Source organism: Neoarius graeffei, chromosome 1 (assembly GCF_027579695.1).
Source record: "Neoarius graeffei isolate fNeoGra1 chromosome 1, fNeoGra1.pri, whole genome shotgun sequence".
Lineage (NCBI taxonomy): Eukaryota > Metazoa > Chordata > Actinopteri > Siluriformes > Ariidae > Neoarius > Neoarius graeffei.
This window is the reverse complement of record NC_083569.1, coordinates 128,355,254-128,427,342: the sequence shown is the minus strand read 5'-3', so window position 1 is coordinate 128,427,342 and position 72,089 is coordinate 128,355,254. Positions and strand designations below refer to the sequence as shown.

The following is a 72,089-nucleotide window of genomic DNA, read 5'->3' as shown; positions in this document are numbered from 1 at the left end:
CCGGCTGGATCTGGGCTTTTGGTTCTCAGTAGCGGTGGCAGTCTAAGAAAAAGGAGCCAAATTTCGTGCGTTGTCGACCATGGCAAGCGCCCCAATAAGGGTCTTGAAAAGAGTTTGCTTGCCAAGTTTGACAAATCAGAAGCTGCAATATCATTTCCGCCATAACCAGCACCCCCAGGGGCGAAAGTGCACAAAATTTGGCGGACATGTCAGGTGAGCTATGAAGAGTTTGCGTATGAAGTTTGATGACAATTGAGTAAATAGAAGATGAGATATAGATTTTTGAAGAATAAATTTTTTGGTTTTTCCCATGTCAGAAGGTGGCGCTATGCTGTACATGAGCGATTATGAGTTGGAAAAATAAGTGTCCACAACAGGAACGCACTATCACAAGGTAGTGGTGTGAAGGAAAAGCATTATGGAATTATTTACCAAAAACCCGTTATGGAGCAATTGCGTCGGCCAAAAACAGCGCCCCCCATGGACGAAAATTCCCAAAATGCGGTATACATGACATGGGAGGTAGTAAGAGGGTGGCCGTGAAGTTTGACCAAATTTGAGGAAAGATTGGATTTTTTGCCCCAAAATAGCGCCCCCAGTGGCGAAATATCACGGAAATTGGGTAACATGTCAGAAGCCCAATGAGTGATTTGCGTGTGAAGTATGAGCAGTTTTGAGCAATTAGAAGATTTGTTATGAATTTTTTAGCATGTAAAATTTTGAAGTGAAAATTGATTGACGTATAACTTCTGAACGTTTTATCCTACGTGAAACGTATTTAGTAACTTTTGTCAGCCATGTCTGTAGATGATGTGTATCAATTTTGGTGACATTCCCATGAACGGTCTAGGAGGAGTTGCGCCGTCTTCGTGGCCATGCATTTCGCACAAAAGTAAAATTACCTCACTTCCTGTTGGGCGTGGCTATGCATTCATAGAACGTTTTTTGTTCGTCTCAGTAAGATACATATGTGAACCAAATTTCGTTCCTCTACGACAAACTATATGGCAACCAGGAGCCTTCGAAAAAAGGCAAAATTTTCAAGGCGTTGGGGGGCGCTATAGAGGCCCAGAGCCCCGCCCAGATCTGGGGTTTTGGATCTGAGTAGCGTAGGGGATGCCGATAAAATGATCCAAAATATGCGCGTTTTCGTCCACAGGAAGTGCCCCAAAAAAGGCCGAACAGCGACCGCGACTAAGGAATAATAATAATAATAATAATAAAAAACCGAACAAGATCAATAGGGCCTTCGCCCTATAGGGCTCGGGCCCTAATAATAATAATAATAATAAAAAACCGAACAAGATCAATAGGGCCTTCGCCCTATAGGGCTCGGGCCCTAATAATAATTAAAGCCGCAAGCGGCCTTGACGGGCCCTCGCGCCAGCGGCCAGGGGGGGCGGGGGCATGCGTCCCCGCGAAATACCGTAAAGAGTCTGCTTGCCAAGTTGGACCAATCAGAAGCTGCAATATCATTTGTGCCATAACCAGCACCCCCAGGGGTGAAAGTGCACAAAATTTGGCGGATATGTCAGGAGAGCTATGAAGAGTTTGCGTATGAAGTTTGATGACAATTGAGTAAATAGAAGATGAGAGATAGATTTTTGAAGAATAAATTTTTTGGTTTTTCCCATGTCAGAAGGTGGCGCTATGCTGTACATGAGCGATTATGAGTTGGAGAAATAAGTGTCTACAACAGCAACGCACTATCACAAGGTAGTGGTGTGAAGGAAAAGCATTATGGAGTTATTTACCAAAAACCCGTTTTGGAGAAATTGCGTCGGCCAAAAACAGCGCCCCCCATGGACGAAAATTCCCAAAATGTGGTATACATGACATGGGCGGTAGTAAGAGGGTGGCCGTGAAGTTTGACCAAATTTGAGGAAAGATTGGATTGTTTGCCCAAAAATAGCGCCCCCAGTGGCGAAATATCACAGAAAATGGGGAACATGTCAGAAGCCCAATGAGGGATTTGCATGTGAAGTATGAGCAGTTTTGAGCAATTAGAAGATTTGTTATGAATTTTTAAGCATGTAAAATTTTGCATTAAAAATTGATTGACGTATAACCTCTGAGCGGTTTAAGCTACGTGAAACTTATTTAGTAACTTTTGTCAGCCATGTCTGTAGATGATGTGTATCAATTTTGGTGACATTCCAATGAACAGTCTAGGAGGAGTTGCGCCGTCTTCGTGGCCATGCATTTCGCACAAAAGTGAAATTACCTCACTTCCTGTTGGGCGTGGCTAATGCATTGGCATTACATTTTTGTCCGGCTTAGTGAGATACATATGCGTACCAAATGGCATGCCACTCCTACAAACTACATGGCAACCAGGCACCTTAAAGCGGGAGGCCAAAATCACAACGAGTTAGGGGGCGCTATAGAGGCCCTGAGGCCCGGCTGGATCTGGGCTTTTGGTTCTCAGTAGCGGTGGCAGTCTAAGAAAAAGGAGCCAAATTTCGTGCGTTGTCGACCATGGCAAGCGCCCCAATAAGGGTCTTGAAAAGAGTTTGCTTGCCAAGTTTGACAAATCAGAAGCTTCAATATCATTTCCGCCGTAACCAGCACCCCCAGGGGCGAAAGTGCACAAAATTTGGCGGACATGTCAGGTGAGCTATGAAGAGTTTGCGTATGAAGTTTGATGACAATTGAGTAAATAGAAGATGAGATATAGATTTTTGAAGAATAAATTTTTTGGTTTTTCCCATGTCAGAAGGTGGCGCTATGCTGTACATGAGCGATTATGAGTTGGAAAAATAAGTGTCTACAACAGGAACGCACTATCACAAGGTAGTGGTGTGAAGGAAAAGCATTATGGAATTATTTACCAAAAACCCGTTTTGGAGCAATTGCGTCGGCCAAAAACAGCGCCCCCCATGGACGAAAATTCCCAAAATGCGGTATACATGACATGGGAGGTAGTAAGAGGGTGGCCGTGAAGTTTGACCAAATTTGAGGAAAGATTGGATTTTTTGCCCAAAAATAGCGCCCCCAGTGGCGAAATATCACAGAAATTGGGTAACATGTCAGAAGCCCAATGAGTGATTTGCGTGTGAAGTATGAGCTGTTTTGAGCAATTAGAAGATTTGTTATGAATTTTTTAGCATGTAAAATTTTGAAGTGAAAATTGATTGACGTATAACTTCTGAACGTTTTATCCTACGTGAAACGTATTTAGTAACTTTTGTCAGCCATGTCTGTAGATGATGTGTATCAATTTTGGTGACATTCCCATGAACGGTCTAGGAGGAGTTGCGCCGTCTTCGTGGCCATGCATTTCGCACAAAAGTAAAATTACCTCACTTCCTGTTGGGCGTGGCTATGCATTCATAGAACTTTTTTTGTTCGTCTCAGTAAGATACATATGTGAACCAAATTTCGTTCCTCTACGACAAACTATATGGCAACCAGGAGCCTTCGAAAAAAGGCAAAATTTTCAAGGCGTTAGGGGGCGCTATAGAGGCCCAGAGCCCCGCCCAGATCTGGGGTTTTGGATCTGAGTAGCGTAGGGGATGCCGATAAAATGATCCAAAATATGCGCGTTTTCGTCCACAGGAAGTGCCCCAAAAAAGGCCGAACAGCGACCGCGACTAAGGTATAATAATAATAATAAAAAACCGAACAAGATCAATAGGGCCTTCGCCCTTTCGGGCTCGGGCCCTAATTAAAGCCGCAAGCGGCCTTGACGGGCCCTCGCGCCAGCGGCCAGGGGGGGCGGGGGCATGCGTCTCCGCGAAATACCGTAAAGAGTCTGCTTGCCAAGTTTGACCAATCAGAAGCTGCAATATCATTTGTGCCATAACCAGCACCCCCAGGGGTGAAAGTGCACAAAATTTGGCGGATATGTCAGGAGAGCTATGAAGAGTTTGCGTATGAAGTTTGATGACAATTGAGTAAATAGAAGATGAGAGATAGATTTTTGAAGAATAAATTTTTTGGTTTTTCCCATGTCAGAAGGTGGCGCTATGCTGTACATGAGCGATTATGAGTTGGAGAAATAAGTGTCTACAACAGCAACGCACTATCACAAGGTAGTGGTGTGAAGGAAAAGCATTATGGAGTTATTTACCAAAATCCCGTTTTGGAGAAATTGCGTCGGCCAAAAACAGCGCCCCCCATGGACGAAAATTCCCAAAATGTGGTATACATGACATGGGCGGTAGTAAGAGGGTGGCCGTGAAGTTTGACCAAATTTGAGGAAAGATTGGATTGTTTGCCCAAAAATAGCGCCCCCAGTGGCGAAATATCACAGAAAATGGGGAACATGTCAGAAGCCCAATGAGGGATTTGCGTGTGAAGTATGAGCAGTTTGGAGCAATTAGAAGATTTGTTATGAATTTTTAAGCATGTAAAATTTTGCATTAAAAATTGATTGACGTATAACTTCTGAGCGGTTTAAGCTACGTGAAACTTATTTAGTAACTTTTGTCAGCCATGTCTGTAGATGATGTGTATCAATTTTGGTGACATTCCTATGAACAGTCTAGGAGGAGTTGCGCCGTCTTCGTGGCCATGCATTTCGCACAAAAGTGAAATTACCTCACTTCCTGTTGGGCGTGGCTAATGCATTGGCATTACATTTTTGTCCGGCTTAGTGAGATACATATGCGTACCAAATGGCATGCCACTCCTACAAACTACATGGCAACCAGGCACCTTAAAGCGGGAGGCCAAAATCACAACGAGGTAGGGGGCGCTATAGAGGCCCTGAGGCCCGGCTGGACCTGGGCTTTTGGTTCTCAGTAGCGGTGGCAGTCTAAGAAAAAGGAGCCAAATTTCGTGCGTTGTCGACCATGGCAAGCGCCCCAATAAGGGTCTTGAAAAGAGTTTGCTTGCCAAGTTTGACAAATCAGAAGCTGCAATATCATTTCCGCCATAACCAGCACCCCCAGGGGCGAAAGTGCACAAAATTTGGCGGACATGTCAGGTGAGCTATGAAGAGCTTGCGTATGAAGTTTGATGACAGTTTGCTTGCCAAGTTTGACAAATCAGAAGCTGCAATATCATTTCCGCCATAACCAGCACCCCCAGGGGCGAAAGTGCACAAAATTTGGCGGACATGTCAGGTGAGCTATGAAGAGCTTGCGTATGAAGTTTGATGACAATTGGGTAAATAGAAGATGAGATATAGATTTTTGAAGAATAAATTTTTTGGTTTTTCCCATGTCAGAAGGTGGCGCTATGCTGTACATGAGCGATTATGAGTTGGAAAAATAAGTGTCTACAACAGGAACGCACTATCACAAGGTAGTGGTGTGAAGGAAAAGCATTATGGAATTATTTACCAAAAACCCGTTTTGGAGCAATTGCGTCGGCCAAAAACAGCGCCCCCCATGGACGAAAATTCCCAAAATGCGGTATACATGACATGGGAGGTAGTAAGAGGGTGGCCGTGAAGTTTGACCAAATTTGAGGAAAGATTGGATTTTTTGCCCAAAAATAGCGCCCCCAGTGGCGAAATATCACAGAAATTGGGTAACATGTCAGAAGCCCAATGAGTGATTTGCGTGTGAAGTATGAGCAGTTTTGAGCAATTAGAAGATTTGTTATGAATTTTTTAGCATGTAAAATTTTGAAGTGAAAATTGATTGATGTATAACTTCTGAACGTTTTATCCTACGTGAAACGTATTTAGTAACTTTTGTCAGCCATGTCTGTAGATGATGTGTATCAATTTTGGTGACATTCCCATGAACGGTCTAGGAGGAGTTGCGCCGTCTTCGTGGCCATGCATTTCGCACAAAAGTAAAATTACCTCACTTCCTGTTGGGCGTGGCTATGCATTCATAGAACGTTTTTTGTTCGTCTCAGTAAGATACATATGTGAACCAAATTTCGTTCCTCTACGACAAACTATATGGCAACCAGGAGCCTTCGAAAAAAGGCAAAATTTTCAAGGCGTTAGGGGGCGCTATAGAGGACCAGAGCCCCGCCCAGATCTGGGGTTTTGGATCTGAGTAGCGTAGGGGATGCCGATAAAATGATCCAAAATATGCGCGTTTTCGTCCACAGGAAGTGCCCCAAAAAAGGCCGAACAGCGACCGCGACTAAGGAATAATAATAATAAGAATAATAATAATTAAAGCCGCAAGCGGCCTTGACGGGCCCTCGCGCCAGCGGCCAGTGGGGGCGGGGGCATGCGTCCCCGCGAAATACCGTAAAGAGTCTGCTTGCCAAGTTTGACCAATCAGAAGCTGCAATATCATTTGTGCCATAACCAGCACCCCCAGGGGTGAAAGTGCACAAAATTTGGCGGATATGTCAGGAGAGCTATGAAGAGTTTGCGTATGAAGTTTGATGACAATTGAGTAAATAGAAGATGAGAGATAGATTTTTGAAGAATAAATTTTTTGGTTTTTCCCATGTCAGAAGGTGGCGCTATGCTGTACATGAGCGATTATGAGTTGGAGAAATAAGTGTCTACAACAGCAACGCACTATCACAAGGTAGTGGTGTGAAGGAAAAGCATTATGGAATTATTTACCAAAAACCCGTTTTGGAGAAATTGCGTCGGCCAAAAACAGCGCCCCCCATGGACGAAAATTCCCAAAATGTGGTATACATGACATGGGCGGTAGTAAGAGGGTGGCCGTGAAGTTTGACCAAATTTGAGGAAAGATTGGATTGTTTGCCCAAAAATAGCGCCCCCAGTGGCGAAATATCACAGAAAATGGGGAACATGTCAGAAGCCCAATGAGGGATTTGCGTGTGAAGTATGAGCAGTTTTGAGCAATTAGAAGATTTGTTATGAATTTTTAAGCATGTAAAATTTTGCATTAAAAATTGATTGACGTATAACTTCTGAGCGGTTCAAGCTACGTGAAACTTATTTAGTAACTTTTGTCAGCCATGTCTGTAGATGATGTGTATCAATTTTGGTGACATTCCTATGAACAGTCTAGGAGGAGTTGCGCCGTCTTCGTGGCCATGCATTTCGCACAAAAGTGAAATTACCTCACTTCCTGTTGGGCGTGGCTAATGCATTGGCATTACATTTTTGTCCGGCTTAGTGAGATACATATGCGTACCAAATGGCACGCCACTCCTACAAACTACATGGCAACCAGGCACCTTAAAGCGGGAGGCCAAAATCACAACGAGTTAGGGGGCGCTATAGAGGCCCTGAGGCCCGGCTGGATCTGGGCTTTTGGTTCTCAGTAGCGGTGGCAGTCTAAGAAAAAGGAGCCAAATTTCGTGCGTTGTCGACCATGGCAAGCGCCCCAATAAGGGTCTTGAAAAGAGTTTGCTTGCCAAGTTTGACAAATCAGAAGCTGCAATATCATTTCCGCCATAACCAGCACCCCCAGGGGCGAAAGTGCACAAAATTTGGCGGACATGTCAGGTGAGCTATGAAGAGTTTGCGTATGAAGTTTGATGACAATTGAGTAAATAGAAGATGAGATATAGATTTTTGAAGAATAAATTTTTTGGTTTTTCCCATGTCAGAAGGTGGCGCTATGCTGTACATGAGCGATTATGAGTTGGAAAAATAAGTGTCCACAACAGGAACGCACTATCACAAGGTAGTGGTGTGAAGGAAAAGCATTATGGAATTATTTACCAAAAACCCGTTTTGGAGCAATTGCGTCGGCCAAAAACAGCGCCCCCCATGGACGAAAATTCCCAAAATGCGGTATACATGACATGGGAGGTAGTAAGAGGGTGGCCGTGAAGTTTGACCAAATTTGAGGAAAGATTGGATTTTTTGCCCAAAAATAGCGCCCCCAGTGGCGAAATATCACAGAAATTGGGTAACATGTCAGAAGCCCAATGAGTGATTTGCGTGTGAAGTATGAGCAGTTTTGAGCAATTAGAAGATTTGTTATGAATTTTTTAGCATGTAAAATTTTGAAGTGAAAATTGATTGACGTATAACTTCTGAACGTTTTATCCTACGTGAAACGTATTTAGTAACTTTTGTCAGCCATGTCTGTAGATGATGTGTATCAATTTTGGTGACATTCCCATGAACGGTCTAGGAGGAGTTGCGCCGTCTTCGTGGCCATGCATTTCGCACAAAAGTAAAATTACCTCACTTCCTGTTGGGCGTGGCTATGCATTCATAGAACGTTTTTTGTTCGTCTCAGTAAGATACATATGTGAACCAAATTTCGTTCCTCTACGACAAACTATATGGCAACCAGGAGCCTTCGAAAAAAGGCAAAATTTTCAAGGCGTTAGGGGGCGCTATAGAGGCCCAGAGCCCCGCCCAGATCTGGGGTTTTGGATCTGAGTAGCGTAGGGGATGCCGATAAAATGATCCAAAATATGCGCGTTTTCGTCCACAGGAAGTGCCCCAAAAAAGGCCGAACAGCGACCGCGACTAAGGAATAATAATAATAATAATAATAAGAATAATAATAATAATAAAAAACCGAACAAGATCAATAGGGCCTTCGCCCTATAGGGCTCGGGCCCTAATTAAAGCCGCAAGCGGCCTTGACGGGCCCTCGCCGGGCAGCGGCCAAGGGGGCGGGGGCACTCGTACCTCCTGCAAAATACGTTTTGCGGCCTATTAGGCAACCTGGAAGATTTTTGAAGAATAAATTTTTTGGTTTTTCCCATGTCAGAAGGTGGCGCTATGCTGTACATGAGCGATTATGAGTTGGAGAAATAAGTGTCTACAACAGCAACGCACTATCACAAGGTAGTGGTGTGAAGGAAAAGCATTATGGAATTATTTACCAAAAACCCGTTTTGGAGAAATTGCGTCGGCCAAAAACAGCGCCCCCCATGGACGAAAATTCCCAAAATGTGGTATACATGACATGGGCGGTAGTAAGAGGGTGGCCGTGAAGTTTGACCAAATTTGAGGAAAGATTGGATTGTTTGCCCAAAAATAGCGCCCCCAGTGGCGAAATATCACAGAAAATGGGGAACATGTCAGAAGCCCAATGAGGGATTTGCGTGTGAAGTATGAGCAGTTTTGAGCAATTAGAAGATTTGTTATGAATTTTTAAGCATGTAAAATTTTGCATTAAAAATTGATTGACGTATAACTTCTGAGCGGTTCAAGCTACGCGAAACTTATTTAGTAACTTTTGTCAGCCATGTCTGTAGATGATGTGTATCAATTTTGGTGACATTCCTATGAACAGTCTAGGAGGAGTTGCGCCGTCTTCGTGGCCATGCATTTCGCACAAAAGTGAAATTACCTCACTTCCTGTTGGGCGTGGCTAATGCATTGGCATTACATTTTTGTCCGGCTTAGTGAGATACATATGCGTACCAAATGGCACGCCACTCCTACAAACTACATGGCAACCAGGCACCTTAAAGCGGGAGGCCAAAATCACAACGAGTTAGGGGGCGCTATAGAGGCCCTGAGGCCCGGCTGGATCTGGGCTTTTGGTTCTCAGTAGCGGTGGCAGTCTAAGAAAAAGGAGCCAAATTTCGTGCGTTGTCGACCATGGCAAGCGCCCCAATAAGGGTCTTGAAAAGAGTTTGCTTGCCAAGTTTGACAAATCAGAAGCTGCAATATCATTTCCGCCATAACCAGCACCCCCAGGGGCGAAAGTGCACAAAATTTGGCGGACATGTCAGGTGAGCTATGAAGAGTTTGCGTATGAAGTTTGATGACAATTGAGTAAATAGAAGATGAGATATAGATTTTTGAAGAATAAATTTTTTGGTTTTTCCCATGTCAGAAGGTGGCGCTATGCTGTACATGAGCGATTATGAGTTGGAAAAATAAGTGTCCACAACAGGAACGCACTATCACAAGGTAGTGGTGTGAAGGAAAAGCATTATGGAATTATTTACCAAAAACCCGTTTTGGAGCAATTGCGTCGGCCAAAAACAGCGCCCCCCATGGACGAAAATTCCCAAAATGCGGTATACATGACATGGGAGGTAGTAAGAGGGTGGCCGTGAAGTTTGACCAAATTTGAGGAAAGATTGGATTTTTTGCCCAAAAATAGCGCCCCCAGTGGCGAAATATCACAGAAATTGGGTAACATGTCAGAAGCCCAATGAGTGATTTGCGTGTGAAGTATGAGCAGTTTTGAGCAATTAGAAGATTTGTTATGAATTTTTTAGCATGTAAAATTTTGAAGTGAAAATTGATTGACGTATAACTTCTGAACGTTTTATCCTACGTGAAACGTATTTAGTAACTTTTGTCAGCCATGTCTGTAGATGATGTGTATCAATTTTGGTGACATTCCCATGAACGGTCTAGGAGGAGTTGCGCCGTCTTCGTGGCCATGCATTTCGCACAAAAGTAAAATTACCTCACTTCCTGTTGGGCGTGGCTATGCATTCATAGAACGTTTTTTGTTCGTCTCAGTAAGATACATACGTGAACCAAATTTCGTTCCTCTACGACAAACTATATGGCAACCAGGAGCCTTCGAAAAAAGGCAAAATTTTCAAGGCGTTAGGGGGCGCTATAGAGGCCCAGAGCCCCGCCCAGATCTGGGGTTTTGGATCTGAGTAGCGTAGGGGATGCCGATAAAATGATCCAAAATATGCGCGTTTTCGTCCACAGGAAGTGCCCCAAAAAAGGCCGAACAGCGACCGCGACTAAGGAATAATAATAACTAGACAATTCCCCTGCGGGAAATCGCGAGAGTGATGCAGTGCGTGTAGCCAGGCCACTATGTGAAAGCACCACCCAAGAGGCAGCTAGTTTGCCAAGAAGTCCATAGAAATGAATGGGAAATTTACCTGACGCATTGAGACGTTGGTGGCGCTAGAGAGTTTAAGGTGGTGAGCTGAAACTTGCTGAGATGAACCTTGAGAGTGAGAAGAAAGGGGGTGCAAAATGTCACGACATTAAGGGGTTGCTATGGAGGCGAAGAGGGCGGAGTGTGGAGTAATCTAAAAACTCCATAGAAATGAATGGGAAATTTACCTGAGACTTTGAGCCGTTGGTGGCGCTAGAGAGTTGCACAGAATAATGAACAAAGCAATAGGACACCGAGTCCGATCGAGCCGCACGTTTTGATATATTGCTTGCCCGTGTGTGATGAATGGCTAATGAGTTATTCGCAATCAAAAATGTGTACGGAACCCATAGAAATGAATGGGGTATTTCAGGTCATTTTGTCGCGCCATACATATAGCGCCCCCTAGTGGCCAGTTTGTCCCGATTTTTTTGCTGGCCTTTGTGAACGGGCGAGGCATAATGCCACGAAGTTTCGTTAAGGTACGCCAAAGGGCGGCTGAGATATGAGCAAACTTCCTGATTCGCGTCTGCGCGGCCAATTTTCATAGGCTACCACGGCCAAACGGTCCTGAAATCGCAAACACCGGGCAAGTGTATTATGCAGATTATCCCCAAGAAGCCAAAGACCAAGTTTGGGAGAAAGTGGTTAAAAATTGAGGGAGGAGAAGCAGTATGACTGATTTTAGCATAACTCAAAATGGTGGCAAATGTTTCATGGTTGAAAATGACAGCAAAGGGTGCTATGGACTCGACATCGGCCAAGGATTCCAGAGATACCAAGGTTTTGAAAATCGGACCAACGGTTCAAAAGTTACAAGCAGAAATGTACCAGCGACCTCGAGCTGAGGGCGCAAATTTGATTGGCCGCCACGGCCCCACGTTAATGAAATTCTGAACACCGAATAAGTGTATTGTGCAGCTGCGTGCAGTGGTGCAATTTACCAAGTTTGGGAGAGATGGGTCAAAAAATGAGCGATGAGAAGCATTTTAAGTGATTTTCACAAAATGCAAAATTGCGGGAAAACTTTCCGGTGTTCAAAATTTTGTCAAAGGGTGCCCTGGATTCGGCCTGGCGCACTGAGTCCAGCGAAACCAAGTTTTCGAAAATCGGACCAACGGTTCAAAAGTTACAAGCGGAAACGTACCGGCGACCTGCACCCTAGAGTTTGAGCAGTTGGTGGCGCTAGAGAGTTTAAGGCAGTGACGTGAAACTTGCTGAGACGAACCTTGAGTGTGTGAAGAAACAGTGTGCAAAATTTCACGAAGTTAAGGGGCTGCTAAGGAGACGAAGAGGGGGATGTTTGAAGTTTTCCAAAAACTCCATAGAAAATGAATGGGAAATTTACACGAGACTTTGACCCGTTGGTGGCGCTAGAGGGCTTCACACAGGAACGTTCAAAGCAACAGCATACCGAGTCCGATCGAGCCGCACGTTTTGATATATAGTTTGCCCGTGTGCGATGAACGGTCACCGAGTTACACGCAATTAAAATTTGCATGGAAAGATGAACAAGAATAAAATCAAAATAGCGGGAAAAGTAGTCGGGCGGAAAATGACGTCATAGGGTCCACTGGACTCGGCTGGGTCCAAGGATTCCAGCGAGACCAAGTTTTCGAAAATCGGACCAACGGTTCAAAAGTTACAAGCAGAAATGTGCCTGAGACTTGAGCCGTTGGTGGCGCTAGAGGGTTTGAGTGAATATCGGACAAAGTAATAGCATACCGAGTCAGACCGAGCCGCACGTTCTGATATATCGGCTGCCAGCGTGCGATGCTCGGTTATTGAGTTATTCGCAATCAAAACGGGTACGGAAGATGAATAAGAATAAAAACTAGACAATTCCCCTGCGGGAAATCGCGAGAGTGATGCAGTGCGTGTAGCCAGGCCACTATGTGAAAGCACCACCCAAGAGGCAGCTAGTTTGCCAACAAGTCCATAGAAATGAATGGGAAATTTACCTGACAAATTGAGACGTTGGTGGCGCTAGAGAGTTTAAGGTGGTGAGCTGAAACTTGCTGAGATGAACCTTGAGAGTGAGAAGAAAGGGTGTGCAAAATGTCACGACGTTAAGGGGTTGCTATGGAGGCGCAGAGGGCGGAGTGTGGAGTAATCTAAAAACTCCATAGAAATGAATGGGAAATTTACCTGAGACTTTGAGCCGTTGGTGGCGCTAGAGAGTTGCACAGAATAATGAACAAAGCAATAGGACACCGAGTCCGATCGATCCGCACGTTTTGATATATTGCTTGCCCGTGTGTGATGAATGGCTTATGAGTTATTCGCAATCAAAAATGTGTACGGAACCCATAGAAATGAATGGGGTATTTCAGGTCATTTTTTCGCGCCATACATATAGCGCCCCCTAGTGGCCTGTTTGTCCCAATTTTTTTGCTGGCCTTTGTGAACGTGCGAGGCATAATGTTACGAAGTTTCGTTAAGGTACGCCAAAGGGCGGCCGAGATATGAGCAAACTTCCTGATTCCCGTCTGCGCGGCCAAATTTGATAGGCTACCATGGCCAAACGGTCCTGAAATCGCAAACAATGGGCAAGTGTCTTATGCAGATTATCCCCAAGAAGCCAAAGACCAAGTTTGGGAGAAAGTGGTTAAAAATTGAGGGAGCAGAAGCAGTATGTCTGATTTTCGCATAACTCAAAATGGTGGCAAATGTTTCATGGTTGAAAATGACATCAAAGGGTGCTATGGACTCGGCACGGGTCAAAGATTCCAGAGATACCAAGTTTTTGAAAATCGGCCCAACGGTTCAAAAGTTACAAGCAGAAATGTACCAGCGACCTCGAGCTGAGGGTGCAAATTTGATTGGCCGCCACGGCCCCACGTTAATGAAATTCTGAACACCGAATAAGTTTATTGTGCAGCTATGTGCAGTGGTGCAATTTACCAAGTTTGGGAGAGATGGGTCAAAAAATGAGCGATGAGAAGCATTTTAAGTGATTTTCACAAAATGCAAAATTGCGGGAAAACTTTCCGGTGTTCAAAATTTTGTCAAAGGGGGCCCTGGATTCGGCCTGGCCCACTGAGTCCAGCGAAACCAAGTTTTCGAGAATCGGACCAACGGTTCAAAAGTTACAAGCGGAAACGTACCGGCGACCTGCACCCTAGAGTTTGAGCAGTTGGTGGCGCTAGAGAGTTTAAGGCAGTGACGTGAAACTTGCTGAGACGAACCTTGAGTGTGTGAAGAAACAGTGTGCAAAATTTCACGAAGTTAAGGGGCTGCTAAGGAGACGAAGACGGGGATGTTTGAAGTTTTCCAAAAACTCCATAGAAAATGAATGGGAAATTTACACGAGACTTTGACCCGTTGGTAGCGCTAGAGGGCTTCACATAGGAACGTTCAAAGCAACAGCATACCGAGTCCGATCGAGCCGCACGTTTTGATATATAGTTTGCCCGTGTGCGATGAACGGTCACCGAGTTACACGCAATTAAAATTTGCATGGAAAGATGAACAAGAATAAAATCAAAATAGCGGGAAAAGTAGTCGGGCGGAAAATGACGTCATAGGGTCCACTGGACTCGGCTGGGTCCAAGGATTCCAGCGAGACCAAGTTTTCGAAAATCGGACCAACGGTTCAAAAGTTACAAGCAGAAATGTGCCAGAGACTTGAGCCGTTGGTGGCGCTAGAGGGTTTGAGTGAATATCGGACAAAGTAATAGCATACCGAGTCAGACCGAGCCGCACGTTCTGATATATCGGCTGCCAGCGTGCGATGCACGGTTATTGAGTTATTCGCAATCAAAACGGGTACGGAAGAGATGCAGTGCGTGTAGCCAGGCCACTATGTGAAAGCACCACCCAAGAGGCAGCTGGTTTGCCAAGAAGTCCATAGAAATGAATGGGAAATTTACCTGACGCATTGAGACGTTGGTGGCGCTAGAGAGTTTAAGGTGGTGAGCTGAAACTTGCTGAGATGAACCTTGAGAGTGAGAAGAAAGGTTGTGCAAAATTTCACGACGTTAAGGGGTTGCTATGGAGGCGCAGAGGGCGGAGTGTGGAGTAATGTAAAAACTCCATAGAAATGAATGGGAAATTTACCTGAGACTTTGAGCCGTTGGTGGCGCTAGAGAGTTTCACAGAATAATGAACAAAGCAATAGGACACCAAGTCCGATCGAGCCGCACGTTTTGATATATTGCGTGCCCGTGTGTGATGAACGGTTAATGAGTTATTCGCAATCAAAAATGTGTACGGAACCCATAGAAATGAATGGGATATTTAGGGTGATTTTTTCGCGCCCTAGCTATAGCGCCCCCTAGTGGCCAGTTTGTCCCAATTTTTTTGCTGGCCTTTGTGAACAGGCGAGGCATAATGCCACGAAGTTTCGTTAAGGTACGCCAATGGGCGGCCGAGATATGAGCAAACTTCCTGACTCGCGTCTGCGCGGCCAAATTTGATTGGCTACAACGGTCAAACGGTCCTGAAACCGCAAACAGCGGGCAAGATGATTTTGCAGATTAGCCCCAAGAATCCAGTGAACAAGTTTGGGAGGACGTGGTTAAAAATTGAGGGAGGAGAAGCAGTATGATTGATTATCGCATAACTCAAAATGGCGGAAAATGTTTCATGGTTGAAAATGACATCAAAGGGTGCTATGGACTCGGCATGAGCCAAGGATTGCAGAGCAACCAAGCTTTTGAAAATCGGACCAACGGTTCAAAAGTTACAAGCAGAAATGTACCAGCGACCTTGAGCTGCGGGCACAATTTTGATTGGCCGCCACGGCCCCACGTTAATGAAATTCTGAACACCGGGTAAGAGTCTTGTACAGCTGCGTACAATGGTGCAATTTACCAAGTTTGGGAGAAATGGGTCAAAAATTGAGGGATGAGAAGCATTTTAAGTGATTTTCACAAAATGCAAAATTGCGCGAAAACTTTCCGGTGTTCAAAATTTTCTCAGTGGGTGCACCGGATTCGTACTGGCCCAACGAGTCCAGGGATACCAAGTTTTCGAAAATCGGACCAACGGTTCAAAAGTTACAAGCGGAAACGTACAGGCGACCTGCACCCTCGAGTTTGAGCAGTTGGTGGCGCTAGAGAGTTTAATGCAGTGACTTGAAACTCGGTGAGAAGAACCTTGAGTGTGTGAAGAAACAGTGTGCAAAATTTCACGAAGTTAAGGGGCTGCTAAGGAGACGAAGAGGGGGATGTTTGAAGTTTTCCAAAAACTCCATAGAAAATGAATGGGAAATTTACACGAGACTTTGACCCGTTGGTGGCGCTAGAGGGCTTCACACAGGAACGTTCAAAGCAACAGCATACCGAGTCCGATCGAGCCGCACGTTTTGATATATAGTTTGCCCGTGTGCGATGAACGGTCACCGAGTTACACGCAATTAAAATTTGCATGGAAAGATGAACAAGAATAAAATCAAAATAGCGGGAAAAGTAGTCGGGCGGAAAATGACGTCATAGGGTCCACTGGACTCGGCTGGGTCCAAGGATTCCAGCGAGACCAAGTTTTCGAAAATCGGACCAACGGTTCAAAAGTTACAAGCAGAAATGTGCCAGAGACTTGAGCCGTTGGTGGCGCTAGAGGGTTTGAGTGAATATCGGACAAAGTAATAGCATACCGAGTCAGACCGAGCCGCACGTTCTGATATATCGGCTGCCAGCGTGCGATGCACGGTTATTGAGTTATTCGCAATCAAAACGGGTACGGAAGATGAATAAGAATAAAAACTAGACAATTCCCCTGCGGGAAATCGCGAGAGTGATGCAGTGCGTGAAGCCATGCCTCAAGGTGAAAGCACTAGCCAAAAGGCAGCGAGTTTTCCAAAAACTCCATAGAAATGAATGGGAAATGTAGCTGAGACTTTGAGCCGTTGGTGGCGCTAAAGAGTTTCAAAGAATAATGAACAAAGCAATAGGACACCGAGTCCGATCGAGCCGCACGTTTTGATATATGGCTTGCCCGTGTGCGATGAATGGTTAATGAGTTATTCGCAATCAAAAATGTGTACCGAACCCATAGAAATGAATGGGATATTTCGGGTGATTTTTTCACGCCCTAGGTATAGCGCCCCCTAGTGGCCAGTTTGTCCCAATTTTTTTGCTGGCCTTTGTGGCGGGTCGAGGCATAAGGCCACGAAGTTTCGTTAAGGTACGCCAAAGGACGGCCGAGATATGAGCAAACTTCCTGATTCGCGTATGAGCGGCCAATTTTGATTGGCAACCACGGCCAAACGGTCCTGAAATCGCAAACACCGGGCAAGTCTATTATGCAGATTAGCCCCAAGAAGCAAAAGACCAAGTTTGGGAGAAAATCTTTAAAAATTGAGGGAGGAGAAGCAGTATGATTGATTTTCGCATAACTCAAAATGGCGGAAAATGTTTCAGGGCTGAAAATGAGATCAAAGCGTGCTATGGACTCGGCATGGGCCAAGGATTCCAGGCATACCAAGTTTTTGAAAATCGGCCCATCGGTTCAAAAGTTACAAGCAGAAATGTTCCAGCAACCTAGAGCTGCGGGCACAAATTTGATTGGCCGCCACGGCCCCACGTTAATGAAATTCTGAACACCAAATAAGGTTATTGTGCAGCTGCGTTCAATGGTGCACTGTACCAAGTTTGGGAGAGATGAGTCAAAAAATGAGCGATGAGAAGCATTTTAAGTGATTTTCACAAAATGCAAAATAGCGCGAAAACTTTCCAGTGTTCAAAATTTTGTCAAAGGGTCCCCTGGATTCGTCCTGGCCCAATGAGTCCAGCGAAACCAAGTTTTCGAAAATCGGACCAACGGTTCAAAAGTTACAAGCGGAAACGTACCGGCGACCTGGACCCTCGAGTTAGAGCAGTTGGTGGCGCTAGAGAGTTTAATGCAGTGACTTGAAACTTGCTGAGACGAACCTTGAGTGTGTGAAGAAACAGTGTGCAAAATTTCCCGACATTAAGTGGTTGCTAAGGAGACGCAGAGGGGGACGTTTGAAGTTTTCCAAAAACTCCATAGAAATGAATGGGAAATTTACACGAGACTTTGAGCCGTTGGTGGCGCTAGAGAGTTTCACCCAAGGGATGTTCAAAGCAACAGCACACCAAGTCCGATCGAGCCGCACGTTTTGATATATAGGTTGCCCGTGTGCGATGAACGGTCCCCGAGTTACACGCAATCAAATTTAGCATGTAAAGATGAACAAGAATAAAATCAAAATGGCGGGAAAATTAGTCGGGCGGAAAGTGACGTCGTAGGGTCCACTGGACTCGGCTGGGTCCAAGGATTCCAGGGAGACCAAGTTTTCGAAAATCGGACCAACGGTTCAAAAGTTATAAGCAGAAATGTGCCTGAGACTTGAGCCGTTGGTGGCGCTAGAGGGTTTGACTGAATATCGGACAAAGTAATAGCACACCGAGTCCGACCGAGCCGCACGTTATGATATATCGCCTGCCTGCATGCGATGCACGGTTTTTGAGTTATTCGAAATCAAAACTGGTACGGAAGATGAATAATAATAATAATAATAATAATAATAATAATAAAAATAAGAAACGCATAGAATAACAATAGTGATGCCGTGCTTTGCACTGCATCACTAATAAGAAACGCATAGAAGAACAATAGTGATGCCGTGCTATGCACTGCATCACTAACTAGACAATTCCCCTGCGGGAAATCGCGAGAGTGATGCAGTGCGTGTAGCCAGGCCACTATGTGAAAGCACCACCCAAGAGGCAGCTAGTTTGCCAACAAGTCCATAGAAATGAATGGGAAATTTACCTGACAAATTGAGACGTTGGTGGCGCTAGAGAGTTTAAGGTGGTGAGCTGAAACTTGCTGAGATGAACCTTGAGAGTGAGAAGAAAGGGTGTGCAAAATGTCACGACGTTAAGGGGTTGCTATGGAGGCGCAGAGGGCGGAGTGTGGAGTAATCTAAAAACTCCATAGAAATGAATGGGAAATTTACCTGAGACTTTGAGCCGTTGGTGGCGCTAGAGAGTTGCACAGAATAATGAACAAAGCAATAGGACACCGAGTCCGATCGATCCGCACGTTTTGATATATTGCTTGCCCGTGTGTGATGAATGGCTTATGAGTTATTCGCAATCAAAAATGTGTACGGAACCCATAGAAATGAATGGGGTATTTCAGGTCATTTTTTCGCGCCATACATATAGCGCCCCCTAGTGGCCTGTTTGTCCCAATTTTTTTGCTGGCCTTTGTGAACGTGCGAGGCATAATGTTACGAAGTTTCGTTAAGGTACGCCAAAGGGCGGCCGAGATATGAGCAAACTTCCTGATTCCCGTCTGCGCGGCCAAATTTGATAGGCTACCATGGCCAAACGGTCCTGAAATCGCAAACAATGGGCAAGTGTCTTATGCAGATTATCCCCAAGAAGCCAAAGACCAAGTTTGGGAGAAAGTGGTTAAAAATTGAGGGAGCAGAAGCAGTATGTCTGATTTTCGCATAACTCAAAATGGTGGCAAATGTTTCATGGTTGAAAATGACATCAAAGGGTGCTATGGACTCGGCACGGGTCAAAGATTCCAGAGATACCAAGTTTTTGAAAATCGGCCCAACGGTTCAAAAGTTACAAGCAGAAATGTACCAGCGACCTCGAGCTGAGGGTGCAAATTTGATTGGCCGCCACGGCCCCACGTTAATGAAATTCTGAACACCGAATAAGTTTATTGTGCAGCTATGTGCAGTGGTGCAATTTACCAAGTTTGGGAGAGATGGGTCAAAAAATGAGCGATGAGAAGCATTTTAAGTGATTTTCACAAAATGCAAAATTGCGGGAAAACTTTCCGGTGTTCAAAATTTTGTCAAAGGGGGCCCTGGATTCGGCCTGGCCCACTGAGTCCAGCGAAACCAAGTTTTCGAGAATCGGACCAACGGTTCAAAAGTTACAAGCGGAAACGTACCGGCGACCTGCACCCTAGAGTTTGAGCAGTTGGTGGCGCTAGAGAGTTTAAGGCAGTGACGTGAAACTTGCTGAGACGAACCTTGAGTGTGTGAAGAAACAGTGTGCAAAATTTCACGAAGTTAAGGGGCTGCTAAGGAGACGAAGACGGGGATGTTTGAAGTTTTCCAAAAACTCCATAGAAAATGAATGGGAAATTTACACGAGACTTTGACCCGTTGGTAGCGCTAGAGGGCTTCACATAGGAACGTTCAAAGCAACAGCATACCGAGTCCGATCGAGCCGCACGTTTTGATATATAGTTTGCCCGTGTGCGATGAACGGTCACCGAGTTACACGCAATTAAAATTTGCATGGAAAGATGAACAAGAATAAAATCAAAATAGCGGGAAAAGTAGTCGGGCGGAAAATGACGTCATAGGGTCCACTGGACTCGGCTGGGTCCAAGGATTCCAGCGAGACCAAGTTTTCGAAAATCGGACCAACGGTTCAAAAGTTACAAGCAGAAATGTGCCAGAGACTTGAGCCGTTGGTGGCGCTAGAGGGTTTGAGTGAATATCGGACAAAGTAATAGCATACCGAGTCAGACCGAGCCGCACGTTCTGATATATCGGCTGCCAGCGTGCGATGCACGGTTATTGAGTTATTCGCAATCAAAACGGGTACGGAAGAGATGCAGTGCGTGTAGCCAGGCCACTATGTGAAAGCACCACCCAAGAGGCAGCTGGTTTGCCAAGAAGTCCATAGAAATGAATGGGAAATTTACCTGACGCATTGAGACGTTGGTGGCGCTAGAGAGTTTAAGGTGGTGAGCTGAAACTTGCTGAGATGAACCTTGAGAGTGAGAAGAAAGGTTGTGCAAAATTTCACGACGTTAAGGGGTTGCTATGGAGGCGCAGAGGGCGGAGTGTGGAGTAATGTAAAAACTCCATAGAAATGAATGGGAAATTTACCTGAGACTTTGAGCCGTTGGTGGCGCTAGAGAGTTTCACAGAATAATGAACAAAGCAATAGGACACCAAGTCCGATCGAGCCGCACGTTTTGATATATTGCGTGCCCGTGTGTGATGAACGGTTAATGAGTTATTCGCAATCAAAAATGTGTACGGAACCCATAGAAATGAATGGGATATTTAGGGTGATTTTTTCGCGCCCTAGCTATAGCGCCCCCTAGTGGCCAGTTTGTCCCAATTTTTTTGCTGGCCTTTGTGAACAGGCGAGGCATAATGCCACGAAGTTTCGTTAAGGTACGCCAATGGGCGGCCGAGATATGAGCAAACTTCCTGACTCGCGTCTGCACGGCCAAATTTGATTGGCTACAACGGTCAAACGGTCCTGAAACCGCAAACAGCGGGCAAGATGATTTTGCAGATTAGCCCCAAGAATCCAGTGAACAAGTTTGGGAGGACGTGGTTAAAAATTGAGGGAGGAGAAGCAGTATGATTGATTATCGCATAACTCAAAATGGCGGAAAATGTTTCATGGTTGAAAATGACATCAAAGGGTGCTATGGACTCGGCATGAGCCAAGGATTGCAGAGCAACCAAGCTTTTGAAAATCGGACCAACGGTTCAAAAGTTACAAGCAGAAATGTACCAGCGACCTTGAGCTGCGGGCACAATTTTGATTGGCCGCCACGGCCCCACGTTAATGAAATTCTGAACACCGGGTAAGAGTCTTGTACAGCTGCGTACAATGGTGCAATTTACCAAGTTTGGGAGAAATGGGTCAAAAATTGAGGGATGAGAAGCATTTTAAGTGATTTTCACAAAATGCAAAATTGCGCGAAAACTTTCCGGTGTTCAAAATTTTCTCAGTGGGTGCACCGGATTCGTACTGGCCCAACGAGTCCAGGGATACCAAGTTTTCGAAAATCGGACCAACGGTTCAAAAGTTACAAGCGGAAACGTACAGGCGACCTGCACCCTCGAGTTTGAGCAGTTGGTGGCGCTAGAGAGTTTAATGCAGTGACTTGAAACTCGGTGAGAAGAACCTTGAGTGTGTGAAGAAACAGTGTGCAAAATTTCACGAAGTTAAGGGGCTGCTAAGGAGACGAAGAGGGGGATGTTTGAAGTTTTCCAAAAACTCCATAGAAAATGAATGGGAAATTTACACGAGACTTTGACCCGTTGGTGGCGCTAGAGGGCTTCACACAGGAACGTTCAAAGCAACAGCATACCGAGTCCGATCGAGCCGCACGTTTTGATATATAGTTTGCCCGTGTGCGATGAACGGTCACCGAGTTACACGCAATTAAAATTTGCATGGAAAGATGAACAAGAATAAAATCAAAATAGCGGGAAAAGTAGTCGGGCGGGAAATGACGTCATAGGGTCCACTGGACTCGGCTGGGTCCAAGGATTCCAGCGAGACCAAGTTTTCGAAAATCGGACCAACGGTTCAAAAGTTACAAGCAGAAATGTGCCAGAGACTTGAGCCGTTGGTGGCGCTAGAGGGTTTGAGTGAATATCGGACAAAGTAATAGCATACCGAGTCAGACCGAGCCGCACGTTCTGATATATCGGCTGCCAGCGTGCGATGCACGGTTATTGAGTTATTCGCAATCAAAACGGGTACGGAAGATGAATAAGAATAAAAACTAGACAATTCCCCTGCGGGAAATCGCGAGAGTGATGCAGTGCGTGAAGCCATGCCTCAAGGTGAAAGCACTAGCCAAAAGGCAGCGAGTTTTCCAAAAACTCCATAGAAATGAATGGGAAATGTAGCTGAGACTTTGAGCCGTTGGTGGCGCTAAAGAGTTTCAAAGAATAATGAACAAAGCAATAGGACACCGAGTCCGATCGAGCCGCACGTTTTGATATATGGCTTGCCCGTGTGCGATGAATGGTTAATGAGTTATTCGCAATCAAAAATGTGTACCGAACCCATAGAAATGAATGGGATATTTCGGGTGATTTTTTCACGCCCTAGGTATAGCGCCCCCTAGTGGCCAGTTTGTCCCAATTTTTTTGCTGGCCTTTGTGGCGGGTCGAGGCATAAGGCCACGAAGTTTCGTTAAGGTACGCCAAAGGACGGCCGAGATATGAGCAAACTTCCTGATTCGCGTATGAGCGGCCAATTTTGATTGGCAACCACGGCCAAACGGTCCTGAAATCGCAAACACCGGGCAAGTCTATTATGCAGATTAGCCCCAAGAAGCAAAAGACCAAGTTTGGGAGAAAATCTTTAAAAATTGAGGGAGGAGAAGCAGTATGATTGATTTTCGCATAACTCAAAATGGCGGAAAATGTTTCAGGGCTGAAAATGAGATCAAAGCGTGCTATGGACTCGGCATGGGCCAAGGATTCCAGGCATACCAAGTTTTTGAAAATCGGCCCATCGGTTCAAAAGTTACAAGCAGAAATGTTCCAGCAACCTAGAGCTGCGGGCACAAATTTGATTGGCCGCCACGGCCCCACGTTAATGAAATTCTGAACACCAAATAAGGTTATTGTGCAGCTGCGTTCAATGGTGCACTGTACCAAGTTTGGGAGAGATGAGTCAAAAAATGAGCGATGAGAAGCATTTTAAGTGATTTTCACAAAATGCAAAATAGCGCGAAAACTTTCCAGTGTTCAAAATTTTGTCAAAGGGTCCCCTGGATTCGTCCTGGCCCAATGAGTCCAGCGAAACCAAGTTTTCGAAAATCGGACCAACGGTTCAAAAGTTACAAGCGGAAACGTACCGGCGACCTGGACCCTCGAGTTAGAGCAGTTGGTGGCGCTAGAGAGTTTAATGCAGTGACTTGAAACTTGCTGAGACGAACCTTGAGTGTGTGAAGAAACAGTGTGCAAAATTTCCCGACATTAAGTGGTTGCTAAGGAGACGCAGAGGGGGACGTTTGAAGTTTTCCAAAAACTCCATAGAAATGAATGGGAAATTTACACGAGACTTTGAGCCGTTGGTGGCGCTAGAGAGTTTCACCCAAGGGATGTTCAAAGCAACAGCACACCAAGTCCGATCGAGCCGCACGTTTTGATATATAGGTTGCCCGTGTGCGATGAACGGTCCCCGAGTTACACGCAATCAAATTTAGCATGTAAAGATGAACAAGAATAAAATCAAAATGGCGGGAAAATTAGTCGGGCGGAAAGTGACGTCATAGGGTCCACTGGACTCGGCTGGGTCCAAGGATTCCAGGGAGACCAAGTTTTCGAAAATCGGACCAACGGTTCAAAAGTTATAAGCAGAAATGTGCCTGAGACTTGAGCCGTTGGTGGCGCTAGAGGGTTTGACTGAATATCGGACAAAGTAATAGCACACCGAGTCCGACCGAGCCGCACGTTATGATATATCGCCTGCCTGCATGCGATGCACGGTTTTTGAGTTATTCGAAATCAAAACTGGTACGGAAGATGAATAAGAATAATAATAATAATAATAATAATAATAAAAATAAGAAACGCATAGAATAACAATAGTGATGCCGTGCTTTGCACTGCATCACTAATAAGAAACGCATAGAAGAACAATAGTGATGCCGTGCTATGCACTGCATCACTAATAATAAGAATAATAATAATAATAATAATAATAATAAAAAACCGAACAAGATCAATAGGGCCTTCGCCCTATAGGGCTCGGGCCCTAATTAAAGCCGCAAGCGGCCTTGACGGGCCCTCGCGCCAGCGGCCAGGGGGGGCGGGGGCATGCGTCCCCGCGAAATACCGTAAAGAGTCTGCTTGCCAAGTTTGACCAATCAGAAGCTGCAATATCATTTGTGCCATAACCAGCACCCCCAGGGGTGAAAGTGCACAAAATTTGGCGGATATGTCAGGAGAGCTATGAAGAGTTTGCGTATGAAGTTTGATGACAATTGAGTAAATAGAAGATGAGAGATAGATTTTTGAAGAATAAATTTTTTGGTTTTTCCCATGTCAGAAGGTGGCGCTATGCTGTACATGAGCGATTATGAGTTGGAGAAATAAGTGTCTACAACAGCAATGCACTATCACAAGGTAGTGGTGTGAAGGAAAAGCATTATGGAATTATTTACCAAAAACCCGTTTTGGAGAAATTGCGTCGGCCAAAAACAGCGCCCCCCATGGACGAAAATTCCCAAAATGTGGTGTACATGACATGGGCGGTCGTAAGAGGGTGGCCGTGAAGTTTGACCAAATTTGAGGAAAGAATGGATTGTTTGCCCAAAAATAGCGCCCCCAGTGGCGAAATATCACAGAAAATGGGGAACATGTCAGAAGCCCAATGAGGGATTTGCGTGTGAAGTATGAGCAGTTTTGAGCAATTAGAAGATTTGTTATGAATTTTTAAGCATGTAAAATTTTGCATTAAAAATTGATTGACGTATAACTTCTGAGCGGTTTAAGCTACGTGAAACTTATTTAGTAACTTTTGTCAGCCATGTCTGTAGATGATGTGTATCAATTTTGGTGACATTCCTATGAACAGTCTAGGAGGAGTTGCGCCGTCTTCATGGCCATGCATGTCGCACAAAAGTGAAATTACCTCACTTCCTGTTGGGCGTGGCTAATGCATTGGCATTACATTTTTGTCCGGCTTAGTGAGATACATATGCGTACCAAATGGCATGCCACTCCTACAAACTACATGGCAACCAGGCACCTTAAAGCGGGAGGCCAAAATCACAACGAGTTAGGGGGCGCTATAGAGGCCCTGAGGCCCGGCTGGATCTGGGCTTTTGGTTCTCAGTAGCGGTGGCAGTCTAAGAAAAAGGAGCCAAATTTCGTGCGTTGTCGACCATGGCAAGCGCCCCAATAAGGGTCTTGAAAAGAGTTTGCTTGCCAAGTTTGACAAATCAGAAGCTGCAATATCATTTCCGCCATAACCAGCACCCCCAGGGGCGAAAGTGCACAAAATTTGGCGGACATGTCAGGTGAGCTATGAAGAGTTTGCGTATGAAGTTTGATGACAATTGAGTAAATAGAAGATGAGATATAGATTTTTGAAGAATAAATTTTTTGGTTTTTCCCATGTCAGAAGGTGGCGCTATGCTGTACATGAGCGATTATGAGTTGGAAAAATAAGTGTCTACAACAGGAACGCACTATCACAAGGTAGTGGTGTGAAGGAAAAGCATTATGGAATTATTTACCAAAAACCCGTTTTGGAGCAATTGCGTCGGCCAAAAACAGCGCCCCCCATGGACGAAAATTCCCAAAATGCGGTATACATGACATGGGACGTAGTAAGAGGGTGGCCGTGAAGTTTGACCAAATTTGAGGAAAGATTGGATTTTTTGCCCAAAAATAGCGCCCCCAGTGGCGAAATATCACAGAAATTGGGTAACATGTCAGAAGCCCAATGAGTGATTTGCGTGTGAAGTATGAGCAGTTTTGAGCAATTAGAAGATTTGTTATGAATTTTTTAGCATGTAAAATTTTGAAGTGAAAATTGATTGACGTATAACTTCTGAACGTTTTATCCTACGTGAAACGTATATAGTAACTTTTGTCAGCCATGTCTGTAGATGATGTGTATCAATTTTGGTGACATTCCCTTGAACGGTCTAGGAGGAGTTGCGCCGTCTTCGTGGCCATGCATTTCGCACAAAAGTAAAATTACCTCACTTCCTGTTGGGCGTGGCTATGCATTCATAGAACTTTTTTTGTTCGTCTCAGTAAGATACATATGTGAACCAAATTTCGTTCCTCTACGACAAACTATATGGCAACCAGGAGCCTTCGAAAAAAGGCAAAATTTTCAAGGCGTTAGGGGGCGCTATAGAGGCCCAGAGCCCCGCCCAGATCTGGGGTTTTGGATCTGAGTAGCGTAGGGGATGCCGATAAAATGATCCAAAATATGCGCGTTTTCGTCCACAGGAAGTGCCCCAAAAAAGGCCGAACAGCGACCGCGACTAAGGAATAATAATAATAAATTAAAGCCGCAAGCGGCCTCGACGGGCCCTCGCACCGGCGGCCAGGGGGGGCGGGGGCATGCGTCCCCGCGAAATACCGTAAAGAGTCCGCTTGCCAAGTTTGACCAATCAGAAGCTGCAATATCATTTGTGCCATAACCAGCACCCCCAGGGGTGAAAGTGCACAAAATTTGGCGGATATGTCAGGAGAGCTATGAAGAGTTTGCGTATGGAGTTTGATGACAATTGAGTAAATAGAAGATGAGAGATAGATTTTTGAAGAATAAATTTTTTGTTTTTTCCCATGTCAGAAGGTGGCGCTATGCTGTACATGAGCGATTATGAGTTGGAGAAATAAGTGTCTACAACAGCAACGCACTATCACAAGGTAGTGGTGTGAAGGAAAAGCATTATGGAATTATTTACCAAAAACCCGTTTTGGAGAAATTGCGTCGGCCAAAAACAGCGCCCCCCATGGACGAAAATTCCCAAAATGTGGTATACATGACATGGGCGGTAGTAAGAGGGTGGCCGTGAAGTTTGACCAAATTTGAGGAAAGATTGGATTGTTTGCCCAAAAATAGCGCCCCCAGTGGCGAAATATCACAGAAAATGGGGAACATGTCAGAAGCCCAATGAGGGATTTGCGGGTGAAGTATGAGCAGTTTTGAGCAATTAGAAGATTTGTTATGAATTTTTAAGCATGTAAAATTTTGCATTAAAAATTGATTGACGTATAATTTCTGAGCGGTTTAAGCTACGTGAAACTTATTTAGTAACTTTTGTCAGCCATGTCTGTAGATGATGTGTATCAATTTTGGTGACATTCCTATGAACAGTCTAGGAGGAGTTGCGCCGTCTTCGTGGCCATGCATTTCGCACAAAAGTGAAATTACCTCACTTCCTGTTGGGCGTGGCTAATGCATTGGCATTACATTTTTGTCCGGCTTAGTGAGATACATATGCGTACCAAATGGCATGCCACTCCTACAAACTACATGGCAACCAGGCACCTTAAAGCGGGAGGCCAAAATCACAACGAGTTAGGGGGCGCTATAGAGGCCCTGAGGCCCGGCTGGATCTGGGCTTTTGGTTCTCAGTAGCGGTGGCAGTCTAAGAAAAAGGAGCCAAATTTCGTGCGTTGTCGACCATGGCAAGCGCCCCAATAAGGGTCTTGAAAAGAGTTTGCTTGCCAAGTTTGACAAATCAGAAGCTGCAATATCATTTCCGCCATAACCAGCACCCCCAGGGGCGAAAGTGCACAAAATTTGGCGGACATGTCAGGTGAGCTATGAAGAGTTTGCGTATGAAGTTTGATGACAATTGAGTAAATAGAAGATGAGATATAGATTTTTGAAGAATAAATTTTTTGGTTTTTCCCATGTCAGAAGGTGGCGCTATGCTGTACATGAGCGATTATGAGCTGGAAAAATAAGTGTCTACAACAGGAACGCACTATCACAAGGTAGTGGTGTGAAGGAAAAGCATTATGGAATTATTTACCAAAAACCCGTTTTGGAGCAATTGCGTCGGCCAAAAACAGCGCCCCCCATGGACGAAAATTCCCAAAATGCGGTATACATGACATGGGAGGTAGTAAGAGGGTGGCCGTGAAGTTTGACCAAATTTGAGGAAAGATTGGATTTTTTGCCCAAAAATAGCGCCCCCAGTGGCGAAATATCACAGAAATTGGGTAACATGTCAGAAGCCCAATGAGTGATTTGCGTGTGAAGTATGAGCAGTTTTGAGCAATTAGAAGATTTGTTATGAATTTTTTAGCATGTAAAATTTTGAAGTGAAAATTGATTGACGTATAACTTCTGAACGTTTTATCCTACGTGAAACGTATTTAGTAACTTTTGTCAGCCATGTCTGTAGATGATGTGTATCAATTTTGGTGACATTCCCATGAACGGTCTAGGAGGAGTTGCGCCGTCTTCGTGGCCATGCATTTCGCACAAAAGTAAAATTACCTCACTTCCTGTTGGGCGTGGCTATGCATTCATAGAACTTTTTTTGTTCGTCTCAGTAAGATACATATGTGAACCAAATTTCGTTCCTCTACGACAAACTATATGGCAACCAGGAGCCTTCGAAAAAAGGCAAAATTTTCAAGGCGTTAGGGGGCGCTATAGAGGCCCAGAGCCCCGCCCAGATCTGGGGTTTTGGATCTGAGTAGCGTAGGGGATGCCGATAAAATGATCCAAAATAGGCGCGTTTTCGTCCACAGGAAGTGCCCCAAAAAAGGCCGAACAGCGACCGCGACTAAGGAATAATAATAATAATAATAATAATAAGAATAATAATAATTAAAGCCGCAAGCGGCCTTGACGGGCCCTCGCGCCAGCGGCCAGGGGGGGCGGGGGCATGCGTCCCCGCGAAATACCGTAAAGAGTCTGCTTGCCAAGTTTGACCAATCAGAAGCTGCAATATCATTTGTGCCATAACCAGCACCCCCAGGGGTGAAAGTGCACAAAATTTGGCGGATATGTCAGGAGAGCTATGAAGAGTTTGCGTATGAAGTTTGATGACAATTGAGTAAATAGAAGATGAGAGATAGATTTTTGAAGAATAAATTTTTTGGTTTTTCCCATGTCAGAAGGTGGCGCTATGCTGTACATGAGCGATTATGAGTTGGAGAAATAAGTGTCTACAACAGCAACGCACTATCACAAGGTAGTGGTGTGAAGGAAAAGCATTATGGAGTTATTCACCAAAAACCCGTTTTGGAGAAATTGCGTCGGCCAAAAACAGCGCCCCCCATGGACGAAAAGTCCCAAAATGTGGTATACATGACATGGGCGGTAGTAAGAGGGTGGCCGTGAAGTTTGACCAAATTTGAGGAAAGATTGGATTGTTTGCCCAAAAATAGCGCCCCCAGTGGCGAAATATCACAGAAAATGGGGAACATGTCAGAAGCCCAATGAGGGATTTGCGTGTGAAGTATGAGCAGTTTTGAGCAATTAGAAGATTTGTTATGAATTTTTAAGCATGTAAAATTTTGCATTAAAAATTGATTGACGTATAACTTCTGAGCGGTTTAAGCTACGTGAAACTTATTTAGTAACTTTTGTCAGCCATGTCTGTAGATGATGTGTATCAATTTTGGTGACATTCCTATGAACAGTCTAGGAGGAGTTGCGCCGTCTTCGTGGCCATGCATTTCGCACAAAAGTGAAATTACCTCACTTCCTGTTGGGCGTGGCTAATGCATTGGCATTACATTTTTGTCCGGCTTAGTGAGATACATATGCGTACCAAATGGCATGCCACTCCTACAAACTACATGGCAACCAGGCACCTTAAAGCGGGAGGCCAAAATCACAACGAGTTAGGGGGCGCTATAGAGGCCCTGAGGCCCGGCTGGATCTGGGCTTTTGGTTCTCAGTAGCGGTGGCAGTCTAAGAAAAAGGAGCCAAATTTCGTGCGTTGTCGACCATGGCAAGCGCCCCAATAAGGGTCTTGAAAAGAGTTTGCTTGCCAAGTTTGACAAATCAGAAGCTGCAATATCATTTCCGCCATAACCAGCACCCCCAGGGGCGAAAGTGCACAAAATTTGGCGGACATGTCAGGTGAGCTATGAAGAGTTTGCGTATGAAGTTTGATGACAATTGAGTAAATAGAAGATGAGATATAGATTTTTGAAGAATAAATTTTTTGGTTTTTCCCATGTCAGAAGGTGGCGCTATGCTGTACATGAGCGATTATGAGTTGGAAAAATAAGTGTCTACAACAGGAACGCACTATCACAAGGTAGTGGTGTGAAGGAAAAGCATTATGGAATTATTTACCAAAAACCCGTTTTGGAGCAATTGCGTCGGCCAAAAACAGCGCCCCCCATGGACGAAAATTCCCAAAATGCGGTATACATGACATGGGAGGTAGTAAGAGGGTGGCCGTGAAGTTTGACCAAATTTGAGGAAAGATTGGATTTTTTGCCCAAAAATAGCGCCCCCAGTGGCGAAATATCACAGAAATTGGGTAACATGTCAGAAGCCCAATGAGTGATTTGCGTGTGAAGTATGAGCAGTTTTGAGCAATTAGAAGATTTGTTATGAATTTTTTAGCATGTAAAATTTTGAAGTGAAAATTGATTGACGTATAACTTCTGAACGTTTTATCCTACGTGAAACGTATTTAGTAACTTTTGTCAGCCATGTCTGTAGATGATGTGTATCAATTTTGGTGACATTCCCATGAACGGTCTAGGAGGAGTTGCGCCGTCTTCGTGGCCATGCATTTCGCACAAAAGTAAAATTACCTCACTTCCTGTTGGGCGTGGCTATGCATTCATAGAACTTTTTTTGTTCGTGTCAGCAAGATACATATGTGAACCAAATTTCGTTCCTCTACGACAAACTATATGGCAACCAGGAGCCTTCGAAAAAAGGCAAAATTTTCAAGGCGTTAGGGGGCGCTATAGAGGCCCAGAGCCCCGCCCAGATCTGGGGTTTTGGATCTGAGTAGCGTAGGGGATGCCGATAAAATGATCCAAAATATGCGCGTTTTCGTCCACAGGAAGTGCCCCAAAAAAGGCCGAACAGCGACCGCGACTAAGGAATAATAATAATAATAATAATAATAATAATAATAATAATAAAAAACCGAACAAGATCAATAGGGCCTTCGCCCTATAGGGCTCGGGCCCTAATAAAAAACCGAACAAGATCAATAGGGCCTTCGCCCTTTTGGGCTCGGGCCCTAAAAAAACCGAACAAGATCAATAGGGCCTTCGCCCTATAGGGCTCGGGCCCTAATAATAATAAAAAACCGAACAAGATCAATAGGGCCTTCGCCCTATAGGGCTCGGGCCCTAATAATAATAATAATAAAAAACCGAACAAGATCAATAGGGCCTTCGCCCTATAGGGCTCGGGCCCTAATAATAATAATAATTAAAGCCGCAAGCGGCCTTGACGGGCCCTCGCGCCAGCGGCCAGGGGGGGCGGGGGCATGCGTCCCCGCGAAATACCGTAAAGAGTCTGCTTGCCAAGTTTGACCAATCAGAAGCTGCAATATCATTTGTGCCATAACCAGCACCCCCAGGGGTGAAAGTGCACAAAATTTGGCGGATATGTCAGGAGAGCTATGAAGAGTTTGCGTATGAAGTTTGATGACAATTGAGTAAATAGAAGATGAGAGATAGATTTTTGAAGAATAAATTTTTTGGTTTTTCCCATGTCAGAAGGTGGCGCTATGCTGTACATGAGCGATTATGAGATGGAGAAATAAGTGTCTACAACAGCAACGCACTATCACAAGGTAGTGGTGTGAAGGAAAAGCATTATGGAATTATTTACCAAAAACCCGTTTTGGAGAAATTGCGTCGGCCAAAAACAGCGCCCCCCATGGACGAAAATTCCCAAAATGTGGTATACATGACATGGGCGGTAGTAAGAGGGTGGCCGTGAAGTTTGACCAAATTTGAGGAAAGATTGGATTGTTTGCCCAAAAATAGCGCCCCCAGTGGCGAAATATCACAGAAAATGGGGAACATGTCAGAAGCCCAATGAGGGATTTGCGTGTGAAGTATGAGCAGTTTTAAGCAATTAGAAGATTTGTTATGAATTTTTAAGCATGTAAAATTTTGCATTAAAAATTGATTGACGTATAACTTCTGAGCGGTTTAAGCTATGTGAAACTTATTTAGTAACTTTTGTCAGCCATGTCTGTAGATGATGTGTATCAATTTTGGTGACATTCCTATGAACAGTCTAGGAGGAGTTGCGCCGTCTTCGTGGCCATGCATTTCGCACAAAAGTGAAATTACCTCACTTCCTGTTGGGCGTGGCTAATGCATTGGCATTATATTTTTGTCCGGCTTAGTGAGATACATATGCGTACCAAATGGCATGCCACTCCTACAAACTACATGGCAACCAGGCACCTTAAAGCGGGAGGCCAAAATCACAACGAGTTAGGGGGCGCTATAGAGGCCCTGAGGCCCGGCTGGATCTGGGCTTTTGGTTCTCAGTAGCGGTGGCAGTCTAAGAAAAAGGAGCCAAATTTCGTGCGTTGTCGACCATGGCAAGCGCCCCAATAAGGGTCTTGAAAAGAGTTTGCTTGCCAAGTTTGACAAATCAGAAGCTGCAATATCATTTCCGCCATAACCAGCACCCCCAGGGGCGAAAGTGCACAAAATTTGGCGGACATGTCAGGTGAGCTATGAAGAGTTTGCGTATGAAGTTTGATGACAATTGAGTAAATAGAAGATGAGATATAGATTTTTGAAGAATAAATTTTTTGGTTTTTCCCATGTCAGAAGGTGGCGCTATGCTGTACATGAGCGATTATGAGTTGGAAAAATAAGTGTCTACAACAGGAACGCACTATCACAAGGTAGTGGTGTGAAGGAAAAGCATTATGGAATTATTTACCAAAAACCCGTTTTGGAGCAATTGCGTCGGCCAAAAACAGCGCCCCCCATGGACGAAAATTCCCAAAATGCGGTATACATGACATGGGAGGTAGTAAGAGGGTGGCCGTGAAGTTTGACCAAATTTGAGGAAAGATTGGATTTTTTGCCCAAAAATAGCGCCCCCAGTGGCGAAATATCACAGAAATTGGGTAACATGTCAGAAGCCCAATGAGTGATTTGCGTGTGAAGTATGAGCAGTTTTGAGCAATTAGAAGATTTGTTATGAATTTTTTAGCATGTAAAATTTTGAAGTGAAAATTGATTGATGTATAACTTCTGAACGTTTTATCCTACGTGAAACGTATTTAGTAACTTTTGTCAGCCATGTCTGTAGATGATGTGTATCAATTTTGGTGACATTCCCATGAACGGTCTAGGAGGAGTTGCGCCGTCTTCGTGGCCATGCATTTCGCACAAAAGTAAAATTACCTCACTTCCTGTTGGGCGTGGCTATGCATTCATAGAACTTTTTTTGTTCGTGTCAGTAAGATACATATGTGAACCAAATTTCGTTCCTCTACGACAAACTATATGGCAACCAGGAGCCTTCGAAAAAAGGCAAAATTTTCAAGGCGTTAGGGGGCGCTATAGAGGCCCAGAGCCCCGCCCAGATCTGGGGTTTTGGATCTGAGTAGCGTAGGGGATGCCGATAAAATGATCCAAAATATGCGCGTTTTCGTCCACAGGAAGTGCCCCAAAAAAGGCCGAACAGCGACCGCGACTAAGGAATAATAATAATAATAATAAGAATAAATAATAATAATAATAAAAAACCGAACAAGATCAATAGGGCCTTCGCCCTATAGGGCTCGGGCCCTAATAATAATAATAATAATAATAAAAAACCGAACAAGATCAATAGGGCCTTCGCCCTATAGGGCTCGGGCCCTAATAAGAAAAAGAATAATAATAATAAAAAACCGAACAAGATCAATAGGGCCTTCGCCCTATAGGGCTCGGGCCCTAATAATAATAATAAAAAACCGAACAAGATCAATAGGGCCTTCGCCCTATAGGGCTCGGGCCCTAATAATAAGAATAATAATAAAAAACCGAACAAGATCAATAGGGCCTTCGCCCTTTCGGGCTCGGGCCCTAATAATAATAAGAATAATAATAAAAAACCGAACAAGATCAATAGGGCCTTCGCCCTTTGGGGCTCGGGCCCTAATAAAAAAGTTATCTTCATTTGTGGGGATACTAATATTGATCTGTTGAACCCTAATAAGCACAGTATGACTGAGGAATTTATTAATACCATGTACAGTATGAGTCTCCACCCAAAAATTACCAGACCCACCAGAATTACTGACCATAGTGCTACCTTAATAGATAATATATTTACCAATGATTTAGATAATAACATTGTAAGTGGAATATTAATCAATGATATTAGTAATCATCTACCAGTTTTTAAAATTTATGACTGTAATCATAAGAGAAATGTGACAGACCATAAACTTAAGTATAGAAGAGTTTGGACTGAGGAGGCCATGTTTGCATTAAATAATGATTTATTAATACAAGACTGGGAATCAGTTTACATAGAGAATAGCATTGATAGAGCATATGATAACTTTTTAAGTATATTTAAATTATCGCATCTCATCTCATTATCTGTAGCCGCTTTATCCTTCTACAGGGTGGCAGGCAAGCTGGAGCCTATCCCAGCTGACTACGGGCGAAAGGCGGGGTTCACCCTGGACAAGTCGCCAGGTCATCACAGGGCTGACACATAGACACAGACAACCATTCACACTCACATTCACACCTACGGTCAATTTAGAGTCACCAGTTAACCTAACCTGCATGTCTTTGGACTGTGGGGGAAACCGGAGCACCCGGAGGAAACCCACGCGGACACGGGGAGAACATGCAAACTCCGCACAGAAAGGCCCTCGCCGGCCACGGGGCTCGAACCCGGACCTTCTTGCTGTGAGGCGACAGCACTAACCACTACACCACCTTGCCGCCCCTATTCAAATTATTATATGATAAAAATTGCCCACTGAAGCAATATAGTACAAAACAAAACTATAATGACCAACCTTGGATTACTAAGGGATTACAAAATGCCTGTAAGAAGAAAAACACTCTATATAGAGAATTTATTAAATTAAGAACCAAAGAGGCAGAAAATAAATATAAAAAATATAAAAACAAGTTAAGGAGTATCATAAGGAGATGTAGGAAGGATTATTATGGTAAATTAATATATAATAAAATAATATTAAAGGAATATATTAAATAGTATTATTAAAGATGGCTCTGGACAAATACATTACCCTAAATGCTTTAATGACAAAGGTATCGAAAATTATAACATGGATGTAGTTGCTAATAGTTTTAATAATTTTTTTGTTAATGTTGGACCAAGATTAGCTCAAAATATCTCTGATCCGGTAACAAATGATGATTGTATAGATAATATTATAAAGAGGAATTATTGTTCTATGTTTCTTACACCAGTCGATGAGAAGGAAATTATTGATATAGTTAATAAATGTAGTAATAAAATATTCACAGATTGTAATGATATTGATATGAAACTAGTGAAAGCTATTATTGGGGGATTTCTAAACCATTAACATACATCTGTAACTTGTCATTTCAAACCAGTACATTTCCAAGCAATATGAAAACAGCAAAAGTAATTCCATTGTATAAATCTGGGGACAAACACAACTTCACAAATTACAGACCTGTTTCTTTACTTCCTCAATTCTCCAAAATTCTTGAAAAACTATTCAATAACAGATTAGATAAATTCATTGAAAAATACAAACTACTCAGTGATAGTCAATATGGATTTAGAGCAAATAGATCAACAGAGATGGCACTAATGGAATCAATTGAAGAAATCAGTAACTCTAGAGATGATAAGAAATATGTCAATGGGATATTTATTGATCTTCAAAACCTTTTGATACTATTAATCATGATATATTAATTAATAAGATGGAACACTATGGGATAAGGGGAGTTGTATTAAATTGGATAAGAAGTTATTTGAGCGACACAATTTGTGAAGTTGGGTGACTCTGTCTCAACTCGTTTGAATATTGATTGTGGTGTCCCCCAGGGGTCTGTATTGGGTCCTAAACTGTTTATTCTTTATATAAATGATATGTGCAATGTATCAAAGATATTTAAGATGGCATTATTTGCAGAGGAGACAAATATGTTTTGTTCTGGAACAAATTTACATGAGTTAGAAAACATAATCTCTTCAGAATTGTGCAGGTTAAAAAGTTGGTTTGATCGAAATAAATTATCATTAAATCTGTCTAAAACAAAAATCATGTTATTTAATAATTATAAAATAAATAGGGCAATAAATGTACAGGTAGATGGTGTTGATATTGAAAGAGTTTCTAATAATAAATTTCTTGGGGTAATAATAGATGATAGAATGAATTGGAAATCACATATAAAATACATACTAATGAAACTATCAAGAAGCATATCTGTGTTGAGTAAAGCTAAGCATGTCCTGGACTATAATTCACTCCTTACTGCTCAGTGGTGTGGGGAAATATGTATAAATGTTCACTTCATGCAATAACTATACTTCAAAAAAAGAGCTATAAGAATAATTCATAGTGCTGGTTACCGAGATCAGACTAATTCACTATTCTTAAATTCAAAATGTGTAAAATTCAGGGATATTATAGAATATAAAACTGCCTTAGTAATGTACAAAGTAAGGAATTATAAAGTACCAAGGAATATCCAAACAATGTTCTCGGATAAAGAGGGGGGCTATAATTTTAGGGGGAAATTGAAATTTAAAATTCGCAGTGCTAGGACAACGTTAAAAATGTTCAGTATTTCTATTTGTGGAGTAAAGCTATGGAACAGTTTGAATGTGGAGCTCATGAAATGTACAACTATAAACCAGTTCAAAAAAAGGTATAAGGAACAGATCTTTATGAGGTATAGGGAGGAGGAATTACAATAACATGCTATTGATAATATAAGTGTATATATGTGGGTATGGGTACATACGGATATATTATATAAAAAGTGAGTATCTGTGTGTGTATATATATAGATATATGTATAGTGCATAATTGTATATAATATATAAGCATAATATGCATAATTATGATATGGGTGTCTGTGTACGTACCGTATGGATGTGTATAGTTATAGGTATGTGTATATGTATGTACTGTATATATGTATTGTATGTGTGTATATATGCATAGCATAAGTATTTGTATATATATGATTTGATTTGGGCGATATTATACCATGTTGGTATGTCTTGGTATGTTTGTTGTTGATTTTGCTTTCTTTTGTATATATAGTTTATTATGGCAGAAAGTGATGTTTGATTAGCGGTGGTATAGAGGGTTAGGATTTGATAAGTTATTTACTTCTTCCTAATCCTTTCCGAACATTATTATGTTACTGCCTTGTGGCTACGCTATTCTGTTTATGACGATGTTTTGATTATTGCATTTTTTATTTTAATTTTTTGTTTGTTTTTATATCTTCTTTACTGTTCGGAATAAAGCAATCAATCAGTCAGTCTATAATTCTCAACATAGGAATGAGCAGCGTTAAAAACTCTACCACAACCAGCCACTAGATGGGATCAGAGATACTTTCTCTTCTGAATCCCTGTTTTGATGTCCACCCATTACATTACATTATATACAGTCACTGATCTAGATGCTAGTGAAAAACTCCATCTCACATACTTCCCAGTTAGCGCAGCACATTGTGGGATACCCATCCATCCATTACCTGTCGCTGCTTATCCTGTTCGACAGGGTCCAGGCGAGCTGGAGCCTATCCCAGCTGACTACGGGCGAAAGGCGGGGTTCACCCTGGACAAGTCGCCAGGTCATCACAGGGCTGACACATAGACACAGACAACCATTCACACTCACATTCACACCTACGGTCAATTTAGAGTCACCAGTTAACCTAACCTGCATGTCTTTGGACTGTGGGGGAAACCGGAGCACCCGGAGGAAACCCACGCGGACATGGGGAGAACATGCAAACTCCACACAGAAAGGCCCTCACTGGCCGGCCACAGTTCTCACAGTTTGGGGAAACAGAACAGCAGGAAGCAGGCTTCAGAACAGGTGAGTTCTTTCATTCAAATATTTTTGTCGTCAATTCACAATTTATCCAGTACATGTAGGAGAATTGAAATGCCATTTCTCTCTCACCTTACTTGTAAAATCATATATATTATATAATATACACACATACACATATACAGTGGTGCTTGAAAGTTTGTGAACCCTTTAGAATTTTCTATATTTCTGCATAAATATGACCTAAAACGTCATCAGATTTTCACACAAGTCCTAAAAGTGGATAAAGAGAACCCAGTTAAACAAATGAGAAAAATATTATACTTGGTCATTTATTTATTGAGGAAAATGATCCAATATTACATATCTGTGAGTGGCAAAAGTATAATAATAATAATAATAATAACAACTAGACTGCATTTCCTCTGCAGAAACTGCTGGAGTGTGCTTGCTCAAATGAAGCCGCATTCTCTCACATTCTATAAAATACATACAATAACTGACCTGCACAAAAACACCTTATTGAACCCTCCAAATGGCTTTCAAGTCATTACCCCAAGACACCCCCAGCACAATGGACTGCCCCACAAAGAACCCGGGACACCCCTCTATTCCCCCCAGTGGAACAGTCCATCTGTTTCCCCAAACGAGACCCGGAAGAGCGTTTTGAATGCCTGGTGAGGGAATTGCTCCCGGAGTTGAAATAACAAAAGTTTTAACAGCCAGTGTGAATTATTTTACTTTTTGATCCTCGACAAAGATTCAACAGTGCATACGGTGGTGGCAATGAGAACAGCGACAGGACAGCAGAGATTTAAAAATGGCGGCACATGGCTGCCTGCGCATGCGCTCTGTCAGCGTCGCGGCTCAGCCCGTCACACTCTCTCACAGCATTTTGAAGGGAGACGCTTCGCGCAGTGAAATCTCCTCTCCACCCTTTTATATGTTCTTCAATTTAATTCAGAGGTTTTACAGGGTTTAAAACATGGATTCTGGCTGTAAAATCGCAGTTTTAATTTTGTTTTTTCTGCTGCGCGCGCTCTAACGTCTAGAGTGGGGGCGCTCCTTATGACGTCATCACTCCCATTCATTTCAATGGCACGGAGTTTTACCGAAAAACGGGAATACCGAACGAACGACAAGGGGTAGCGCAACCATTTTAACAAGCACACCATTCCAGATCGGGCCCTACGTTTCAGCGTTGGAACGGTGTCTCTATCTCAAAAGCCCTAGGAGGAGGAGTGGATCCAAAAAACGGGTGAAAATGAATAATAATAAAAATAAAACTTAACAATAGTTTGCTTTTTCAAGCACACTAATAATAATAATACATTTTATTTAAGGCGCCTTTCAGGGCAGAAAATTCTAAAGGGTTCACAAATTTTCAAGCACCACTGTGTGTGTATATATATATATATATATATATATATATATATATATACACACACACACACACACCAACTGTTCCACCACTAAAATACTGATGTTGCTGTGCAGAGTTGTTCAGCTCTTTCATACAAGTCATTAGCTGTAGAATCTCTAAATTGTATCATATGCTTTAACTTTCCTATAGTTGGACCGTTTGTTCCTAAATGACACTTTCCCCCAGTTGTGAACTGCTGCGGGCCTGTTTGATCGCTGCCCTCTCTCTGCTCTACTGTCCATTTGTGGGACATCAGCCAACTCTGCCAGTCCTATGGTTCCGTTTACAGCTGTAGACGTCTGCCTTCTTTCTCCTCCATGATTTGCCTGCTGTATGAAATTATCTTCTAAAGTCCCCATGTTTAGCCGTTCTGCCTCCAGCAAGCTGTTCAAATCCTATCAGATAACCAAATACACAGAGAACACAGATCAGGAAATATATTTACACAAATTACACAACACAAGAAGCAAACAGGCATGATAGATTGTTTCACTTTAAAATAAATTAAAAAATATATCTAGGCCGCTCCCATCTCTTTCAGAAGCACAGAAAGCTCGGGGAGAGGGGATAACTGCTGTGCATACTGAGAAATCAAAACCCAAAACTCCTTTCCCTCCAGCCAGAGCTTGTGCTTTAACCAGCAGGCTAGCATTAGCTGGAAAACATGCTTGACTGGCTCTGTGCCACGTTCAACGCTGCAGTAATGTCCACGTTATTCAGGAACAGGCGATAAGGTCAAATATACAAACACATTCCTGCAGGTTAAGAACAGAGGTCACACCGCTAACAGAGGGAGCTCACCAGCTAACGCTAGCGAAAAGAAAAGTTATTTTTGAAGGAGAGAAAGGTTTGTCTTTTCCCCAAATCAGTAACCGTGACAGTCTCACTGATCTGCATCGACAAATAAACTGTTCAACACTAACAGACTGAGAAAATGGCAAGAACAGCAGCAGATTATTACACACTCAGACTGACAAACATCTACTGGTTACCCCACACACACTCATCTGAGTGACCACCTCATGGGGCCAAATGACTCAGTTACACACACATTACTTACTGCGCTTGGACGTCGTCTTCGCTTCCTCAGGAATACACGCTTCACATACAGTACATAAAACAGCTGCAGCAACACCAACACCACCACCACAAACACCCACACTGGTATCCCACCACATTTTGGTCCTGGAGCTGAAACACACAGAAAACATGTCACTAGAGTTAGTATCAGAGCTGCAACAACTAATCCAGTAAGCTGCCCATTTTTAAAGACATCATTCACATCACCAACAAAAATATGTGTAAAAAGACACGGCACAGGTATCTGTTCGTGTGTGACATCACTGTGCAGTGATACAAGTGGGTTTTATAAAAACTGTCATTGTTTAGGTCTTCATGGTTCAGCATAAACCTGAAAACGAGAGCGAGTCATGCTTCCTGTGATGAAGTGGCATTGGCCATGTGGTGATACTCTCCATCCCTGTGGTGGATTTGGGCAGGGCATCATCTTGTTGGGAGCGGCAGGGGGCACCAACACAAAATAAATGAATAAAAAAAATCAAGTATTGAGATTTGGACGGTCGGTTTTCAGTCGATCATTTGCACATCAGTGATATCTTGTCACCGTGTAGATCAATGAACCTTCCAGAGTGGCACCATGATTCTAGTTTGATCTGGGCAGCCAGAATACTTCCTGGTCTCCCACTCAGAAGTACGAGATGGGGAGGGGAGTTAGGTTGACCTTTGACCTCTGGTCTCCCCAATGGAAGCCTGAGGTAGGGGGACTGGGGGAATCTATTAAATAGTGCACAGTGTACTAATGCGGAGAAAAATCAGGTCACACTATGAAGTGCTACCAAAGAAACCACAAGTCATTCACTGTGACTTTATAGTTTCACTGACGGTGTTGTATTTTTTTTCCTGGTTTGTGTGAAATCGTTAAGAACAATATAAATCCAGTCTGTCCAGCACCAGGGTGAACTGGTTTAGTCCTGACTCAGTGTTGGGGGAGGGGCAACGTAGCGATGCTCGAGTGTGAAATCAACACATATGGATAAGAACAGGTCTGGGGTCAGCCATCAGGTGCCCAGTTTAGGAGAAAGAGGAAAGAAGAAGAGGAGAAACGTGTAAAAGATTAAAAGGTATGCAGCGGTCATCACTTTATAAGTATAATATTATGCGTGTAATTAAATAGTCTAACACTTAGGCTTGTTAGCCTCAGTTGCTTACTGTGAGATGACAATATTCTGTTTTCTGTCCAGCTAGCTTACAGAAACATTTAATACAAGAAGACAGACTCCTCTATATCCCTCGCCCTATAGACCAACTATACACCAAGTTTCAGGATATTATTTATCACATTTTTCCAAGTTGTGCTGCAGGAAACCAACCCGACCTCTTTACACTGACCTCAGCAGCCCATGGCATAAACCCACCGCACCTTTGGTCTAGGGGAGCTAAAAATTAACATCTCTCACATTTCTTAGTCTCAAAAGACACACATACATTACTGAATCAACACATATACCAACTTTCAAGACCAAACCACTCATAGTTTTCAAGTTCTGCTCTGGAAACAAAAACTACCCCCAAGACCAAGTCTGAAATTGTTTGCATGAAAACATGAAAAATTAAAATTTCTCAAATTTCTTCGTATGAAAAGGCACATCTACATCACCTTGTTAACATGTACACCAAGTTTCAAATCCGTATCATCAATAGTTTTGGATATGCGCTCTGGAAACGAACACTGCTCTTAGAAATCTATTTATTATGTAAAAATGTGAAAAACTTTTTTTTCAAAAATCCAAAATAGCAAAAGGCACCAGTTCACATGTTGCTCGATATGTATACAAAATTTCATGAGGATATCTTCAGTAGTTTTAAAGATATGGCCCAGAAACGAGAATGTGACGGGACGGACAGATGGAACTTGTTTCTCTAATAATTTCACACAGTTTGTTCGTACGTGTACCTTGCAGCAAAAACCTAACGAGCACATCTACTGTAATAATTCTATTGTTCATTTGTACTTGCATACACAATTTGTTTACATTTGTCTGGTACTTTTTGGTAAATAGATGCAAAAGACAAATTTAATATGCAGTTTTTAAGTGTGTGTTGGGGGAGGGGGGGTTAATTGTGGATGAGGGGTTTTGTAAGCGATTGCTGTTGTTGCTATGTGGAAGTTGTGGCATTAGCCCCGTCTCTATTACTGTTCCTCTAGTTATTGAGTGAAGACGGCGTTTTGTACACCGTGATGGTGATGAAGACCATGTTCACATGAAGATGTTGCTCTGTTCAGACCAGTGTGTCCGGACTCAGAGCTGGTAGAATCCAGGAGCGTTGTGAAAGCCGTGTGAGGGACCAAGTCATTTTAACCAACATTCAACTGTTGGCATTTCTTGAGCACTTTACTAATACACATCAGTGACAACATTTACTTTCTCCATCATCACGCTGTGCAATAAATCCAGTGCTAGAAAAGGGTGCAATATTTATTCGGCAGCAGTTTGTTTATTTCATGTCTGTTGTATCTTTCACTGCACATGGAGCGAGGAGAGATGCAGTTTCGTTCTGCTCTGCACTACTTGGTGTACGGTCTGAATAACAAAGTTGACTTTGATTTGAGTGGAGTGAGCCGGATTCCTCGCTTCCCAACTACAGTCAGGAAGACGAAACAGGGAAGGTGACGTACTGTGGTGGATTTTGCTGAGGGAGATTTCTCCAGGCTGGAAAAGTTCCCTTGAAAAGGAAGTTGGCTGTCTGACCCAACAGAGCCAGCTATTTCATCACGTCTTTACTCGCTGTTCTATCGTAATCGTGGTGCCGAGCTCAAGCCTGTGGTACCCCTCCTATACTGCGGTATTGCAGTTATTGTTGCAGTCTACACCGTCAAGTGAGCACCTACAACATGCCAAGAAGAAAGGACTGAGTGAGCGAAGGAGCTTCTTAGGGATGGTAAATCAGTTGGGGAAGTTCATCATGATGGTGTCTGAATCCATCAAACAAAGCTGAGCTGATTGAGTTTTTGTACCAGGAGTGGCATAAAGTCACTCAAGAGCAACGTGAAAGACTGGCGGGGAGCATGTTAACATGCATGAATGCGGTGATTAAATGTCAGGGTTATTCCATCAAATACTGATTTCTCAACTCATCCCAAGTTCAAACATATAACGCCTCTGCTCTGTGCTCAGTGTGAGAGACTGATGGTAATAAAAATATCATTTAAAGGAAGACAGTATATTAACTATATATTATAGACAGGACAGTAATCCCCCTACCTTCAACACTGACTGCGTAAATATGAAGGTCTTCCTTCTCCTCTGGATCTCGGACGGTGTAAACTCCCCCATCAGTCGACCGGACTCCTCTCAGTGTGAGAACCGTGTTAGTGAGTGATGTTCTCGAGGTGTATTCAGCTGTACAGTGGAGTGAGCTGTTGGCCACACTGCAGATCTGTTTATCTGAATCTCTGTGGTTATAGATCACCTCCACTCGCTCTGATACGTGCAAATCCAGCAGCAGATCTTCACCAGGCTTCAGCTGAACTAATGAGCTCCGTCCTGAGAAGAATAAATTAATTGTATGTAAATGTGATCATTTCCATCAGCAGCAGTTGGTCTGTAGAGCAGGTAAAGACACTTACTGTCGATACTGAGTCGCACATCATTAACAGCTTTTCCATCACACAGACACGTGTACAGTTTCCTCTGACTGAAATCAGCTGCAGGGATGGTGAGGGTGAGATTTCCCTTCAGGTACTCATCATGGAACATTTTAAATCCCTCCTCTGACCAGCAGGATGTCTGATCGCACTGAGCCACTACCTGATCGTTACTGAACAGAGTCCATGTAGCCTCATAAGAGCAGGTCCGTTCACATGGCAGAGCAGCAGACTGATTAAACTTCACCCGTACTGTAGTAACAGCTGATACAGGTGCTGAAACAGAGAGAAAATACTTCACACTTAGTGTTTTTAACCCCCCAACACGTACAGGTGAGAGACAACAGTGTAATACAGGAAGCTCACATCCAAATATTACTGTGATATACCGGAGTAAAATCACTTACTAGTGATGGACGTGATCGTGATGACGAAGAGGACACCGCAAAGGACACAGGAGGACGTCATGTCTGAGACGCCACCACCAGCACTTCTTAAGGTTTAGTCAGCAGGGCAGTACTCTGCATATATCACACTGTACGGGTCAGAAACCAACCAGACATTCAGACTCAGCTTCTGCCCAGTCCACACTGGCATTTTTAGCCGTATGGCTAACAAAAATCAGAATAATTGCGTTATAAGGGCATGTATGTCACTAGAGGCACTCTCAGGCTATCACAGTTTCACTGATTAATCAATTTTACAATTTACTAAATATCAGCTGATTTACAGTGGTGCTTGAAAGTTTGTGAACCCTTTAGAATTACCTATATTTCTGCATAAATGTGACCTAAAACATCATCAGATTTTCACACAAGTCCTAAAAGTAGATAAAGAGAGCCCAGTTAAACAAATGAGACAAAAATATTATACTTGGTCATTTATTTGAGGAAAATGATCCAATATTGCATATCTGTGAGTGGCAAAAGTATGTGAGCCTTTGCTTTCAGTATCTGATGTGACCCCCTTGTGCAGCAATAACTGCAACTAAACGTTTGCGGTAACTGTTGATCAGTCCTGCACACCGGCTTGGAGGAATTTTAGCCCGTTCCTCCGTACAGAACAGCTTCAACTCTGGGATGTTGGTGGGTTTCCTCACATGAACTGCTCACTTCAGGTCCTTCCACAACATTTCCATTGGATTAAGGTCAGGACTTTGACTTGGCCATTCCAAAACATTCACTTTATTCTTCTTTAACCATTCTTTGACAGAATGGTCATTTCTTTTTCAGCTAGCGATCTTTTTAAAGTTTTTTTTTCACATGACACAATGGTACCACAGTGGGTAAAAACATTGGATGATAACTCCGACTGGTTTTATTAAAGCGTTTCAGTCAGCAACAGCTTCACATGAGCTAATATCAACAGGCTAATACCGAGGTCTAGCATCTTAGAATCTTAACATGTAGCTCTGCGCTTACCGGAGTCCAACAGAGGGCTTACGCGGTCGTAGCGGCTCCTCTCTCTTTTCCTCAACATTCACAAACTCTCTCCTAATAAACGAAAGGTTTATCAACACACTATGTGAAGATTAATTGTGAATTTATGAGTTTTACGTCACGTTTCATACCCAAGGTCCGACAGCTCACTCAACAGGTGTGCTGCTCTCAGATCGGTGTGTGGGCGTGAGCAGGACGTGCTCAGCGACAGTTAAAAGGAATACAGGGCCGATTCGCCACCAACTGGTGGGGCACGGGAACGACACTCAAATAACATATGGGTTTAGTAACCATATGGGTTACATTTATACTGAACGATGTTCATTATAATCAGTCTGTGGTACTTTTTGGTGGAAAACGCAGCAGTATCTCGCTGGTATGATTATGTCCTCTATCAGTCTGTTTCCTGCTCTGTTCAGATGGAACTGATGAGGACTTGTACAGACAAAGTCCAGCTGGAATCCTTTGTGTTGATGGAGAAAATCCTTGGCTGAACCCGTCCAGAGCTGGGATCATCTCGGAAGGCAGGGTGGTGATGGATGAACTGACCGACGTGCTTCAGGCCTTCCGTCTCCTTTATGGACTGATTTATTCCCTGTACCACCCCAAGGGTATGAAAAACACTTTGACCTTTGTTCAGCGGGTAATGCTCGACCTCGGTAAAGTGAGCTGGCACCCAAAAATTTACTTTTTTGGGGGAGGGGACCCCACAATCAGCCTGCAATTGTCTGAAATAGACATGGCATACGTTTAGAAAATCAGCAATTTAACCACCATAACCCTTTGAAAAACTCTCTAAATATCAGCTAAAACTATCAAAGTTCTTAAATAATATTTAGGATGGCTATTGTTTTGCTGTTTTGTGGATTTTAGCATACATTTCTGTGGCTTGTGGCAATAATATAGAATTGTACATGATCAAAGTTGATTTTAGCTTGGGGTTTACATTATAAGAAAGAAAGACTGACAGTGACATATTAGGTTGGTTACAAATTGGTTCAACTTATTCACATCTGTAAAATACAGGCCTAGGTGATTTCTCTGGGAGTGGTTTTGATGTATTACATGTTGCTTTATTTTTGCATGGTGAGGTTGACATTTACATGGAATTGCCCAATGTAAAATGGGGTTCCAAAGGGTCACACAACTGCTCCAGATATCAAGTGCTTTTGTTTTATGTTGACAGGGCTCGACATTAACGGTTGTCTGCTTGTCCGGGACAAGTGATCCTTTATGTCGGACAAGTTCATCGTCTCAGTTACTTGTCCAATCGGACAAGTGCCAAAATACGCCGATATTCGGGTTACATATCAAATTTATCAGTTTATTCACATGATTTCCGAAGCATCTCACTCGACATTGTTTTGATGAATCGCCAGATGTTTCTCTTTGGAAAGAGCAGTGTGTGCATGCGCAATATTCCACTTGCGAAACCAGCCAATACCGCTTCGTGTATTTGAGCTGAAAAGTAAACGGTCGTTTACCAGACCCTCCAGGATGTCGCGATGTTGTGATTTGCAACTTCAACACAAATTCAACCAATCCCCGCGAATTCAGGGCAGTGTTGCAATTATATCCAATCACCGCAACTTTCCTGCAAATTTGACCAATCGTTGGCGCCGTCTTGAGGTGACATCGACAAACTACCTTCCGCCTTACTTCTGTGTCTACATTCAAGAGAAGCAGCATGTGCGCAGTGTTGCCAGATTGGGCGGTTTTAAGTGCATTTTGGCGGGTTTTGAACATATTTTGGGCTGGGAAACGTCAGCAGTATCTGGCAACACTGCATGTGCGAGTCAGTGTTTATATAGGCTTAAATTCTGTTACTGAAAGTGTGTAATGTTTACAGTGAAGGACTGTGTGCACTTTACATTATTTTTTACTTAATACAAGAAATTAATGGATGCCAACATTTTTGCCAAAATGGTATTTTATTTTCCATTGTTTAGGCAGCTTCAGCATCATACTGTGAGATTCTGTTCAAATTGTTTTTTTTTCTTCTATGAAGCCTGAGCCATTTATTTTATTAGTTTATAATTATTGTTTAATTTAGTCTTCAGGAGAGACTGCCTGCACACAGTACTAGTATTAATATTTTTTTTCTTACATGAAAGCTGAGGCATTTATATTATATTTGAAGGTAACTTCATGTTGTGCTGTGAGGTTCTCTGCACTTTAACTTTTGAACCAACAGGTGCATTTGGATAAGTAAAGCCTATTTTTCTGCATTTTTGTAGTCCTGGTAATCTTTTATATTGGCAAAGTTGTTTATAGGACCATTTCTCAGTGTCTTTGCTCTTTTAATCAATAGTTTTTCAGTAATAACTTAATATTTAACATATCACTCAATTTTAATCGCAACCATTTCTCGCAACTTTCACTTCCTCCCACAATGTAATCGCAACAAAAACCTAAAAAACACTGCGACTTTCATCGCAACCATTAAATACCATACAGGAGCCACAATGAATAATTAAACAACCTGTAATCAGTGGAGGATATATATTCAAAGTTCATAATTTAAAAATGAAAATATACTGTATAATTTTAATTTTCTGGTTTTCAATTTCTCATAAATAAATTGATTGATGGAGTCCAATTTTTTTCTGCAGTGAATAGATTGTGTTAAAGTAATTCTGGTGAAATTAGTTTATTACAAATAGTTTTTGTGGGTTTTTTTCTCAAATTTTTCTTCGGACAAGTCAACTTCACATTCGGACAAGTAAATTTTGTTTCAACTTGCCCGGCAGGACAAGTTGTGAGCCCTGCTATATAAAAACACATACATTTTATATATAAACAACCTGGACTCGAACCCAGAACCTTCTTGCTGTGAGGCGACAGTGCTGACCACTACACCTATTTTCTTGTCTTCACAGTAGAGCCCTGCACTCCCGCGAGAGTCCCGCGGGAACTGACGCAAAGCGGTGCGGGACAAATTTTGAAAGCTCATTGCGGGCGCGGGCGGGAGGGGGAGTGCACAACGCGGGCATGGGCGGGAGAGGTGATAAGCTGCAGTCCCGCTAACTAAAAACGTGTTTAAAATAAAATTTATAAATTATTAATTTATGTCTATCATATATAATTTGTGCTGGATATTTTATTTGGCATTAATAAAAACATTTTAAGATGCCTAAATTTGCAGATGTGGTCTAATCTCGCGTACGTTTCCGATTCCTTTCCGCTCTTCCGTGTTTGAGATCTCCGATCATGGCAGAAGAGCAGAGCTCCTCTAGTGAAGCTCACAGTGCTTCAGAAGCAAGTGCTGCTTTAAAAAGAGGTACATTTACCGCTAAAAAGTCAAGAGTATTAGTCCCAAGTATTAAAAAGTATTAAAAAGGACTGTGTATCGCACAGATTGTTCAATTTAAAGCTAGAAATAGACAGTGTATAATCTGAGGAGCTGGTTGTGGTTGCGCAGCACTTCATATGAGAGGAGAATGAAATCGCGGTTGGAATCATAACGCCACAGACTCGGAAGTGGGAGTGCGAGTGCGCAAAGCGAGAGCTGTCAATCAAAGCGAGAGCTGTCAATCATGAGCGCATGCAGCGCTCAACTTGGAATGTGTCAGCAGAATGTCAGAGTCTAAACAAACTTACAATAAATGAAGGATCGGTCAGTGGAGAGCTCAGCTAAGCTCAGCATGTTTAATTCCCCAAGCCAATGACAGGAACTTTCGTGAGAAATAACGCGAACGTCTGCATCATGCGGGATTTGCGGGCGGGAGCAGGACAAAATATGGCAGGCGCGGACGGGAGCGGGACTGAAAATCATAATTCTTTGCGGGAGCGGGACTGCACAATGCGGGAGCGGGACTGAAAATTCTGTCCCGCGCAGACCTCTACTTCACAGTTAAAACTCTTCGAGCGACTCTCTACCCTTTTCCACCAAATCAGTTCCAGGGCTGGTTCGGGGCCAGTGCTGGTGCTGGTTCACAACTCGTTCAACTTGCGAGCCAGCTGAGAACCAGTTTGCTTTTCCATACCTCGCGGTGCTAAGGGAAGCCACTTCATTATGTCGCTGTATACGTCAGTTACGTTGCTACGTTTGCATAAACCTTGGCGCGAATATCGAAGCAAAAACAACACGGAAGAAGCAGCAGCAACAACAATAATAATAAATGACTTTGCGTTTGTACAGCTGCTGCTTCTCGTCGCTTAAAAATGGCGATCTTTCGCGGTCTTGTTATTGTTGTTGGTCTTAACAACTCCGCCCCCCCCCCCCGCTGACGTAAGCAGTTCTTTCCTCTGGCCCAGCAGAGAGATGGTGCTAGCCTGGAACCGGTTTTTCTGGCCCCAGAGCCAGTTCCTTGTCAGTGGAAACAGAAAACCCGGTTCCAAACTAAGCACTGGCCCCGAACCAGCCCTGGAACTGCTTTGGTGGAAAAGGGGCAAGAGTAACACTGGAAGCTCACAAACAAATATTACTGTGATACACTCGTACCTGAATAAAAATCACTTCCTAGTTATGGAGATGATCATGAAGATGACACCACGAAGAACACAGCAGAAGGTCATGTCAAACACCACCATCAGCCCTGTATAGGTGAGAAATCAACCAGACATTCAGACTCAGATTCTCCCCGTGTTTTCATCACTGACTTCTAGAAGAGGAAGTAAAGCTGAAGCTAAAGAAGGTGGTCGCCATTTTTTCTTCAGTCCTGAGTCCACTGGATCACAACACAAACAACCAAACCCCACCTGAGTAAAAAGTATTCTTGATATTTAACAGTAATTAACACCCGGGTGTGGTGTTTCTGCACCGCTTTCAGGCTTCAGGTGATTGTTCTTCTGGAGTTTGTGTAGAAAGTTCTGCTGAAGTTAGTTTCCGGGTCAGCTCTGTTTCAACACATAAAGGCAAGGCAAGGCAAGTTTATTTATATAGCACATTTTATACACAGTGGCAGTTCAATGTGCTTTACAGAAGTAAAAGCAGAACAGTAAACAATAGAAAATAAAATTACATAAAATAATTGGGGAAGAAAAATAAGAATTAAACAATAGTAGAAATAAAATAATAAAATGAAATAAAGTTAATCAGATCACCAAATAAAAGCAACTAAGGGCTGCTTTGCCACACTTCGTTTTGACAGCTGGTATTACTAGCAAGTTTTCCTCCTGTGATCTTAGAGACCTAGTTGGTGCATATAATTGAAACATATCCAATAGGTAGCTGGGTCCCATCCCATTTAATGTTTTAAATAGAAGAAGTAGTGCTTTAAAGTCAATTCTATAGCTCACTGGGAGCCAGTGCAGAGACCTTAGGATTGGAGTGATATGGACAACCCTTTTTGTTCTTGTAAGAACCCTTGCTGCTGCATTTTGGATTAGCTGAAGCTCTTTGATGGTCTTTTTTGGAAGACCCGTGAAAAGGCTATTGCAGTAATCAACCCTACTGGAGATGAAAGCATGAACAAGTTTTTCTAGATCATGTTTTGACATGAGACCCCTGAGTTTAGAAATGTTTTTTAGGTGATAGAATGCAGACTTTTTTACCACTTTCATATGACTGTTGAAGTTAAGTTCACTGTCAATAAGGACACCAAGGTTTTTGACAGCATCCTTTGCTTTAAGCCCCTTACTTTCAAGAACAGTGGCAATCCTAAGCCTTTCCTCCTTTTTGCCAAATATAATTGCTTCAGTTTTATCTGCGTTCAGCTGAAGAAAATTGTGAGACATCCATTTGTTAATTTGGTCAATGCATCTATGAAGAGACTCAAGAGGGGCATAGTCATTAGGTGACATAGCTAAGTAAAGCTGAGTGTCATCTGCATAGCTATGGAAGTTTACTGAGTTATTCTTAATAATTTGTCCAAGTGAGAGCATATAAAAGGTTGAATAGTAATGGTTCCAGGATTGAGCCCTGGGGAACCCCACAGTTCAAGGACACGGGTGATGAACTGTGGCCTCCAATGGCCACATAAAAAAATCTTTGTTGTAGGTAAGATTTTAACCAGTTGATTACTATACCAGTAAATCCAACCCAATGCTCCAGTCGATGTAACAGTATGGAATGATCTACCGTGTCAAATGCAGCACTTAAGTCTAAAAGCACCAAGACTGATGTTTTACCAGCATCAGAATTAAGACGTAGGTCATTCATGACTTTAGTAAGAGCTGTTTCAGTGCTATGATTGGCACGAAAACCTGAGTGAAACTTATCAAAACATCCGTTTAATGTCAGGAAGGCAGTTAATTGATTAAAAACAATTTTTTCAATTATTTTACCAACGAATGGCAAATTGGATATGGGCCTGTAGTTGTTGAGTACGGAGACATCCAGGTTGTTCTTTTTCAGTAGGGGTTTTACAACCGCTTTTTTCAGAGATGAGGGAAACATGCCAGTTCGTAAGGAGGTGTTGATAATCTGAAGTACCTCGTCTGATATTAGGTGAAGAACAGATTTGAAAAAGACTGTAGGGAAAATGTCCAGTTCAGATGTGGAGGAGCTGAGACTTTGTACTGTTTTTCTCAGAGTCTCAACATCAATTAAACTAAATGTTGACATTGTATTACGACCCCCTCTCTCGTTATCCAATGGTTCCAGATTTTGAAGTGTTTGCACCTGTGTGGCTATATTCATACGTATTTTATCAATCTTTCCTTTGAAAAAAGATGCAAAGTCGTTGCATGTATTAACTGAGAGAAATTCAGAAGGCATTTGTTTTGATGGGTTTGTTAACTTTTCAACTGTAGAAAATAGCACACGGGCATTGTTGATATTCCTATTAATAATGTCAGCAAAAAAAGACTGTCTTGCTTTAGAAATTTCTGAGTTGTATTTACATAACATCCCTTTGTAGATTTGATAATGAATCTGGAGTTTAGATTTACGCCATTTTCTTTCAGACTTTCTACATTCCCTCTTTAACATTTTAACTGCTGGATTTAGTTTCCAGGGTGCTTTTCCTTTGTCTATGACTCTTTTGGTTTTAAAAGGAGCAATAGCATCCATAATATGATTCATTCTTGAATTAAAAATTTCCATTAGATCATCTGCACAATCTGAAGATTGACATGGGAGTTCTGAGTGCCTGCTCAAAAAGAGCTGCTGTGCTGTTGGTAATTACCCTCTTTTTTACAGTCACAGACTTGTTTTGAAAGTGAGGGGAAATGGAAACACCAAAGAAAACACAGAAATGATCAGATATACCCAGGTCCATGACACTAGTAGATACATTAAGACCCTTAATGATGACAAGGTCGAGGGTGTGGCCATGGGAGTGTGTTGGCCCTTGTACATGTTGTGTTAGGTTGAAGGCTTCAATCAGTGTAAGAAATTCATTTGCATACGTGTTATCTGGATTATCAACATGGAAATTAAAATCCCCAGAAATAATAAGATTGTCAAACTCTAAACAAATATTTGACAACAGTTCCCCAAACTCCTCTAGGAACAGTGGTGCAGAAAGTCTTGGTGGTCTGTAAATAGTCAACACTAATATGTTAGAAGAACATTTTAGGATTGCACTTAGGTATTCAAAAGATGTAAAGTCACCAAGAGTTGTCTGTTTGTACTGAAAACATGCCTTGTATATATTTGCTATTCCTCCTCCCCGTTTATTGGCTCTTCCAACACTCATGAAATCAAAGAGTGGGGGAGTTGCTTCAATAAGAGTAATAGAGCTGCTTGATTGTTCAAGCCAAGTTTCAGTAAGAAGCATAAAATCCAGTTTGTGTACCGATGAAGTCATTAATTAAAAAAAGGCTTATTAAGTGATCTTGCATTCTGAACAGCTAGTTTTACAGTGAATGTGGGGATAATTTCCACAGAAGCGTTCTGTGGTTGTTTTGGAACTGGAAGGAGATTTGATGAGTTTACCCCATTGATAGGATGAATAAGAACACCTCTCCTTCTTGTTAGCACAGGAATAGAAAAGTACGTTGTGGGTCCCAGCTTATTTTCAAAACTACCATCTGGACCCAGATTATATCAGTTCGTTCCAACATGAAGGTCTTCACTGCTGCTGGTGAACTGTAGCTGTGCACATGGTCCTTCAGTCTTATCTGTAATCACAGGGGGAGGTGGTGCCCTCTGTTTCTTGGGTGCTGTGGCAGTTGGATATATCATTAGAGATTTTGGGGTACACAAGGCCTGACCATGAGACAGCTCTGTGTACGGTACTTGATTTGAGTGTCCTTTTGGGCTTGCCAAAGACACTCGGCTTAAAGACAATAGTCTCTCCATTTTCTCAGGAAAACGCAGTCTGGGGGGTGAAGGAGATACAGAGGGGCTTGGGGTTACATCCACCGCTGTTATTGGTGATTGCCTATTGCCAGTCTCAGGAGGTTGTGGTGATGCTTGTTTATCTGATTGTCTTTCTGATAGTTCTGCCAGCTTACCCGTTAGCTCAGATATCATGTTGCTAGCCTTGGAAAGTGACGGGGATGTGTGTGGTGATAGATCCACCCTCTGATCATTTTCCTGAACTGTATTGGGGGCAGATGAGTCAGCATGATCCTCTGTAGTTGCTGGGGGCTTAGTTGCCTTCATTGGTGACAAGGAGTTTTGCTTGTATCCATCAGAGTGAGCGTTAGTCCCACTTCTTTCTGCCTGCAGATTCACTGCTCGAGTTTGAACCTCAGTGTGTTTCCGTACTGTTTTTGAGCCGTTGTTGATGTCCCTGGGAGGTTCAGTTTGTACCCAAACAGAGTTCGTATCAGTGTTGTTAGCTCCTTTCAGTGCAGCTACAGAGCGCTTATCAGAGAGTGTACCCAAGGTCGGCATGGAATGGTGGACAGAGTGTTGATAATGGTCTGCCAAGACTTTGGCACCAGTCCAGCTGAGTTCTGTGCTATTTGGGCTGAAAAAGGCTTTATGTTTCCAGAAAAGGTTAAAGTTGTCAATAAAATTAATGCCAGAGGAAAAACATGTCTTTGCAAGCCAGGTGTTGAGACTGAGCAGTCGGGAAAACCCGTAATTGCCGATCACAGATCCTGGTAATGGACCACTGATAAAAAAAGGCATTCCAAGTCCGTTTAGGGCAGAAAAAAGGTCTTTGAAAGATTTCCTCACAGTGAGCTGTTCCCTGAAAACATCATTTGCTCCAACATGCACAATAATGCGTTTAATTGATTTGTAGTTTGACAGCATTTTTGAAATGTTGTCTGTAGTCTCTGAGATGGAAGCGTAAGGAAAACAGCACACAACCATGGACTCTCCTCCAATATTTTCCACAGTGAAATCACCCACAACAAGGGTTGTAGGATTAACAGGTGTTGGCGGCTGCTTTCTACCTCTACTGCGAGCTTTATTTTTGCTATTCAAATTCTGCCACTTTCTAGGAACTACTGGTTCCATGTCTGTAAGGCACTGAAATCTGTTCTGGAGTGTAATGGGCTGTGTATATCTGTAGTTTTCAGCCCGGTGGTATTCATAGACTGTAGGTTTGACGGCATCAGACCACAATGGAGTTGAAGTTAATGCCCTTTTGTTTTTGGGTCTAGCACCTTGTCTTTTCCAGCAATCAGTACTCACATTTTGCTTTGTGAAGTCAACCGATTCATCCAAGTTCCCATCATTCAGATGCTGAACATTCCCCGCATTCCCTTTAGCGGTATCGGCTGCTGGACTCCCTTCAATCCTTAATAGACGGGCATTAATCATAGATTCCAGGCTAGAAATTCTTTTTTCAAGCTCAGTCCATTTGTTACTAGAGTTCCTTGGTTTCCCCATTTTGCTATAATCCAGTCTTCTGTGTCAGTTGCTTTGTCTAACTTCTAGGTTATCTTGTTGAATGTAAATAAAAAGAAAGCAAATAAGAAAAAATAGAGAAATAGTGAAAAAAGCAGAAAAGAGAAGTTCAAGCAGGAGCAAAGCCGAAAATTTCGGTCTAAAACCGACTTAAAACCCACCATCAGTTCCTGCTTAAAACCAATAACATTACGGTATTACTAAAATAATAATGTTTTAAAATAACTCTTCACACAGCTTCCTCAGGCAGAGATTCATCTCCACAGGACCATTTTACATAGGGTGACCAGACGTCCCGGTTTTACACAGTCCCGGTTTGGGGTTGTGTGTCCCGAGTCCCGACAAAAGTCTGTCAGGACACGGATATGTCCCGGTTTTCGCCACTCGCGACGTTAGCGACTGAGCAGCGTGGGAATCATTAGCGGAGAAATGTCTGCATTTACTATTTTGATGAATTGACAGGAATCGCAAACTTTCCTGGTTACCGCCCCCTGGCCCTGTGGCATGGGTGTTTATTTAGCCACATTATTCCAGACAACAGAACGTGTTGCCATGCAACAATAAAATAAACATTAACTGGCGCGAATGTTCTTTGTCTAGCAGCTAGCAGCAGTAATGCCGCAGCAATTATGCCGAAAAGAAAATGTACCTTTTCCAAAGATTTACAGGGCACCTACCCCTTCCTCCGAGAGGTGCAAAACAATGCGCACGAAGCCGACTGCACACACTAAGTGCTTTGTTCCTGTACTGAGTTGGGTAGCCTGTGTTACAAATGCTGTGCGCTCCTGTGGGGGCTTTCCTCGGGCTGTCGCCCCTCTCCTCCTTTATTGCTGAGAGAGGCCCTTCATATAATCTTTTTTTATTCACCTTGTTATCCCGAGATAACGACATAATTAATTCAGGATCTCGAGAAAACAACACGACTAATTCGAGATCTCGAGAAAACAAAACCGTTATTTCATGATCTCAGCTGGATCACTGTATCTCCTTCGGTAGAGACGAAGCCAGGCCAGTCTTCTGCGGAGGTGCCGCGGACTCATTTTGAAATTATCCCCTATTAAAAGACTTAATGCAATCTCTCCCTGTGTCAACCCCTGATCAAAATATTGCCTTATTAGGTGATCGATTATTCCAGACATTCTAATGACCAAAGTTGCGTCTCATAGGGTTGCCAACCGTCCCGTATTGGGCGGGACATCCCGTTTTTCGGGTAATTTTAATTTGTCCCGTCAGGGACAGATCCTGCCCCTCACTCCAATGCTGTGGTGTAAATCGCGTTATTGCCGTGAGAAGCGCTATTACAGCGAGTCGCGGTCATCTGCGATTTAAAATCATTCACTGTCAAAGGCTGCCATATCCTGAATTTTTAAGCTATACTGACAAAATAGGCATGAAATTAAACTAGAGCAGATGGTGCAGCCAGTGGCTACAGCCTAACTGTTCGATAAGGAGAGCAGATAGCTTAAAAAAACCTTCCGAAACACAATAGACCTCAGCCTATACACTGTAAACCCAAACAGTTCTTGCAACTTATTAACATTATCTATTCAGTACTTAAAACCTGGTATTTAGTTGAGCTAACAATAAATTTAATAGTTTTCTGAGCAAGTTAACACGTTTTGATTGTATTGGAATTTATTTTTTTGAATACACATACTAATATATTTTCATTCACGGGCGCAGATAGAGGGGGGGATGGGGGGGATTCGTCCCGCCCAGATTTAAATTCACCTCGTTCGGTCCCCCCCACTTATAGGGAGGAAAAAATGTCTATGCTGTCTTTTTTTGCATAAGGCAAACCTCACGGAAAAATCAAAAGACTAATTACCATTCGGTTTATTGAGGTGCACAGCAGTACAGACATAGTTGCAACTGCGCAGACTGCACAGGTTGCGAGCTCGAGCTTGGTTGCTATGGTTACCCATAACAAGTTTGACAGGCATATCAGGGACAGCGCCTCCTAGTTCAGGACCCCAACACGGCATGATGAAGGGTGCCAAAAGGCAGAAAACGATTGCATCGTTTTTTCAAAAAAACAAAACAAAAACCGACTGTAAATAAACTGTGCCTTACTTTATCATATCACCTTGCAATTTTTTGGTAGTCTGTTCAAGGTAATGTCGTAGTGAAAGTAAAATCGTACGGAGTAGAGATGCCTTTCTGGTAGCCTCCTTCTTTCGGTGGTAGCCTGTAGATACAGTGCTCAGAAGGCAGTTTTAATGTTTAATCTGGCGTTCCCTGCCATAATTTCAGCGAGCATATTGTTTCATAAGGAAACTTTGCGAAGAGTTGTTGACTGACTGCCGCTCACGCAACACACAGGCATAGTTAGAAAGTCAGGATGCACTGGTTTACACTTTACACACACACACGTAGCCCAGCCTCTCGCTATGTTTAACAGTTGGAACTTAGCGGTTTTAAAACTAGTTTTGCAGTTTTTCAATTTCTGTGCGTGATGATAATGTGTAAACTTTGGATTTCCATAGGCTATGTTAAAATGTTATCATTGTCCTGGCCTGCAGGTAGTTCCTGGTGATGGCAGTGAGGGAGGTGAAATAACATGTATACACACTACCGTTCAAAAGTTTGGGGTCACCCAGATAATTTTGTGTTTTCCATGAAAAGTCACACTTTAATTTACCACCATAAGTTGTAAAATGAATAGAAAATATAGTCAAGACATTTTTCTGGCCATTTTGAGCATTTAATCGACCCCACAAATGTGATGCTCCAGAAACTCAATCTGCTCAAAGGAAGGTCAGTTTTATAGCTTCTCTAAAGAGCTCAACTGTTTTCAGCTGTGCTAACATGATTGTACAAGGGTTTTCTAATCATCCATTAGCCTTCTGAGGCAATGAGCAAACACATTGTACCATTAGAACACTGGAGTGAGAGTTGCTGGAAATGAGCCTCTATACACCTATGGAGATATTGCACCAAAAACCAGACATTTGCAGCTAGAATAGTCATTTACCACATTAGCAATGTATAGAGTGGATTTCTGATTAGTTTAAAGTGATCTGCATTGAAAAGAACAGTGCTTTTCTTTCAAAAATAAGGACATTTCAAAGTGACCCCAAACTTTTGAACGGTAGTGTGTGTATGTGTATATATATATATATATATATATATATATATATATACACAAAATGTAATCATTTGCTGACAGCTCAGTCCCCCCCCAGTTCAAAAATCCTATCTGCGCCCCTGTTTTCATTATCAGTCAAACGTGACGTCTGACGTCACCAATGTCGTTGCAGTTCACAATCTGAACAGAATCAAGGAAATGGCGGAAAATTTTGGTGAATGAGATGGACAGGGCTGATTTTTACATTCACGTTGCCTCCGTGGGAAGGGTGTTCACCAGGGGAAATACTTTTATAGTATTATCGTTGCTTTTCGTATTAACTGGCCTTATCTGGTAAGTAAACGTTTTTGCCGTTGTTAGCGCGCGTGCGCAAACCATTGTTAGCTGATCGCTGCTGTCTTCTGCAACGAGTAAGCTATCGTGTTGGTTAGTGTAAAGTTAATAACTTGCAGCTAGAAAGCACATTTGAGCATGCAAATAAAGTATGTTTATTTGTACAAAACTAAAAGCAAAAAAGAATGTAGACATGGCCGGATTCTCATGGGTAACCTACTTTTTTGCTCGCGATGCAATGAGTTGCCTGCACGTGCAGCTTGAGACGGAGTGAGGAAGATCTGTGTGACCAAAAGACCACATTGAGTTTTGACTAAATTAAGTTCACCATTGTACATCTTATTGATGCATGTTAATAATGCATTTTGTTTAAACGAGTTGAAGGAAATATTATATATGCAAAATGTGATACTTTGTTATTATATTTCACAGTAATGTGGTATTATGTGAAGTTAATATTTGTATTGTTGCTCTCTCTTGTAGGCTCAAGTGGAAGGTGAGAAGTGCACAAGCAATTCCTCCTCAATCCTGGTACTGTATCAGGTCTAACTTTAAGGCTAGTTACGGTTAGGATGGCAATGGCGTGGAAATGCAAGTTGTGCACTGCATCATTTCAGTCCCGAGTAAAATTATTCAGATGTTGTCGCCGACAACACAGTAATTTTTCTAGAGTTAGCCCTCTGCCATGTCTCTATGATGATTGTATTTATAGTTTTCAGTCTTTTGATTCACTTAAAGCACATCTATCACGATGCCACAGCAATACAGAAAGATTGGATAGAGAAAAGAGTGCTCATATATATTATTCATGCCGCATGTGTAACTTCAAGCATCCCTTTTCTGAGGCAGTACTGTTTGGACATTTGAGAAGTCATTTGAGAAAGCATGAGATGGTCGCTTGCCCATTCAAGAACTGTAACTACCGCACAAATGTTTATTCTTCCTTTAATGCACACAAAAGCAGAGCCCATGGTGGTAGTTCAGATTTTGAAGATGGTGTGGTGTCTGTAGAGAATGATGGCACTCCAGCAACATCTTCTGCTGATGGTGTTGATGAAGGGCCTGCTCAGTTTGAGGCTACAGATGACTTTAATCAGACTGAGGATGAGAGTGACAGTGACACAGATGAATTGAGGGCCCAATTGCTCCACAACTTGGCGTCATTATTTTTAAAGATGCAAACTATTCTCCGTCTCTGACTTGGCAACTCAGGAAATTGTAGAACATTTGTCTCAAATGTTTTCCTTGTGCCAACCCGTCATCAAGAAGACCATACAAGAGGTATTATTGAGACATGACACTGTTGTTAGTGAAACATGTTTAGATGAGCTTGTCAGTGCTGTTATGGGCTGTCACATTTTTACTAGCGCAACTGGTAAAGGTGAGTTATTATCCACAACTAAGAGATGGAAAACTTATGTTGAAAGACATTACCCTGTGGTAAGGCCTGTACAGTATGAACTAGAGCCAGGACACACTACTGTGCACATTTCCATTCTTGAGATGATTCAGGAAATGTTTAGACATACTGACATTCTTGATAAAATTAAAGAAACAAAACCAGCACAACAAGGTCAGTACATGAGCCACCAAGATGGGTCTTATTTCAAAGATAATGAGCTACTGTCCTCAGAAGAGCTAACATTACCCCTACTTTTGTACACTGATGATCTTGAAATTGCTAATCAGCTTGGCACGTCAAGAAAAATTCATAAAATCACTGCCATTTACTGGGCCTTTGCAGATCTTCCTAGTAAATACAGGTCAAACTTGCATGTAATTCAGCTTGCAGCATTATGTAAAGTCCCTGACGTTGAGAGATTTGGTTATGAAAAAACACTTGGCCCTCTCTTGGGAGAACTTTGTACTCTTGAAAGAGAGGGTGTGTTCATTGAATCCATTGGTCAGGTAGTTAAGGGCACTGTCATGTGTGTGGTGTCCGACAATCTTGCAGCCCATTCTTTTGCAGATTTTATGAAGTTTTTTAGGGCCAACTATTTTTGCAGATTCTGCACTGCTACAATAGACCAAATTCAGTCTCACGAGGTTTCAGATGGGGAGTTTAGTGTGAGGACAAAAGTCAGCCATGATCATGACTTGACTGTTGTGAAGCAGGGGGAGAAAGTGAGTCAGCGTGGTGTGCAAGGGGACTGTGTTCTCAACCAGAGGTTGGAGTATTTTCATACTGTCACTGGTTTCCCACCTGATGTCCTACATGATCTGTCGGAGGGCATTGTGCCCGTAGAACTGGCCTTGTGTATTAGAAAGATGATCCGTTCCAAATACTTCACTCTTCAGTATTTGAACAAAAGAATAGCATCATTTCCATACCAGCACACAGACAATGCTGACAGACCCCAGCGTATCCCAAAGACATATGCTAAAAAGAAAAACATTGGAGGCAGTGGTCATGAGAACATGACATTGCTCAGGTTACTCCCTTTGATTATTGGTGATAAAATTCCTGAGGATGATGGAGCTTGGCTTACAAAATCTGCTGTCTGACCATAATTTAACTGATCTGTACACCACTATGCTACTAGAGAACAAAATGCCTGTTTGTTTTATTTCATGTGAGATGTTGATAAATGTGAGCTTCAACACAATGCTAAGAGCACCTCTCTGAGTGTCACGTTTACGGAAAAAAAAAAAAAAAGGTGTGCGTGCACGAGCATGGTCGCGCGCAAAAGTGTCCCGGTTTCAGACTCGGGAAATCTGGTCACCCTAATTTTACACAAACTCTTCCTGAGGAGTTTATTAAAAGTGCAGCTCTGTATTAACACACAAACTCACCTCAGTCCTTTAATCTGCGCCGGAACATCTGTACAACATCTGCCTTATTATTATAATCACACTCAGCGGGGGAAGAAGTTTAATCTGCGCTGGAACATCTGTACAACATCTGCCTTATTATTATAATCACACTCAGCGGGGGAAGAAGTTTAATCCGCGCCGCCACTCGCTGCTGCAAAAACTTCCCAACATTCAGTTTCCTCCCTGAACAGGGCGGGGCTGCAGTCTCCCAGCTCGCTACCTGTAATGGCGTCACAGGTGTTTAAGGTTGGGTTTTTCCTCCAGTCAGTTTAACTCTTGTTCCTCTCAGCTGTTCATATTTTATTCAGCTAAACACAAACTACATGAATTACAAATAGAGCGAACACATTTATTCACTTCCTGTTGTGCATAAATATTCGCACCCTTTAGAAATGCTGCTGCACTGAGGCATGATAAGCAATCTGTAATATGAAACAGAGGCGGCCAGTAAAACAGGGCAGTTTAACATTTTAAGCTTTTGACCCAAAGGAGATTGTCAGTATTTCAGCATGAAGAGAGTTTGAGTTCCTGTTGGAGTTCATGATCTTATTTGTGTTGTTGTGGCTTCTGGAGGCTGCAGGACTCATGGTCTGGTTTAAATAGAAAAGGGGTCAAGATTAAAGTTACTAAACAGGAGTTACTATTAGAACTGCAAACAACAAAGAATAAAAGGTATCACTCATAATAATAATAATAATTATAATGCTATTCTTTTGTCATGCATTCACGAACCAAATTCTAAAACTGTGTTCTGGATGCTTTTCTGCTCACTACAGTTGTAAACATTATCTCATCTCATTATCTGTAGCCGCTTTATCCTGTTCTACAGGGTCGCAGGCAAGCTGGAGCCTATCCCAGCTGACTACAGGCGAAAGGCGGGGTACACCCTGGACAAGTCGCCAGGTCATCACAGGGCTGACACATAAACACAGACAACCATTCACACCTACGGTCAAATTAGGGTCACCAGTTAACCTAACCTGCATGTCTTTGGACTGTGGGGGAAACCGGAGCACCTGGAGGAAACCCACGCAGACACGGGGAGAACATGCAAACTCCACACAGAAAGGCCCTCGCCGGCCCCGGGGCTCGAACCCAGGACCTTCTTGCTGTGAGGCGACAGCGCTAACCACTACACCACCGTGCCGCCCTGTAAACATTATTTTATTAGAAATATTACACAATTCTTATTGCCATAATTTTACTACTTCTGTGCAACAGTTGTCCAGCATCTTGTGGGGTGTTCCCAGTATGCAGTGGGTAGTACCTACCAGAAGTGGTCCAAGGAAGGACAGCCAGTGAACTGGTGACAGGGTCATGGGTGTCGAAGGCTCATTGATTGACACAGGGCACGAAGGCTAGCCCATATGGTCCAATCCCACAGAAGAGCTACTGAAGCACAAACTGCTGAAAAAGTGAATGTTGGCTACAACCCCGATTCCAAAAAAGTTGGGACAAAGTCCAAATTGTAAATAAAAACGGAATGCAATGATGTGGAAGTTTCAAAATTCCATATTTTATTCAGAATAGAACATAGATGACATATCAAATGTTTAAACTGAGAGAATGTATCATTTAAAGAGAAAAATTAGGTGTTTTTAAATTTCATGACAACAACACATCTCAAAAAAGTTGGGACAAGGCCATGTTTACCACTGTGAGACATCCCCTTTTCTCTTTACAACAGTCTGTAACACGGGCGCAGATAGAGGGGGGGACGGGGGGGATTCGTCCCACCCAGATTTAAATTCACCTCGTTCGGTCCCCCCCACTTATAGGGAGGAAAAAACGTCTATGCTGTCTTTCTTTGCATAAGGCAAACCTCACGGAAAAATCAAAAGATGCACAGCAGTGTATACATAATTGCAGCTGCGCAGACTGCACAGGTTGCGAGCTCGAGCTTGGTTGCTATGGTTACCTACAACAAGTTTGACAGGCATATCGGGGACAGCGCCTCCTAGTTCAGGACCCCAACACGGCATGATGAAGGGTGCCGAAAGGCAGAAAACGATTGCATCGTTTTTTCAAAAAAAAAAAAAAGACTGTAAGTAAACTGTGCCTTACTTTATCATATCACCTTGCAATTTTTTGATAGTCTGTTCAAAGTAATGTTGTAGTGAAAGTAAAATCGTACGGAGTAGAGAAGCCTTTCTGGTAGCCTCCTTCTTTCGGTGGTAGCCTGTAGATACAGTGCTCAGAAGGCAGTTTTAATGTTTAATCTGGCGTTCCCTGCCATAATTTCAGTGAGCGTATTGTTTCATAAGGAAACTTTGTGAAGAGTTGTTGACTGACTGCCGCTCACGCAACACACAGGCATAGTTAGAAAGTCAGGATGCACTGGTTTACACTTTACACACACACACGTAGCCCAGCCTCTCGCTATGGTTAACAGTTGGAACTTAGTGGTTTTAAAACTAGTTTTGCAATTTCTGTGTGTGATGATAATGTGTAAACTTTGGATTTCCATAGGCTATGTTAAAATGTTATCATTGTCCTGGCCTGCAGGTAGTTCCTGGTGATGGCAGTGAGGGAGGTGAAATAACATGTATACACACTACCGTTCAAAAGTTTGGGGTCACCCAGACAATTTTGTGTTTTCCATGAAAAGTCACACTTTTATTTACCACCATAAGTTGTAAAATGAATAGAAAATATAGTCAAGACATTTTTCTGGCCATTTTGAGCATTTAATCGACCCCACAAATGCGATGCTCCAGAAACTCAATCTGCTCAAAGGAAGGTCAGTTTTATAGCTTCTCTAAAGAGCTCAACTGTTTTCAGCTGTGCTAACATGATTGTACAAGGGTTTTCTAATCATCCATTAGCCTTCTGAGGCAATGAGCAAACACATTGTACCATTAGAACACTGGAGTGAGAGTTGCTGGAAATGGGCCTCTATACACCTATGGAGATACTGCACCAAAAACCAGACATTTGCAGCTAGAATAGTCATTTACCACATTAGCAATGTATAGAGTGGATTTCTGATTAGTTTAAAGTGATCTTCATTGAAAAGAACAGTGCTTTTCTTTCAAAAATAAGGACATTTCAAAGTGACCCCAAACTTTTGAACAGTGGTGTGTGTGTGTATGTATATATATATATATATATATATATATATATATATATATATATACACATACATACATATATATAGTGTGTGTGTGTATATGTGTGTGTATATATATATATATATATATATATATATATATAAATGGAATCATTTGCTGACAGCTCAGTCCCCCCCAGTTCAAAAATCCTATCTGCGCCCCTGGTCTGTAAACGTCTGGGGACTGAGGAGACAAGTTGCTCAAGTTTAGGGATAGGAATGTTACCCATTCTTGTCTAATGTAGGATTCTAGTTGCTCAACTGTCTTAGGTCTTTTTTGTCGTATCTTCCGTTTTATGATGCGCCAAATGTTTTCTATGGCTGAAAGATCTGGGCCCTGTACTACAAACGGAGGTTAACCTACCCAGAAGTAACCCAGGGTTCCCCCGCTAAACCGGGGTTGACAAAACCTGGTTATCTTGTTTGGGGTTAAACGGTACTACGACGCCAGTTATGAAGTTGATTTGTTGAACCTGGTTTAACCTAATCAGGGTTAATGCGCGTTCACGTTAAAGGGGAGGTTATCAGCGCAAATCCCCACTGTTCACAATGGCACGGTCGCCGTACTTCACGGAGGAAGAATGCGCTGTCATAATGCAAAGCTACGAGGAGTTCAAAACAACATTAAGAGCAAAATCTAACACAGCGGCTGCCAATAAGGAGCGGCAAGCATGTTGGCAACGAATTGCCGATCGGGTAAATGCGTAAGTACATTCTCCCTTCTACATGTTCCAGAACAGAAGTATAGGATGAGAGAAGCTTCATGATCAATCACAAGTCACAGAAAATGGTCCCTCGACGTGGCCCCAGTCATATATAGCTTGTTTAATGTCCGAAAAATCCTGAATAAAATTTGGTATGGTAAATTCATGGAGTCGCCTACTTAAGCTGATCTGTGCACAGAGTCACATGAATTAGGATGACTGACTGTTCAGTCCCTTTGACTAAGTTGGTGTATGTCCTGTGAACATTTCAGAGGCAACAGCAGTGCCAAACGCACCTGGCAACAGGTGAAAATGAAATATAAAAACATCATTCATAATGGTGTGTGTGTGTCGTTCTTTTTCTGTACTGTGTTTCAGATGAAAAAGCTTTTGCCCAAGGACAAGAAGTAGGCTAAACAGCATTTGCCTTTTATTTATTCAAGTTTTATCTGTTTGCCTAATAGTTCAAATTGTTTTGTATATAGTTTATAATGTAGTTGTGTGATATTAATGATAATATTGTGGGAAAACTACTTTGCACGGACGTTCATTTAATTTATTCTATCGTCATTTTGTTTGTTCTATTTTTGTGTATTTTATTTATTTATCTGTTTGTCTAGTTGTATCTATTTTTCTAATAATATTTTTTGCATTAATTGTTTTTTCCTATTAAAATAATCGTGTTCTTGTTATAACTTTATCCATTTATCTGACTGTTTAGTTGTATCTATTTTTGTTACAATTTCAATATTTTTAATATTGAATTTACATTTATATGGCCTGTTAGGGCGGGACGGTATCCATCCCACTCGGGAAGGTGCTGCTCTCATTTCCTGCAGCATAGGTCATAGTCTCAGAACAGGCCTCGTTAACTTCTGACAATCCAGAGCCAAGGCCAGGGAGCAGACGAACAGGCTAAACCGACTGTCTGCTAGCTGCACAGAGTCGTCACTCAGGGTCCACTACATCGAGACTGTGTCTGTTCCCCGAGCTCAACAAAAAGGTAGAAATTTTCAGAGAGTTTGTTCCAGTAACCTAATCAATATAAAATTAGATCAGACTGACTGTACAGCTGCTGCCAGCACCTTTGATCTAAAGGTGGGGCTATTAAATATTAGATCTCTTACATCTAAAGCGCTAATGGTTAATGAACTCATTACTGATCAGGAGTTTAATGTACTGTGTTTAACAGAAACATGGATTAAGCCAAATGAATATATAGCATTAAATGAAGCGAGTCCTCCTGGATACAGTTATATACACCAGCCTCGTCTAACTGGCAGAGGAGGAGGCGTCGCTGTTATTTATAACGATTATCTAGGTGTAACACACAAACCTGGTTATAAATTTAATACATTTGAAGTTCTTCATACTCATATAATGTATGTAGCCTCGAAAAATAAGTCTACCCAGTTAATTCCATTGCTTATTATTTACAGGCCCCCGGGGCCATATTCTGAGTTTCTTTCTGAATTTGCAGATTTTATCTCAGATCTGGTTATTTCCTTAGACAAAGCTTTAGTTGTCGGAGATTTTAATATTCACTTCGATAACCCAGAAGACCCTTTGAAAACAGCGTTTGTGTCCATCTTAGATTCAGTCGGGATTAAGCAGAATGTCATAGGACCGACCCATAATGGTGGTCACACCCTTGATCTAATACTAACATTCAGATTAAACATAGACAATATAGTCATACTTCCACAGTCTGAAGTTATCTCAGATCATTGTCTCATCTCATTCAAAATATGTCTGAGTAATAATATATGCACCTCACCACGCTACTGTATTAAACGTACTTTCACGTCAACTACTGCACAGAGCTTTATAAATGATCTCCCAGAGCTGTCAACTTTGACTGGGTCACTGTCAGCCCCTGCAGAACTTGATCAGGCAACTGAATGCTTAGAGTCAACATTCCGCCATACTTTAGATAATGTAGCTCCTCTAAAAAGGAAAATGGTCCGAGACAAAAAATTAGCACCCTGGTATAATGATGACACTCGCATATTAAAACAAACCACTCGAAAATTGGAACGTAAATGGCGTCAAACAAAATTGGTAGTGTTCAAATTAGCTTGGAAGGAGAGCTTCCTGAAGTATAGAAAAGCTCTTAGTGCTGCGAGATCAACATATTTCTCCTCCCTAATAGAAGATAACAAAAATAATCCTAGATTCCTATTTAATACTGTAGCAAAATTAACCAGGAATAAGTCCACTATCAACACATGCACACCTGCAGTATGTAGTAGCAATGACTTCATGAATTTTTTTAATGACAAAATTGAGAATATCCGACAAAAAATTCAAACTACTAATTTAAGGTTAGACAATGAAAGTGACCTTGTAGTTAACAATATAACTGTATCAGATCATCAGTTAGAATGTTTTACTCCCCTAAAAGAAACTGAATTACTTTCATTAATCTCTACATCAAAAGCCTCAACTTGCGTACTAGATCCCTTACCGACTGTAAGATTGTGTGTGTTCTCGTGCATAGCTGTCCTGAGCTCTATGACCCTTTCACACCCTGGTAAACGTGCATAATCGCGAGAGCATACTCTTTTATTTTCTCTGTACCTTCTAGTTTCGCTGAAACCACATTCCTGGTTCCTCCTGTTCTAGGGGGTGTATGGTCTGCTCTTTCATGTATAACAAAAACGACTCCTTATCTGGCGAGTTTCACCTTGTGCCCCCGAGCCCCTTACTTATCTTGTCACGCAAGCTTCTGATGTATATAAACCCTGCTCTTTCTGTGTATCACTGAGCAGTGCATGAATAAACCAGATTGATTTCATTCGTGTGGTTTGTTTTTACCCTGCTCCAGAGCGCTCTTATATCGACGCATCTGAACTAGGACAGACGCAGGTTCTAACAATTTGGTGACCTCGACGTGATACTCTCAATCAGGTAAGACATGTTTGATTGACTACCTGGTTGGCAGTAGTTTCGTAGTGTCCTACGGAGGACAGTTTTCCCTGGTTCGAGTCCAGGAAGAGCGCGCTATACAAATTTACGACACATTTCCGTCTGTTCCTCTTCAGATCCGTCTGTTGTCATTGTACGATGGGAAACTCGTTCCCTAAGCCTGCGCCAGGGGAAACCCCGGCCGAGTGGATGACTAGGTGCGGTTTCGCTTATTATGTTTCTCCTTGGCTCGATAATTTGGCAGGTTGGACCGAGGCCAACCCTCAAATTCCTTCATATCCTCGCCAAGGTACTTTCGATCCTGGTTATCTTGCATCGGCCTATCGCATGATTTATGAGGGATTAGGGGACCCCGGCTGGGATCGCCCGTATATGCGGGATGGATATGCCAAATGGTATGATATGAAGAAGATTTGGGATAATTTTAAACAGGCTTATACTCCCCGTTCAGTCCTGAAATCCATCCCGAAGCCTCGGGCTGCACCCGTCACCAAGGAAACGGAGGAGGCGGCGCTAGGAAAATCCAAATCTCATTCTGCTCCTCCAGCCTCGTTAGATAGTAAACCTCCACCTTATAGTAAGGCTGGAAAAATTACTGGTAAATCGCCGTCAGCTGTAAAAACGATTCCTAAAATATATCCGTCCTTGGCTGCTGTGTCTGCGTGCCCCCCCCCCACGGTTGACAGAGGGCAGCGTCCCGGAGGGATAAAGGGTGCGCCTGCATCAGCCAAGAACGGCAAAGACGAAGAAAGTAGTGACGATACCGATGATGACACCGATGATGATGACGATTGGGATAATCCCGATGGTGTGGGTCCAGACGCCGGCTCGCGTCCTTATCCGCCACAAAACGCTGCTTGTGTATGGGTTGCAAAGCGCAGTGGTATTGATATAACTCCCCCGTCCCCGTCGGCTCTTAAGGACATCATCTCGCTTCTTCCGTCACCCGATAAGCCCTTGCTTTTTGTTGATCAGTTAATTAATGTTTCTCGTAACTGTCAGCTAACGGGAGCTGATTACCGGTTTATTCTGCAAAATAAATTAGGAGGCGCATATGATGAGACAGCCCTGTTAGAAAACGTACAGGTCCTCCGCCCCGTCAACGATATTGCTGTTAATGTTAAGGAGGAATTGCCTCCGGTAGGGGAAAACGGTCGCCCTCGCCAGCGCACCGTGTCTACCTTCTTTTGGAAAGACACGCCGGACGCGCTGCAGCAGCTTCGTGAGCAATTGACGCGATACCTGCTCGCCTTAAAACAAGCAAATAGAGACCTGTCACAGGTCACTAATTGCAAACAGGAGCGTTCTGAGCTGACGTCGGCCTTCTGGAAGCGCTTTGGGGAAGTTTGGCAACATTTGGGAGGTCTTGAACTTGATTTGGCAAACCCGAACCCAATGTTCTTGTCCACCTTTTTGTCTAATTGTCGCCCCGAAATACAGAGCGTTTTAAAACATCACTGGAGTGACCGGAATAATCTGGTCCTCCGCCAGGCCGGGGAGCGAGTACGCACGCTGGAGAGCGATGGTCTCCTAGACTGTAAGATGAATAAAGCATGTTTATCTGTTGTGCCGGGCGGACGGGTGGATGGCCGACAGGAGAGGGGTCGCCGAACGGGACCGCGCGGCGGGGGAGGGAGGAGAAATGGAAAGTGCCACTATTGTGGAAAAGAGGGGCACTGGATAAGAGAATGTCATGCGAAACAGCGAGATGAGCAGGAACGCGAGAAACCCGTCATGCGCGCCGGTTCAAGCCCCACAGGGCAGAGAGATCCTGCCCGCCCATAGGGCTGCCCTCAGAGCGATGAAACCCCGACCGTTGCTATGTTAAATCTTTTATTCAGCTCCCCTCTTAACGAAGATCTCCCCACCATCGTTTTATGCCTGGCAGGGACTGAATATCCTTTTTTACTCGACACCGGGGCTACCATGTCCTCAGTGGGGAGGGAATATGCGGGTCCTTTATCTACACGGTCTGTAAGCTCTGTGGGAATAGAAGGGGTTCCTTTCCATTCCAGTTGCACGCCCCCCCTTTCTGTTACTTGTGCCCTTGATCCTTTACTGAAGTTTTCTCACTCCTTTGTTTGCATGCCTGATTGCCCTTTTAACCTGCTTGGACGGGACCTCATGAGCCTCCTAGGGCTCTCTATTTCTTTTAGTGGTTCACACATGGTTGTTGACGCACCAGACGACACTTCGTCGGCTGCTCTTGCCCTCACCTCTCTTTCTCTTCCCCATAACCTTCTCAATGCTGCTTGTGCCGTTACCTGCCTCACACCCTCTCTTTCTGATCTCCCAGCTTCTCTTTGGGCGAAACATAAGGACGAGGTGGGCTTTGTTAACTGTACCCCTTACGAGGCGGTCATTAAACACTCTTCGCCAGTATATGTAAAACAGTACCCCCTTTCCCCAGCTAAACTGTCTGGCATTGATGATGTTCTGTGTTCTCTCCTAGAGCAAGGTGTGGTTGTTCCCTGTGTTAGCCCTTATAACACCCCAGTGAATCCGGTGCAGAAGCCCAACGGCACGTGGCGTTTCACCCAGGATTTGCGTAAGATTAATGAGTTAATTATCCCAGTCGCCCCATTAGTTCCAGACGTTCCCTCTCTTATGGCCTCGATTCCGTGTGAACATGCGTTTTTCTCTGTGATTGACCTCTGTTCTGCCTTTTTCAGCGTCCCTGTGGGCCACGACACACAGCCCCTGTTCGCTTTTACGCACAGGGGAAAGCAGTACACATGGACCAGGTTACCTCAAGGGTATGTTGATTCCCCCGCGGTTTTTACAGCCGTAGTGAGGGACGCCTTGGCCGGTTTGTGCCTCCCCTCGGGCTCCTCCGTGCTCCAGTATGCGGATGATCTTCTGGTAACGGCGGAGGATAAGGACATTTGCGCTACAGCTACACTTGCTCTCCTCTCCCTTCTGGCGCAAGAAGGCTTTAAGGTCTCACGAACTAAGCTTCAGTTCTGCCTCCCCACTGTCCGATACCTGGGTCACGATCTCTCCCAGGGCTCCCGCAGGCTCAGCCCCGAGCGTGTGCAGGTCATCCTAGACACTCAGGTGCCTGCCACCAAACACGCCCTCATGGCTTTCCTGGGACTTATCAATTACTGCCGCCAGTGGATTCCTGACTGTTCCACCTATGACAAGTGTCTGCGCTCTGCAATTCTGCACTCGGACCCTTTGACTCAGCCCTTGGTATGGTCTGACGAGATGTTGTCGGCCTTCAGGGCCTTGAAACAGGCTTTATGCTCGGCCCCTGCTCTCGGACTTCCGAATTACCGTTTGCCGTTTCATTTATATGTGTGCAACCAGCAGGGAACTGCGTCTGGGGTTTTGGCGCAGGAGCACGGGGGGGGTATGCGGCCTTGTGCGTTCCTCTCTAAAACTCTTGATTCTGTGGCACAGGGTCTCCCTGCTTGCCTCAGGGCGGTGGCTGCATGTGCTGTCATGGTCACGGACGCTGAACGGCTGGTTTTGTCTCACCCGCTTGTTCTCCACACCACTCATGATGTAGTGCACGTATTAAAGAACCTTAGTACCCAGCATTTATCCGCTCAGCGTCGCTCTGGATATGAGTCTATTCTTTTGGCCACCGAAAACCTTACTGTTAAGCCCTCCTCCTCCTTTGATTCTCTCGCGCACGCGCTTCAGCGCCTCCTCAATTCACAGGATGATTTTCTTCCTTCTGAAACACACGACTGCATTTCTAGCATTCTTTTCGAGACAAGTATCCGCCCCGACTAACGCTCCACCCCGTTACTTTCAGGTGATTCGCTGTTTGTGGACGGCTCATGCTCACGCCCCTCTGACGGCGTTTTCGTGTGTGGTTATTCTGTGTGCCGCCTTCCTGATGAAACTGTTGAAGCTTTTTCTCTTCCTTTCTCCTCGGCTCAGGCTGCCGAACTATACGCTCTAACCCGTGCATGTGTTATTGCTCAGGACACCGACGTCACTATCTACACTGATTCACGCTACGCTTTCGGCGTTGCTCACGACTTTGGTCGGATTTGGGCTTCGCGTGGGTTCACC

General features: G+C 43.1%; 1 protein-coding gene across 5 annotated transcripts; it reads right to left on the bottom strand.

The window, feature by feature from the left end:
• Positions 1-37,813: 37,813 nt before the first annotated feature.
• LOC132883391 (uncharacterized) lies at positions 37,814-61,477 on the bottom strand. Of its 5 annotated transcripts, none has more exons than XM_060916976.1 (7): positions 61,299-61,477; positions 49,835-49,928; positions 44,359-44,486; positions 43,934-44,227; positions 43,569-43,850; positions 40,346-40,476; positions 37,814-39,680 (listed from the first exon to the last, which is right to left on the bottom strand). In XM_060916976.1, exons 3-7 carry the CDS (start codon positions 44,417-44,419, stop codon positions 39,402-39,404), a joined length of 1,047 nt encoding a protein of 348 aa, XP_060772959.1. In that variant the 5' UTR covers positions 44,420-44,486; positions 49,835-49,928; positions 61,299-61,477; the 3' UTR covers positions 37,814-39,401. The 5 variants fall into 5 exon arrangements, with proteins under 5 accessions (XP_060772959.1, XP_060772978.1, XP_060772968.1 ...); XM_060916995.1 differs by having other exon boundaries at positions 44,359-44,472; XM_060916985.1 differs by lacking the exon at positions 49,835-49,928.
• Positions 61,478-72,089: the final 10,612 nt, after the last annotated feature.

Bases quoted from the DNA above. Each gene is read 5' to 3' on its own strand.
- LOC132883391 (XM_060916971.1), bottom strand. From the start codon at position 55,066: ATGGGGAAACCAAGGAACTCTAGTAACAAATGGACTGAGCTTGAAAAA.